Below are 72089 nucleotides of genomic sequence, written 5' to 3'. Positions count from 1 at the left end.
AATAACTTTGTAGCAAGCTCCTGAGCAGACTACAAATAATTTGTAGTATTTACTGCTTTTTTTCATACCAACTGTCAAACAAGTTCCACAAAAGTAGTATGTTCGAAACTTGTAGTAAACTGCCCATGATTTCATAGTTGACGTAACAACCATTACACTTTCGCAAGTGTTTCGAATAATTTAGCGACAAACATCGCAAATTTGAAACATTTCAACCCGTAAGCACTTAAGGACATAGTAGAGTACCACGATGGCAGTCAATATGGCACCGGACCTTCCACGGGTCAACCCCACACCTCCCGCACTCCTCTCCCACCAACATTCGAATGCATCGAACAGCATCGAACAAAAGTTTAATATTCAGATTACTAATCTGTTGACAGTATATTTATGTACTTCCCGTGATAATTAACATGTTTCTTAAAAGAGTCCTATGCATTTCGGTTCGAAATATAGCCTAAACCAGCAGTTTCGTGCCAATTTAACTGCCGTCCGCGTTTTTTTTGGTTTATCACTGCACTTCACTTCTTCTCAAAGGGCATTGAAAAAATCATTTTTTTACACACTTCTCCGCACATGAGCAGCCCGAAATGTTGATGGAATGCAAATGAAACATCACTTTATGAAATCAGTCACTTGTTTGACGCGAAAACCTAATAAAAACTGCTAGGGGAAAAGTGGGTAAAACCGACACCTTAAGCAACTTTACAGTTCCCCAATCTATGAAACAATTTTCCGGTCTAGAAATTTCATACAAGCATACTTCGGCTCTTCATGCATCAGTCCATGAGGTCTCAGGACAATATTTCTTGATAGAATTTGATTTATGATGAAAACACGAACAGTCCATCTTCCAGCCCAACCAGCTGGGGTACGGGTAAGATCGACACCACATGAGGGTAAAACCGACACATCAAGTCGTTATGGAATCGAGCATCGGAATAATTCTAAATGTTGTTACAACATAATTGGAAATGTTTAACAATATTGATTTTTAAAATTGGGTTTTAAAATTCATGTTTAGGGGTCACTCATAAACGATGGTTGAACAAAATTTTATTTATTTAAAATCATCACCACATATCATATTTTATTTACTTTCTTCAGTGGGTCTGGTGAAAAATATATAGAGTATAAGATTGTTAGTAATAAAATTTACTAACTACTGTAAACATAAACCAATATTTAAATTTCACTTATTTTAAAAAGCTGTTTACAAAGGCGATTTAAAATAAATGCGTATGGTGCAGTTATGACAAGAAATGAAGATGACTAGTTCCGTAGGTGACGAGCTACATGTTTACAGGGGTGAAAATGGATCACGAAGAACAACACTAGAGAAAGGATAAATTCAAGAGTAAAATAAGCCTAAAAATACGATTTTTCTTTGAGCGCTATTGTTATCCGACCTGCAGGTTTTCCTTGATGACTCAATATTACCCTCTATACCTATTGTCACGCCCAATGATGATATGGTATGCAATCAGTCTATGATTCAGTTATATTCCCCGTCGCCTCGTTTTTCAATACTTGAATTATATTATACGAATGATGAGTCCAATAATACAGAGGTATTTCGTGATTCGATGGCAGGTGTCGAATTTACCCCAACTGATAGCATAATAATGATGAGATACATGTGGATGTTCATAATTAGAAAAGTTAACTATTTTTCCACAACATACACAAAATGATGTTCAATTATGGATCAGAGGTGGATTAAATACTGAAAATCAACATATTATTGCCGTAAAAGCTTATACACCGATCCCAAAATTTTACATAATTCATCTCCTAAAAGGTGATCAATGCTAATTGTCTGTTTATTATGACTCTTACACGTCTCCGCCAGTTACAAAATGACTAGAAATACTAGAAATCAAACGTTTATTCAAACTGTGTTGAAATTCTGTCCGATAATCACTAGAAATCAGAGATTTGAAGTGGTGTCGGTTTTACCCGCAGTGTCGGTTTTACCCACAGTTCCCCTATTATTGTTCGAAAAACGACTAAAAACTGATCGTGGATGTGGAGCGAATGTAAACACCGCGGTACCGATAGTAGCAAACTAATAATAAGGGTGGTTCAAAAATGAATTTGCTCCACCTCGCTTAGTCGATTATGTTTCATATGTTAGGTATCGTTCGCTGGATTTGGTTGGTTTGAATTGGGGCTTACGTAGGCTGACCAGACGTACCGTATTTAACGGGACAGTCCCGTTTTTTATACCTTATTGGGCTGTCCCGTCGTAATCTAAAAAATCCTCAATTTGTCCCGTTTTTGCATTGATTCGTCCAAAGAGCTCCAAAATATTATTCAAACAAATTCAATATTTTCGACAGGAATCTAAAACCAAATACAACGAACGTGGACGAAACCCATCCATAAAGTTTGAGATGTTAAGTTATAAGTGTTGCTTTTAAAAAAATGCTATCTATTTCCAGATTAAGTTCATTTTCAATTTTTTTTCTTGCGAAGAAGGTAATTCTATTTTTCTTCAAATTTGCTTTACCACGTATTTTTCAATCGTTTGATTCTTTTCGGAACATTAGGAGTCATTTAAAGTTTTTTTTAAATTCTTTAAAAGTGTTAAAAAAAATTTCAAAGTGTTTCTGAATAATTCTGAATATTTCAAAATCTTCCACTGTAAAAAAACGACGACATTAAAAAATTCAGAAAAAAATATTTTAGGCTCTTTTTAGTGGAATGTATTCAACCGTCTAAGACGAGTTTAGTACTTTCCGTTTAATTCCACTACGTTTTGTTATCTTTGCTGCAAAGATAACAAAACGTAGTGGAATTAAATGGAAAGTACTGAACTCGTCTTCTTCTTCTTCTTATTGGCATTACATCCCCACACTGGGACAGAGCCGCCTCGCAGCTTAGTGTTCATTAAGCACTTCCACAGTTATTAACTGCGAGGTTTCTAAGCCAAGTTACCATTTTTGCATTCGTATATCATGAGGCTAACACGATTATACTTCTATGCCCAGGGAAGTCGAGACAATTTCCAATCCGAAAATTGCCTAGACAGGCACCGGGAATCGAACCCAGCCACCCTCAGCATGGTATTGCTTTGTAGCCGCCCGTCTTACCGCACGGCTAAGGAGGGCCCCGAACTCGTCTTAGACGGTTGATTAAAAAATTGCTTATAAATCAGCTGAACAAAATCGACTTAAAGGCAAACCGAGAAAAATTTGTTCGGATTTCGGTCATCACGTAGGGGGAAAGACGGCTTTGGCAGGTTTTGTTCTATTATTGGCAGGGGGGTTTTTGTCGACCAAATTTTATGAAATTTGGCCACAATATTCTTTGATTTGCAAAGAATGTTTAGGCCAAATTTGAGCCTAGTCAGTCATAAAAAACCCCCCTGCCAATAATAGAACAAAACCTGCCAAAGCCGTATTTCCCCCTACTTTAAGGCTAGTTTACAGATCAGGAGCTTGGCTGAAAATTTCGCTTCCATATGTGTCCGCGGGGTCTATGGGATTCCGTTGGCCCGATTTAAAATATAATCCGGCGTAAATCTCCTAGAGTCCGAACTATATGCTAGCCTACAAATTAGCCAGGATTTATTTTATTGTATGAGTTCCCCCTTTTTGAAAGCAATGGACAACGCCAACCATATTCATGGAAACAATCAAAATTACGTTTTATTAATGTTCTTTCCTTGTTGAGATTCTTGTTATTCTTATCTGAAGATTTTCCCTACATTCATTAGAATACGTTTTAGCATGGGAAATCAATAATCGCGGCCTATTGCTCTTTTAGAATTTGTCTTTTGACATTTTTTTTTCTTATCTTTCTAATGCCCAGACCGGCTTTAAATGGACTTTGACTATTTTTTGTTATTTTGTTATTTTTAAATTATGAATAAAGTTCAACACTATTGTAGTTTAATATTTTTCCACAACTAACTTAATTAAAATAATAGAAGATTATGCTGGTTATGCTTTCACTAACTACTTACATGGAAAATGAAAATTAAGCGCATAATTTTTTAAAGTTCCACAGCTCTTGAGTTTTGTCACAAGGTTTTTTGGCATGTCCCGTTTTGCAACTGCCATAGTCCTGTTTTTTTCACAGAAATGATCTGGTCAGCCTAGGCTTACCGTGCTCAGGTCGTTTCAGGTTTGTATGGCAGTTGATATGGCGAGGTTGAATTTTATATTATTCTGATTGTGGCACTCCGTGATTGGGCGCTGGTGAGGGGAAGACCATATGACTGGATGAAATTCAAGAGCATTAACTCCTTAGACAATGCATATTACATGGACGTTCCAATAGTTGGGAGTCGATTTTAATCGCGGTTGTAAATCTTTAGCATGATAATAAAGCCTCAAATACAATGTCGGCGGAACGGAAACGGCAAATTTGACAGTTAGCCCATATATTTTCCGTCAAATTTGCTGTTTCCTTTCCGCTGACATTGTGTTTGTGTAATTCAACAAAATAGCCAGATTTTTTTTTGTGATACATATCTATTTCACCAGGAGCAGATACTTCATACAAAAAGTGTGACATGGGTGAGCGGAGTATAAAATGCTATTTCAACGGATCTTTCCTAAGGTGCGTTCAGTGAAGGCTCTGGAATGTTGCTTTCAGCTATGTGGGTTCTCTTTTCGCCAGCGTTTGGAGGGGAGGCATACCGCTTTGCTACAAAAGTAGTAAATACTACATAATTTGTAGTAAAGTGTGGATTACTACTTTTTATTCATACGGGCCAATGTCTGCAACTTCGAACTTTCCCGCATTACAGCTGACATGGTGATAGCAGCAACGCAGAAATTGAAGCTATCGTTCGCTCCAGGTCCCGACGGAATACCCGCATCCGTGCTAAAGCTATGCAAAGACGTTTTGAGCCACCCATTAGCAATGCTATTTAACCTGTCAGTTCAGCGTAGTGATGAGTGAGAATGTTCTGAAACGCACAAAGTTTGGATAATGCAAGAAACAACTGTTTCTGCTCAGCACAGAGTTACTTCTACCAATGTAATTATTTATCTGAATACTTCGCCTAAGGATTAAACTGAAAACACTACATTTTTTACGGATTTGGTGTATTTTTGTTCGTTACCATCTTTTATTTAATATGTGCTTTCGACATCACTCTTTCTTGTAAAAACGGTATACAATACAAATTTTCACAAATATCACGACAATTTATAATAGTATATGAGGATTTTGACATTGGAGTATAAATTCATGCGCCAAATAAGAAGGGTACTGTCATACTTGCCAAACTCCATATGAAAAAAAAATCCGTTGTCGCCCCTCTGATTTTTTTCCGTTAGACAACTTTCCAGATCGGTTATTGTGTTCATGTCAATGGTCAAGTCACTGTTTTGCCTTGTTAACTCAAATTCGCCATTGATGAGGAGGCAATTTTTAATTCCGATCAAATAGGGTATTTTTATGGAATGGAAATAAATGTAACGTGTAACGCGAATAACCAGTCCTACATAAATGTTAATATTGCCCAAAGTGCTATTTTCTCAAATGTCGGAATGCCAGTCCGATCTATGAAATCTCCGAGTGGGGGATATGTCGATTTTTCAGGAAAATTATTCGTGCTAGTCACGTGATATACACATTAAGATTAGTTTGAAAAACAAAGTTTAAAAACCGCTCAGTGGAGCTGTGGTGCGCAAGGCCAAGTAACAGACCTTGTCTCTTTCAGGATAATCTATCTTCGCATTTTTTGCTCTTCTTGTTTTATTCCAGCATTTTGAAATGCTTCCTTGCCAAAAACAGTCGCTACGTTCAATTTTACTGTACCTATTGATTCCGTGCGCACAATTAGGAACAGAAAGTTTATTTTGTTGGGCAGAACATGAATTGCTTTCTATAAGATAGAGATTACACTCTGAAAGCCGATTTTCATCATATTGAAGCAACAAATAATCTGCTTTTGCACTTCGCTTTAAAAAAATGAGTCAAAATCTTTTTTTGCTCAAATTCGAGAAAAAATTGTTAACGTGCGTATTAGCGTAGCTGCTAATAGAGGCCATTTTTTGACATTTTTAGATTATACCGATTTTGTTTTCTTCATATTCCCGTTATCAACGCTAATTTATTGCTTTATTATCTGCCCATGACAACAATAAACTCTCAACTTTTTGATGACATGTAAGTAAATATAACAATAACAGTAAAGAAAATGTTAAAAAATGTTTTAGTATCAAAGTGCGCAGAATTAGGAGCCGCGCAGAAAAAGGCACTCTCACAGACACAACAAATTACGCGAACACCAATCTGCGATTTTTTTTTTCGACTTCCCTGGGCTGGGCATAAAAGTTTCATCGTGTTAGCCGAACGATATACGAATACAAAAATGGTAACTTGGCGTAGAAACTGGATGAGGAGCGAGCCGGCAATGTCCCAATGGGGGATGTAATGCCAATAAGAAGAGAAGAAGAATTTCTCTACGTGTGTAGTACTAACATATACAAAACACCCGTAACACGGTAGATCACTTAGACGTAGTGTGTTGCGGTGTAAGATCTACCAAACAGAACCCTACCTTAATCCATTTTTCTAGCTAGGGCAATAAGTTGTGGTAATTAAGGATTCATCGTATTTAGTCCCTGCTACCAACAGCAGTCTCAAAAATGAAACATAATTAATGTTACCTTGCAGACAGTTGAAAGACTCGAATTCCTCTTGTTTGAGGCTAGACTGTATGCAGCGGAAACAACTTTTCAGCAATTAGTTAAAAAACATCGGTACCCGGTCTTAGGCTGAGCGAGTCTCGAGTTAGGGGTTTAAATGTGTACTAACTCTTCTTGAACTGGTGAACAACGGTAGTGAGAGGAACACACGGAAGTTCTTATTACTCAATAAATTCTCTTGCTTGAAATGGTCTTGTAGACAGAGCTAAATCCCGGGTTTTCATTGTTTTACTGGTGATATTCTAGAAGCAAGACAAGGATGTGGCTAGGGCTCCAATGCATGGTCAAACAGTATCACTGTTCTGTTTTCTCAAGAAAGGATTGATTTCCTATTGATAAGGGGCGCGCCTTCAATGGGATTGCTCTCTGTGGAGGGTCTAAATAGCGGGACCTTGTCATGGTGCTCTTGAGAAAACAAAACAACAACTGTATCGAAACCGATACTGCATTGCTTATCAATAGTAATGAAGTAATTCGACATGCACTTAAACACTAAGGATACGGGTAATACTACAATAGATCTAATAACAGGTCGCAGTGGCACACCCGAACAGGAAAAAAAACATACAAATCGCTCGCCTGATTTAATGCTTGTTTTTTCAAATGTTTCAGAGACAATCTTTCATTATTGAAAATTGTTTCAGAGACGCTCCTTTATTTTAATCTTTTTAATGGACACATTAGTACATGGTTAGTGTGTATTAAGAGCCAGTTCGCGAGAAGCGCGACCCCCTCTTGTATCGATATTCTCCGATTTGGATGAAATTTTCAGGGTTTGTTCATATATGTAAGAGAAGACATTTAGCAAATTTTCAGATTTTTTCATTGAGGGGAAGTGGGGTAAAACGGCCCTTCAAAATTATTGTTCAAAATCGCCAAAAACAAAAAATCCAATAACTTTGGCAATGAGTGACCGATTTTGTTTAAATTTTGCACGTTTTTTCTACTCAATTAGTACTTTGTACCAAGTGGTTAATAGGGTTATAAAGTTGTTTACTTTAGGAGAAAATTGACTTTTTCGATAAAAAATGGTCGTTTTTCCAAAGAGAATATTTTTCACCAACAGATCTAGGATAAAAATCTAAACCCGTAAGGCAATTAAGGAACTAATGAGCTTTCATCTCATATATAATGTAGAAGCGCCAACTCAAGAATTTCTAAGAAAATCGCAATTTTCTGCAACACTGTTTATTCAAAAGAAAGTTCGCACAAATTTTGACCCTACTTATATGTTGATGTTTTCCGATCTGGGGGAAACTGTCCAAACTTTTTTGTCTAAGTTGAAATTAAAAATCAGAATTTTTCATTAGGGGAGTGTAGGGTAAAATAGTCCTTTAAAAATAAATGTCAAAAAATACATCATTTTTTATGTGAGTTCTAGCAGAAAATACATAACTTTTCAAAAACTATTTCTTCTTCCTTTCAATTCATCTATATTTTTCGTCTTAATAGATACGTATATCCTTCGCTGATCTATATTAGATAGCAAACTATTTGCAGAACAATTTTCAACAGAAGTAAAATAGGATCAAAATAAGTGCCTTAAACATTAGCACGTCTTTCGCAAACTGAAACAAAAATGAACGGATTCAACGAAAGTGCTTGTTGATATTTTTTTGAATCAGCTACAATTACTGTGGGTACCGGTTTTGATGTTGCTTTTACAGCTATGCGAACAAAAACAATTATTCTTAACGGCAAATGAGCAATTTCGTAACGTTTAAACATACACAGCAAATAATTTTGAAAATTCAACGACGTGTAAAATTGCAGCTGAACCCATCAAACGAATTAACATTCGATATTTAATTCAATTTGATTGAACTTTGCAAGCAAGCACCGTTTAAATTCATTTCTATTTAAAAGAATAGTAAGATCGATTGAATGTTGCGTTTATTTGCATGCTCCAAATATGTGCATGGAAATACATTTAAAATCACAACATATTTTTATCTGTGTAGCTTGTTGGTGGAGCTGCTTCTCAGATTATATTAGGGGTATTCACTAAACGGTGTAGGTTGCTGCGTATCTGTTTATAGAAATGTTTCATAGGCGATTTGAAATATGTCCCTTATGATTGTGCGTGAAACATTTCTATAATCAGATACGCAGCAACCTACGCCGTTTAGTGAATACCCCTATTTTTCTTTTGTACCTACTTGCATCAGGTTACCATAGGCTTATTTTTGTAGCTTGTAACGATTGTGTGGTATTCATAACTCTCTTTCATCCTCCATCATTATCAATTTAAACCAAATTCTGCAAGTTTATTGTGCAAAAACGTCAAACCGTGTACCATTCATACATTTCGAATTACTAACCTTCAAACTGCTAGCTAATATTACAGAGATACAATCTAAACCAAATGTTTGACTGAATGGACTATACCAGTTCTAATCGGGTGTATATATTTTCAAGAGTTGGTCAATTTTATCTCATAGGTAATGGAATACCCTCGATTCTATGTTTACACAACTGTGTAAAAAACACTCCAAAGTTTAACAAAGTTGCATTCATTTTGCACAATACGGGAGAAACCTTTTTTTTTCTACAATGAGCTGATTTTTTACAAGGAGAGCGTAACAATGTAATGTGAATACTATTGAATAGGATAGTGTATCAATTGTCTGAAGATTTGAAAACACACCCCTCATGAAAATACTTCAAATTTAAGGATACACGTTTCTACACTAGTAGATAAAGTATGTAAATTGTAGATCGCTTAATCAATTAATTTAAAGATTACCAAGCAAAACTGTTTTATTCTCGGCTTAATTTACACCACCTGAAAGTGCTTGAGTACCTCAACAAAACTGTGTAGTTGATTGTAAAAAGGATGCCTTAAATATCAGCCTTTTTCTCTTGAAATCTTTGCTAACCTTATATGAACATATTTCCAACAAACCATAAGGTGTGGTTTGCTAAGAAGTAGTACTTGGGTAGTAACAGCTTGCAATACTTTTTGAGAAATCTATCTATTGCTTTTTTCACCGAGAAATAGACTACCGTGTTGAAGTACCAATGTAACAAACAAAGTACCAAAACAAATGTTCTCACTTCCGAATGGATGGAAACTAGCTAAAGCATTGGATTTTGCTTTACGTCGTTCTTGAACCATGCATCGTTCTTGCAATTAAGACGTCACCATGGAGGAACTGGTGGGAATATATTTTGGTGGAACAATATTTTTGAACGGAAGTTTAAGACGGCGCAAAGTTTACAATACCTCCGCCGGAATATTATAGAAATGACATGACTAGTTGACTAGTTCACGTTATTTTTTGAGATTGAGAGATTGTGAAGGATTTAATTGTTGACAGATAGAAAACCATAAAAATACTAAGCTTGGAAGAATTTCGAAGCAAACTAGTAAAATCACTAGATTAGTTGCCAGTTGGGTCGGAATAATCAAATCTAAGAAGTGTGGTTACGATTATCTTGTTTCGTAACATTATTTATATTTGGAGATTTATTTTACCCCTCTCTCCCCATCCCAATATTTTGCCAAATAGTTTCATCTACATATAGAAATAAACCTTGTGAGTTTCAGCCAGATGCTGAAACATCGATAAAATGGAGTTGCGATTCTCACAAACTGGCTTGCAAACAAACAGTGAAATGTGCAGAAATTCATAATTTGATTGGTTATTCTTAAGTCGGCGCACTGAAATAAGTTTCAATAAGTTTGATGTATATTCTGCTTGAGCTTACATATAAAAATTTATGAATTTTTGACATTTTATTTTTACAAGGCTATTTTACCCAATTTACCGAAATTGCTCATTTGTCGTTAAGAATAATTGTTTTTTGTTCGCATAGATGTAAAAGCAGCATCACTACCGGTACCCACATTAATTGTAGCTGATTCAAAAAAAAATATCACAAGCACGTTCGCCGAAATCGTTCATTTTTGTTTCAGTTTGCGAAAGACGTTCTAATGTTTAAGGCACTTATTTTGGTCCTATTTTACTTCTGTTGAAAATTGTTCTGCAAATAGTTTGCTATCTAATATAGATCAGCGAAGGATATACGTATCTATTGAGACGAAAAATATAGATGAATTGAAAGAAAGAAGAAACAGTTTTTTTAAACTTATGTATTTTCTGCTAGAACTCACATAAAAAATGATGTATTTTTTGACATTTATTTTTAAAGGACTATTTTACTCTACACTCCCCTAATAGAAAATTCTTATTTTTAAATTCAACTGAGACAAAAAAGTTTGGACATTTTTCACCAGATCGGAAAACATCAACATAAGTAGGGTCGAAATTTGTGCGAACTTTCTTAAGAATAAACAGTGTTGCAGAAAATTGCGATTTTCTAAGAAATTCTTGAGTTGGCGCTTCTGAATTATATATGAGATGAAAGCTCTTTAGTTCCTTAATTGCCTTACGGGTTTAGTTTTTTATCCTAGATCTGTTGGTGAAAAATATTTTCTTTGGAAAAACGACCATTTTTATCGAAAAGTCAATTTTCTCCTAAAGTAAACAACTTTATAACCCTATTAACCACTTGGTATAAAGAACTAATTGAGTAGAAAAAACGTGCCAAATTTAAACAAAATCGGTCACTCATTGCCAAAGTTATTGCATTTTTATGGTTTTGGCGATTTTTGAACAATAATTTTTGAAGGGCCGTTTTACCCCACTTTCCCTCAATGAAAAAATCTGAAAATTTGCTAAATGTCTTCTCTTACATATATGAACAAACCCTGAAAATTTCATCCAAATCGGAGAACATCGTTGCAACCTCCCTTGGAAAGGGGGTCGCGCTTCTCGCGAACTGGCTCTTAACTGGCTTCTCTCAATTGTTTTGATTTTCTTTCTCAAATTCAAATTCTCAACAGTGGATTTTGTTACAAAAATCTTCTTTATTTAAAAAAGTCTTCTTTTACTATCCTACCAATTAATTGAATAATACACCTTCAATTCTTCAATGTACAGTGCTTGATTGTATGTATCTATTTATCCTACAAAATTTAAAACGATTCGAGACTTTAAACTCTTTGGTTTTATTGCACAATCTCCGGCCACTACTTCACCGTAAAAAGGTATTTAAAACTCTATGAATACTACGAGCACTGCGGCTACTGCTGCTGTTGGCACCATGAATATCAGCTTACTGTTCCTTCACTTGAAAGGTTAGTTTTGTATGTTAATTTTAAAATTTAGGACAATTGGTTGTACGTTACAAAACAATAAAAAAATACTTACAATTTAAATTATAATACAAAATCGTATATAAACATTAAATGATTAGAATAACTCATCCGTATGCAGTCAATACAGAAAATATACATGGGAAAATATAAAACTAACTTAGGTTTCAATCTAAAACAATATAAACAAAAAAAAAATAAATGCAAGACTAGACCGTCCTCGTCCCTTTTTTTGATAAACAAAAATTAAAGTTAATGATGTGTAAGCATAAATTATAATTAAACTACTAGTAATGCGAAACAGAAAAGCACATAAACCTTACGATTTTACAAAAAAAATAAAGAGGTTCCGCTTCCGATATGCTTTTTGTTTTGTATTTTTGGTCCAGCTGTAATGTTTGCGATGATATCATCTTTTAAGTACACAAGTTAACAATAAGAGTATATACACTTACGAAATGGCAAAAAAATATGGCACATGAGTTCACAAATTTTCGGTCAATGCCGTCGCACTTCCCAGTCCTTAAATCTACAAAGTGATGTGTCTAAATGCTATGTTTTCTTCGAGAATCCCAGACGGATATTTGAGAAGAGCGGCTGTATAGTCTTTTGACTTCAACGCCTTTTGAAATCCTATATCTTCCTAATGTGGTATCACTGTTTACAGGCCAATTGTGACCTTGATTCAAAAATAAAATTGCAATAATCTACAAAACTGTTACGCAGTGATGGCATAGTTCTTCGGATAGTCAAAGCTACTACTACTGTTGCTGCTTCTACTGCTGTCACTTAGCTCCTTTTCCAAATTCACTGGCGCAACTTCCCTAGTATCAACGGGCGGGGAATCTCTTCGATAGGTGAGGTAGTATCCTTCCGGGTGGTTGCTGCTGGCCGTCGTTCGAATCACGCTGATCCGGTTGTCCATGGCTGCCTTCAGCTGAGCTGACTTCTTGCTGTTGTCTTCCAACACTTCCCGGATTTTAGCTCGTACAGCTTCCTTCTTCATCTGCTGTTCGGTTTGTCGAGCCAAATCCAAGGGGCTGATTGCATGATGCGGAGATTGATGATGCATTCCATAGCCGCTCGAGTATCGACCCTCATATCCTCCTCCGCCACCAGCAGATCGATCTGCTTTTTCGACTTTTCTGCGTGCCTTTGTGTGAGCTTGCTTAAGCGAAGGGTGCTTTCCTGTTTTGCTCTTCATGCAGGACGAATCCTCATGCTTGTACAAATAGGACTTGAGGGCAAAGGCTTTTCCGCAGCGGGAGCAGGAATGCGGTTTTGTGTTCGAATGGGTTTGAACGTGCGCCCGGAGATTGGACTTATCGGCAAATGCTTTCTGGCAAACGCTGCATTTGAATGGTTTTTCACCTTTAATAGAATAGAAAAAAGAAAATAAATTATATTAGTTTTTTAGGAGATAAACATAAAGTGAAAAATGTGAACCAATCATCATGACATGATGAAAAAAAACTCAACTTAAAGTCGCTTTGAAGTTTTGAAAAAAATAACTGCATTTGTGTCTCCAGTGAAGCTTACCTGTGTGCGTTCGAATGTGACCTTGCAGCAGCCAAGGCCGGGAGAAACATTTGCCGCATGTGGGACATTGACAGCCCTGATTGTGCGTTCGGACATGCATCGAATAGGCAGGCATCGAGACGTATACCTTGGAACAATGCGGACATCGACGAGCCTTCTTGTCTTGCAGCGATCTGTTCAAACAAATTTGTATGAAATTATGAAACCAATTCTAAAGTATTGACATTGAAACACTCACCGATGCGTTTGTCGATGTCGAGCCAGATTCGAAGACGTCGAGTACTTCTTTCCACATTCCGGGCAGCCGTGCACATCGTCCGTCGGTCCAACCTCGTCGCCACTGCTAACCGGTGTGGGGTCTTCAACATCTCTCAGTTCCCGATAGTCGCGCTCATCGATGCCGTAGTCCAGACGTTCCGCGCCATGTCGGTGACCTTCTTCTCCGTAGCTATAGCTGCTGCCACTATTCCACGACAATGTTCGCGACTTTTTCCGATCGAACACTTTGTGCGAGTACGAATAACTCGAGTCCTCGGACTCTTCCGAAGCGTACGAGCTCCTTCTGTTCAACAACTGTTCGTCCTCGGTCAATGCGCGACTGCTACTGCCCGATCTAGGGGGACTGCCACCGACGTCACCTTCCACTGTTCTTATCGTCGACGTGTAGTACGTCAGATTTGCCGATTCGTACGAGTCATCGCAATTGGCACGTCCATCTGCATCCCTTATCTTGCTGATCCTTTGTGCCTGCTGTAATTTTAGATTTCGATTGATCTCCCAGTTCGTTTTCCATTTTTTCTTCGTTGCCGAGCATGACTGAATCGCTGGTTGGTGGTCTTTCTTCTGCTCTGTCGGCGACGGCGACGGGCTGACGGGATAACTTTTTCGTTTGTCTTCGTTATCGTCGACCAGCTGACCGCGATAAGAAAGTGCGTACTGATAATAGTCTACCGGGTGATAAGAGGCTGACTCATGCTGCAAGGTGTAATATTTGGCACCGCTGTACTGTTCCGGATAGTGATACTGCTGTTGATGATGATGATGGTGGTGGTGGTGGTGATGGTACTGCTCTCCTGGTGAGGCGTTGATGCTGGTACTCAATTTTCCGGCTGCAATCGATACCTCCGCCAGCTGAGTTAGATTGTAGAGTTCCTCCGGAACACTACTGCTTGGCATTTCCTGAACCATCGTGATTCGAATGGCAGCGACCCTGTTGGCAGAGATGAAATACGAGAAAAGGCAATTAAAATCTACTAAAAACAGATATTATAGATCACGACGGCGCGGCGGTCGGTTGTGTGAGCCATATCCCGGAACTACGCGAACGTAAACTAATAATTCCCCTCTCGATGCTTCCGCGTCGCCGACGCGTCACTCTGGCAGTCGGCCACATGTACGCCCTCCCCATTTGAATATTGCTTTTAGAGGTGAAAATCATCAAAGAAAATTTATTGCTTTCATATGGCACTCGGTGGTGCTGCTCGGTGCGATTGCCTTCCAGCATCTCCTTGCATTCACTGAATCTAAATGCTACCTTCCTATCGGTTCATTATATTTATAGACCGCCCTAAGCAACCACTTGAGTATCGCGCGATACATAAATCTAGAGCTAGGACAATTAAGAATGTACCGTCATTAGATTTTGTCTTCTAGTGCTTATATCTTTGCTTAGTTTAGTTACATTGACTGAAGCATTGATACTTTGTGATTGGCGAAAATCAACTAAATTGCAATTTTGGAAAACGACTCAAAACTCATGGACGAATCAAATAAAAGAATAAAAGTTGCCGTGATCATCTCTAGATAAATCATGCATGATTTGACTCTACCTCTTTGAATCTTTACAAGATTTTTTTAAATTATCTTTGATGATAAGATAAAGATAAGAACAGTGAATTGACGTTTTTCATATAGATTATATTCTTGCATTGGTAGACATAAAATTGCACCCCGATTGATTATCAACGCTTTTAGGTGCAAATTGATTTTTAAGGGCTCGATGATTGAGATTTGAGGAGAATTTTACCAAAACTGGTTCTTACACATGAACAGTAGAAATTCTCTGCGTCTAAAAAAATACTACAGTTTTAAGGTGAGCTGCGTTAGAATTTAATTTCAAAACTAACCTTTCAACAGCGGAATAAATCTTTAACAGCATGCGAGAGACACCAGCGAAAAACAGTTTTTGTGTTGTATGGTGGACTCCTAGTGCGAAGGTTTTTATACAACTCTGTCTAAATGGTACGTTGTTTGAATTCCACTAGTAAAGGAGTTCTAGATATATTTTCAGTTACCTAGACTAAATGATAACAAAATTCCAATCATTTAGTTTGAGTTACTGTAACTAGCGCTATACATCCGTTATTAGTTGCTAACAACGATCCATTGGGCAGCAGTTGCAGATAAACCTTTGCACTAGAAGTCCACCATACAGCACATTCTGAAATTCAGGTTTTGGAATGAGTTTATTGACAAACTACTAAATGATCGAACGCAAATTACTAAATGATCGATAACATCCTTGTTTTCTCCATTCATCATCACCAGCCTGGACTATTTGGACCAGCCTCGCCATGTTATGCTGCCGTTACGTAAAGAGGTAACCCGTGCAAAATATTCAAATGGAAATATCTCACAGTTTGACGGTTATGTTCTGCAAGATGTGCATTAGGGCAGTTCACATTTCAAAAATGTTCAAAAATTCCAACTCCCATATGTCTATTAGCATCTTTTTGATAATATAGGAGTCCTGGCAAAATTTCAGGCAATTCGGTGGCCATTTAGGGGTGGCGCGAAGTCAATTTATGTTTATATGGAATATTGTATGGGAAAAACTTACAATTTATTCAAATCCTCCGAAAACTCTTGAATCGTGATGAATTCAAATAAACATCCCCAACCTCCATTTTTGGAATCTATTTGAGCTCAACCAGTGGGTAACTCATTAATTTTGATTTATATTTCCACTGCTACGTTGAGACTAATTACACCCTTTTTAGCCATTTATCCCATATTCACATTGTCGATAGAACCGTTCAATCCACTCATAACTGATGTGTTATCCGGAAGTCTCATTTAGGGGAAAAGTGGGTAAAACCGACACCTTAAGCAACTTTACAGTTCCCCAATCTATGAAGCAATTTTCTGGTCTAAAATTTTCATACAAACATACTTTGGCTCTTCATGCATCAATCCATGTGGTCTCAGGACAATATTTCTTGATAGAATTTGATTTATGATGAAAACGCGAACAGTCCATCTTCCAGCCCAAACAGCTGGGGTGCGGGTAAGATCGACACCACATGAGGGTAAAACCGACACATCAAGTCTTTATGGAATTGAACATCATAACAATTCTAAATGATGTTACAACATAATAGAAAATGTTTAACAACATTCATTTTAAATTTTGTGTATGAAATTCATGTTTAGGGATCACTCATAAACGATGGTTGAACAAAATTTTATATATTTAAAATCATCACCACATATCATACTTTATTTAGTTTCTTTAGCAGGTCGAGTGAAAAATATATAGAGTATAAGAATGTTAGTAACAAATTTACTAACTACTGTAAATATTGACCTACATTTAAATTTCACTTATTTTAAAAAGTTGTTTATAACGGCGCTTTAAAATAAATGCGTATGGTGCAGTTATGACAAGAAATGAAAATGACCAGTTCCGTGACAAGCTACATGTTTACAGGGGTGAAAATGGATCACGAAAGAACAAAACTAGAGAACGGGTTGAATATATCTAAGAGCAAAATAAGCCTAAAAATACGGTTATTCTTTGAGCGCTATTGGTATCCGACCTGCAGGCTTTCCTTGATGACCCAATATTACCCACTAGACCTATTGTCACGCCCAATGATGATATGGTATGTAATCAGTCTATGATTAAGTTATACTCCTCGGCGCCTCGTTTTCCAATACATGAATTATAATATGCGAATGATAAGTCTAATGAAACAGAGGTATTTCGTGATTCGATGGCAGGTGTCGATTTTACCCCAACAGATAACATAATAATGATGAGATACATGTGTATGTTTATAATTAGAAAAGTTAACTATTTTTCCACAACATACACAAAATGATGTTCAATTATGGAACAGAGATGAATTAAATACTGAAAATTAACAAATTTTTGTCGAAAAAGCTTACACACCGATGCTAAAATTTTACATAACTTAACTCCTCAATGGTGATCAATGCTAATTGTCTGTTTATTATGACTCTTGCACATCTCCGTCAGTTACAAAATGACTAGAAATACAAGAAATCAAACGTTTATTCAAAGTGTGTTGAAATTCTGTTCGATAATCAGTTGAAATCGGAGATTTGAAGTGGTGTCGGTTTTACCCGCAGTGTCGGTTTTACCCACAATTCCCCTATATAGATTTCAAAAAGGGAGGTTGAGGATGTTTATTTGAATTCATCACGATTTGACAGTTGTAGGGAGACCTGAATAAATTTTAAGTTTTTCCCATACAAATTTCCATATAAACATAAATTGACTTCGCGCCACCCCTAAATGGCCACCGAATTGCCTGAAATTTTGCCAGGACTCCTATATTAACGAAATGATGCTAATAGACATATGGGAGTTGAAATTTTCGAACATTTTTGAAATTTGAACTGCCCTAATGTGCATCCGTAGATTTATTTCAAGAAATTGTGCGACGGTCAAGATATACTCGGAACAGATCAAACTTGCAATTCGGTATTTATCACAACAAAGTGTTTTGAAACCTCTACATTCAACTGTCATACGCGTAAGGATGAAACAGCCCGTAATAGTATTATAACTATCTGGAATATAATAATATAGGTAATATCTACCCATGAAGTCGCAAATGTTTTAAATTAGGGTTTCTTACCCCATTCCCGGCCTAACATGCGTACGACTGCATTATTTGATTGATATTTATGACATGAAGCAACATTCCTGAATTTTGTGAGCTGTATAATACTGCATTGGGGTTCACTTCTGCTTAAAAAATAGCTATTCGTGCTAAATATCGTTCAAAAAAGCTTTTATTTGATTTAAAATAATGAGGTGCAGCACTCATTTCAGTCATAGCGATTTGCCATTCCGGCACACGTAAAACCAATTCCCGGCCTAAACAAAATTTTACTCGATCTCTCAACATTTTACTCTCATTCTCTCTCGGGACGGTAGAAAATGAGACGTAAACAAAAATATGCACGTTCCACGACAACAAGATGCCAGATGGTACTATTCATAATCATTTTTATTTGGTTGAGAAGATAGATTTACTCATCCAAATTTCTTCCAAACACTTGAAAACAATATTCTTTTCACCTTTTGAAATCGAGAGAATTATAAATAACATGATAGCGTCAACGTATTAGACAGTTTTCCTGTTAACGATGAAGGATCATTTTCATACTCCTGGCCTTTTGGCAGCACGGTGCGGCTAGAAGTTCTTGGGCCGAGGTGATTTTTTGTTCGGTTTGAGAATGCATTTTAAAATGTATTCTAATATGTTTAAATAAGCTCTAGTGAAACGAACTAATAGGAATAATTGAAGTGCGTGTGTTTAGAATTATGGTGTGGTGATTAACAACTTAAAGCAATGGTTGTATCGAGCACTGAGACGATTTTCAGGTAGGTGTTTATTTGATGATACCGTTTTGTAAAAGTGGAAAGAATCACTCCGGCTCAGTGGTGTGGCGACGGAGAGCGAAGTTTTGAAATCTACATTTTTATTTTCTACAATTGGATCAATTAGGAGTAAAACAAGTGGTTGAAATATATTGAGTATTGTGAAAGATAAATGGGAGACTTTTTAAAAATTATCAATCATAAACCTACGGCTTCCAAACAGTATAAATCATTAGTTTTCTGTGCAGTGAGCCGGGAATCGGGTCCATAGGCCCAAGTAGTGATTTACCCTATGTAGGTTAATCAACAGATGCGCATTGGTATTTCGCCTGTCGTTTTCTCATTCTCATTTTATTGAACCACCAGACCACCGTTGTAGGATTTTTAAATCAGTCATAACAACAGATCATGAATCATTCCTCGTCTAATATTTCAAGAAATATTCCAGACTTTCATATAATCCATTCAAATGCCAGTCATTCTTGGAAGAGGGTTCCGTTTTTTCGGAAGCACCAGATAAAAAAAACTCAATAAAAATGCCATAAGTCATCGCACTCGTGCGCATCAGACATCTGACGCAGAGAGGCCCTATCAAGTCGACCCCTTTTCCACAGAAAACTGGCTTTGTTTAGGTTGAACCACCGTCAAGCATTTTTTGCTGCTGCTTTCCTAGTGAATCGTGCCGTCCCGACCAACCATGTGATTTCTTGTTTCTTCAACCAGATAACACATTACTTTCCCCCTATCTCATCTAACGATTCGACATCCTCTAATGCGATCTGTGTGTGATTGTTGTTCGGTCAAAATCAAAATAAACAATACGATTCCTGTTCATTCAGGCTAAGTACAAACAAAGTCACTAACACATCGTACACCGTTCAGGAAGCAAAGAAGCTAATCCAATAAATTTCCACTTTATGGCTTCCCCGTAGTGCCGCCGTTTCCCAGTGCCTCCGCCGTAAGCCGCACCCACCTCCCAAAAAATCGTGTGGTGACCACGGCGGCGACGCTCTCCGTCGATCGCGGGCGCATTGCACTCCCAAATAATGTTTTCCCGCGCGCGCGGTTTTTAGTAGTTTTCCTAAGTTTGGTCTCTCGTTCATTCCGTATATTCTCTCGCTTCAATCGTGACGTGCCTCTTCTGATGTTGCACTTTGTGTACAAACAGCTACGACACGGGCACGGGTGTTTTTTGGGATCTTTTTGAACCGAATCCAAGCCGGTCGCCGGTGCGGTGGCGGTAGCAACGCGACGATAGGGCAGAGACGGCGATGGCGCGACGCGACGCCTCGATTCATCATATGTTCGTGCTCATGTTCACACTGAACAGATGGCTGCAGGTTGCCACCATCGTGATCGACATTGCAATGACCAAAGCCATTCCCGGGTTGATTCGAATACATGGCACTCTAATACTACAGCTGTTTTATTGGAAAATTTCTTCATTCTGTGGTGGGTACAAACAGATTTCCGGCACAGGCTAGAAAATTAATATTATTTTGTCCGACTTCGACTTTGCAAATATGTATGTGTGTGAACACACTTGTTGAATTTTGCCGAACTTATTTGGACCGGCACGATGCAAACTATTCAAGCACCAAATATAAGACAAACTATTAAAATACGAAAGAATTAACTCTAGTTCCGGACTTTTTAAAGTATAGTTTCTTACAAAAGAATTCAGGCTTCAATCAAACCGTATGGTAGGAATGCCTACATAATAGCAGAATGATGCAGCCTTTTGGGACGAACAAGTAGTAAAGCTGGTCCGAAAAACGTCGGCGGCGGTGCCGTCGGCGTCACGCTGAAAGCACTAACCAGGTAAATTCTTCTTATTTTCCACGAGAGTATAGTCAATAATAGAGTGGGAAATTCTTCTTTGAATTTTTAACGGAAAATCCACACAAATTCTTTTGAATTTCCATAAACCGCAAATTTTCCCGAATTTCCATGGAATTTTTTATTTTTATTTTTCTATTTCTATTAAAATTTTCTTCGAAACACGATTCTGATTTTCCGATTTTGTACGGGACATTTTTCCTATTTTCCATGAGACCATTTTCCGAATTTCCACGAACAATTCTTCAGAATTTCCACTGAAACCTTTTGTTCGAAGCTTCAAGGGATATGTTTTTTAAATATCACGGAAAATTGATTTGATTTTTATTTATTTATTTATTTATTTATTTCGTCAACCGACGTAGACTAGTACAAATACATATACATGTTTTTTTCTTTCGTAATGCTATAGTAGATTATGAAATACAATAAAAAACATAAAAAAAAATATTTTTTTTTGCTAAAGTTGTTTGTAATTATGAATTTAAATTGTTGAATTTCTTATGTTTGTTTTTTGAAAACATTGTTTAATGTTATGCCTAGACATTGTTAAGTCAATAGCTTCGCAGTGTTGATTATAAACAGCCATCATTCGGTTAAGAGGTCCAAATTTGGCATAATTTGTTCGGCGGTGGTTAGTGAAAAATAATGTCCTATGTCGAAGTAGCCGAGAAGGTATGTAAAAATTTAATTTCGACAAAATTTCAGTTGAGTCAACACGTTGAGATACTATATCGTTAACAAATGAAACCGTTGCAAACTCTCGACGCTGTTTCAATGTTTGTATGTTTATGAGCATGCAACGTGATTCATAAGATGGAAGAGGAAATGACGTCCAACCTAATTTACGAAGAGCGTATAGTAGAAATTGTTTTTGTACTGATTCTATTCTTTCTTCATGTGTGGTTAAGTATGGCGACCATACAATGCTACAATACTCCAGTATGGATCGTACATATGAAATATATAGTGTTTTGATTGTGTAGGGATCCTGAAAGTTGAAACAGAAGCGCTTGATAAAGCCTAGCATATTATTAGCTTTGTGAATGATTGTGTTATAGTGATCAACAAGAGTTAGTTTTGAATCTAAAATCACTCCTAAATCCCTAACTCTTTCACTTCTTTCTACAGTTTTGTTTCCTAGTACAATTTGTGTATTTGGTGTTGTTCTTTTTCTGCTGAATGATATGATGTTGCATTTCTTTACATTTAGTTGCAATAGGCTTTTTCTGCACCATGTATAAATCATCTGTATTTCATTCTGGAATACGATAATGTCGCCTTCATTTCTTATTTCCATAAATAACTTTATGTCGTCGGCATAAATTAAAAACTTTATATTTTTGAGAATGAGGAAAATGTCATTTACATACAATATAAATAAAAAAGGGCCAAGATGGGAGCCTTGTGGAACTCCTGAATGGGATTGGATTTCTTTCTATTAAATTTAATTATTTGTTGCCGGTCTATGAGGTAAGATTCAAGCCATCTAAGGAGTCCTGGCTCAATTCCAATTTTTTGCAATTTGAAGAGTAACAATGGAATGTCAATGCGATCAAACGCCTTGCTAAAGTCAGTGTACAGAGCTTCCACGTAGTTACCATTATCCATCGCATGAAGAGTATAATCAATGAATTCTATTAAATTTGTAGCGGTTGAGCGACCTTTAAAAAATCCGTGGCGTTTTATTTGTAATTCTGTTTTCAAGTTGTGAAAATAATTTTTCATTAATAATAGATTCAAAAAGTTTGGGAATGCAAGAGATAATGGCTATTCCACGGTAATTACGAATGTCCGATTTTTTGCCCGATTTGAAGATGGGCACAAGGTAAGAGCTTTTCCATACCCTGGGAAAACTTCCGGATTCCAGTGACAATCTGAAGAGCCAAAATAAAGGTGCCGTCAGCTCTTTAGCCAGACTCTTCAAAAATACCGGTGGAATGCCGTCAGGGCCAGAGCCTTTAGATGCATCTATGTTTTTTAAAACGTTTAGAATATCGTTTACCATGACCTGATTAACACCAATATCCTAGCAAATTCTGGGACAGGCGCAAAAAAATCAAGGTCGCGATCTTGTTCCGAAAAGGTGGTGTATATTTCTTGGAAGAAATCTCCAAAGAGATTACAGATGTCTTCCGAGGAATTACCGACGCATTCATCTAGACACATGGATGACGGAAAATTGACTGATTTTAATTTTGATTTCACGCAATTGAAGAAGTTCTTTGGGCATGACTTTATTTCGTTTTCTGTTTTCGTATTATTATTATACTCTTCAAATGCTACATCAATTGCTAGTTTTAATTGATCGCAGATGTCTAAATATTTTTCCAAATTTTCATTCGAATTGTCTAGTTTGTAATTTTTATGTAATTTTTGTTTGCGATTCCTTAAATTTTTTATCTGTCTATTATACCAAATTGGATATTTCGAATTTCCGTTCCGCCTTTTTTTCCTTATTGGAACCTCTTCAGTAATAATATTAAAAATGATGTTATAAAAGACATCAACGGAAGATTCGATATTCCCTTCATTCTCTAAAATTTGCTTCCAGTTTAATCTACTTAGCTTATGTCTTATGTTGTCGTAATTTCTTTCGGATTCCCACGGACAATTCTTTCAAATATCTATAAAAAAAAGTTCCGAGTTTCTACAATTTTTTTCGGATTAAAACGATTTTTTATTTCCGATTTTTCACGGAAAATTCTTATGGAAAATTCTGCCGAATATCTGGATTTTTTTCCTAATTTCCACAGAAAATTCAACGAACATTGATGACCGGTGGGAGCAGTACTGAGGCCAACATTTCTCGCATACTGAAAGTGAATTGCACACTTAATCGGTCCTTTTTCAGGACCATCATTTTATAAAGAAGAAGGTTTTGTTTGCTGTATTGGAAATTGTCGCACAAATGAAATTTCTCGCAATGTTACTTTAGTTTTGCTGCTGCTAGTGACTGGTAAGGGGCATTAGGAGGAATTTTGCAGCAGAATTGTGGAAGTGCAATTTTATCGCTCATTTTTACTGGCTGTCGACAAACCTGTTCTACTAAAATTATTAATCAAATTTATTTAAACGCTGCTGCTGATGACAACCGCACGATGATTTCTAGCAAAACCGCAAACGCGCGCGGGAGAGCAGCTTTTTGAATTGACTTGAGACGATGTCTGCAAAAAAGCGGTCCAAGTATCATCTGTAATAGTCGTCGGTGGCGATTGAGGAAAATGTTTATGCTGAGAAAAGATTATGATAATTTTTGGTTAAATTCGCGATTGTGTCATGTAAACAACCTAAAATTCATATGATATTACGATTCTCATTGCACTAAGAAGTTTTACGTAGTTTACGTCAAGCGGTCGTGTCTTGTACACAACCCTTCTATTTTTTTCCGAATTTTAATGGAATATTTTTACAAACTTCCAGGAAAAATGTGTTCAAATTTACAACGGATTTTTTTTTCAAATATCCTGGAAAATTTTTTTTCGGATTCCCACGGACAATTCTTTTTTTTTCCGGATTTCTACAATTTTTTTCGTATTAAAACGATTTTTTTATTTCCGATTTTTCAGGGAAAATTCTCATGGAAAATTCTGCCGAATATCTAGGGATTTTTTTTCCAAATTTCCACAAAAAATTGTCTGAAATTTCTCTGAAAATCTCTGAAATGATTCTCTGAAAATCTCTGAAATGTTATCATTTTTTTTTCATTTCTCTGAAATTTCATGATTTTTTCCGAATTACCACGAGACTGTTTTATGATTTTTTCCGAATTCTGACGGGATTTTTTATCCAAAGTGGCACGATCATTTCTTAAGGATTGTCACGGTATTTTTCGTATTTCCACATATTTTTTTTCGAATGTCCATCGATTGTTACGTTGTTCAATCTTGTTTGAACTGTTGTTAGTATTCGCTTGGGTATAACATTGTGTCTGTTTTGTTGGTTGTATCACATTCGCCAGAAAGCCATTTTCCAGAGGACTTTTTGCCAGAATGCACCATTCCTCGTTTGCCAGAATGTACCATTCCCCAGAATTGGTCACTCCCTATTTTTTTGTGATTTGGAATAAAGTTTTTGCCACTTCGTCGTTTGACAAATGCTTTGTCCATGCTACCTTCAAGGCTATTTTATCTTGATACGAACATTATTTTAAGCTTTTAGTGGAATGTATTCACTTGCCATAAGACGAGTTTGTACTATTCCATTTAATTCCACTACTTTATTGTACCTTTGCCTTTGACAGATACGTATTTTGACCGGAGACACTGAAGACGGCCTTACTGTTAAGGTCGAAATACGTATCTGTCAAGCTTCCACTTTCATCAACTCAATTTTTTTTTCAAAAACTGTCTTAGCATCGCTTTACAGTCTTTGGATAGCGCATCTTTTGGTTACATAAGATGGTTGATAGCTTTATTTTTAAGTGTTTTTTTCATGAAAAAAAATTTTTTTTTTTGGCATTCTCTATCAGCTAGTAGCATATTTTAGCAAAAACTTCAATCGCATTCTGAAAGTATTTTTTCAGGCACATCAAATCCATGATATTTCATGTGTCCATCTTTGTCCACTTTTGGTCGATAATCATATTAATTTTTGTATGAAAAATTAGCTATTTCATGGGAAACAAATATACGTCAAAACTCTGAAGGTTTTTGAGTGATCGATTTATGTCGTAAAATTTGACGAATCCGACCATTGTGCAATGGTGGATGTGATCTCTTCTTTACAAGTAGGTATTTTTCCGAGTTGAAACAATGGTGGATGCAATCCCTTCTTTAAAAGTAGGCGTTTACCCGGATTAAAACAATGGTGGATGCGAGCCCTTCTTTACAAGTAGGCGTTTGTCTGTATTAAGGCAATGGTGGATGAGATCCCTTCTTTAAAATTAGGAATTCGCCTAGATTAAGGCAATGGTGGATGTGATCCTCTCTTTAAAAGTAGGCGTTTGCCCGAATTAAAACATTTGTAGATGTGATCCCTTCTTTAGTAGACGTTGACCCAGATTACGGCAGCTTACGCGTTTTCCCGGAATAAGGCAGAAAACTCTCCATTACTGAACTATGTCAAATCCACGTTATGCAAACTACCTCCACTTTTGTCGCAGTTCAAAGTTATTCCTTATATTATTCACCTTTATGCCAATTTACCCATATCTATGATTCTGTCTCTATTATTTAACCATCGGAATGAGGGACCGACTGTTTACTTCGATGAAATTTACTTCCAGGGTGCATCAACCGTAAAAAGTGTAGACAACAACCTTCCGTGCACCATGTTTATTGTTTACGTAACTCGTCACTGATGGCGATACCGGCGCTTCTATCTGTTTTGTTAAACCTGCTACTCTGTGTTTTGAGATATTCATAATTTTCACCATGAGCTCATGGAAGAATGATAGTTGGAAATTGATAAAATGTATGGAAAAATCAGGTATTTCGTAAGTTTATGCAAAATGTGGGTGTTTTAGAAGAAAGTAGTGGTAAGGAATGAAATATGAGGTTAAACGCTTATCTCCTGCACTCAGTTAGCACTTATTGGTAGTTTTATAGTGCTGAAATTTCCATTTTACTACCACTGAAAGAACGCCATGTCTTGCATTAAACGTTTTGACTGCTACCTTATTTCCAGTTTTACTATTTTTTGGCAAATTGCATTCTGGCAAAAAGGCTTTTCTGGGGAATGTATTTCTGGGATTTAGTCCATTCTAGGGAATGGGTTTCTGGGAAAAAACATTCTGGCAAATTGATTCTGGTAAATGGTTTTCTGGCAAATATCATACAATCGTTTTGTTGGTTGATTCTGTGTCTGGATTGAAATAGAAAGCCTCAAAGTGGCCGAGGCAGTGAATATTTTAGCATATTTAAGTAATATTCTAGCTATCTCGAATGAAATAAAAATAATGCAACATTCCTACAGGGATTCCGACGGGAATGTTCCAGGGATTCAAACCGGAATGTTCCGGATAATCCGACGGAAATATTTCAGGGATTCCAATGAGAATCTTCTAGAGATTCTAGGAATTCTGACGAGAATGTTCCAGGAGTTCCAACGGGTATGTGCCAGAAATTCCGTCGGAGATCCTCCTGGAATTCCAGGGATTTCATTGGCAATGTTCCAGGAATGTTGAAGCAAATCGTCGAAGGATTACAAATCCATTTGTCGAGGGATCCCGAAACAAATCGCCAAGGGACTCCGAATTAATCCTCCTGGAATTTGGAAAAGAATCCTCCAGTGATTCCGAAGGCAATCCTCCAGGGATGTTCACGCAAATCGTTGAGGGATTCCGAAGCAAATCTTCGAGGGATTCCGAAGCAAATCATCGAACGATTTCGAAGCAAATCGGCAAAGGGTTCCGACGTAAATCGTCGAGGGAGTTCGAATTAAATCTCTGAGGAATTCCAAAGCAAACCGTCGATGTATTCTGAAGCGAATCATCGAATAATTTCGACGCAATTCGTCGAGGGATTTTGAAGCCAATCGTCAGAGGGCAAATCATTGAGGGTTTCCGGGGCAAAACGTCAAAGACTCCCAATCAGTACTGGAATTTCTCATTTTCAATAAAAGATGTCACACGATGTTTATATGTCTGCCCCTTTCAATATCTATAGAAACGCGAAGGATGAATGGCATGCTACAAAAATCTAAAAAAATATTTGTCCCGTGACAGGGCATAAAAGTGTGCAATATCTGATTTATTTTTTTTGTTTATTACCACTTTTAACCAGGTGAATTTAAGAATATGATTAATTTATCGACTAGTCACTATTCTTCGCATATATCCATTAAAATAAATTAGAAATTTTAATTTTAAAATAAACCACAGCATCCTTTCATGACTTTTCATGCTAAATTGATCAAAGAACCCACGATTCATTCATTTGGTCGCCTGAAATAGAAAAATGCGCTTTGCTCTCTATCTTATGACGATCACGACGTTTTCCAGTACTGCTCCCAATTAAATATTCAAGGGATTCTGAAGAAAATCATCGAAGTATTCTGAAATAAATCGCTAAAAAATTCCGAAACAAATCTTCGAACGATTCTGGAGGAATCGGACCTCCACTAAACAACTTTTCCACAAGAAATTTTTCTGAAATATTAAGATTTATATAATATTTTATAAAGAAATATTAAATTCTTCAGAATTTCCACGGGAATTTCCACTAAAAAAAAATTACGGTTTCCCACCGAAAAATTTCTGAATTTCTACTAAAAGTTTTTTTTTGAATTTTTGCAAATTTTCATGAAAATTCATCATTTTCTTCCAAATTTCGAGAAAATTTTCCGGGAGTGTTTTTTTTCCGAATTTTCACAGTAAATACTTTTTACGAAATATTTTTTTGATTTCTACGGGATCACCTTTGCTGGGAAATAACCCTTATAATATATTTATATATATTTTTATGGAATATATTTTGACCAATCGATGTTTCTTAAACCGACAATTATTTATTCTATCTAGTTCCACCACAATCAGTGGGTTCAAATTTGAGTAGTGAGTGAAATAACAGATGAAGATATTTCAATAACCACGCTTATTATAGCTTTCTTATCGCTTTAACATTTTCCTTTTTATTTTTCACTACACTGTTCCAATAATCACCACTGGTATAGCTCTATTATATTGGTTCTAGCACTCGCTAAACCGGAAACGGACGCGAAATCGTTTCCATACTCATTATATCACCTTTCATCCCTATCCTCACTTCAATACTCTTTAATCGGCAGTCCGTTAACCAACACGAACCTTTACCATAAAAACCAACTTTCAAACCCACAAAAATCCGCATGAGTCCGCAGTAGTGCGGAGGTATGTTCAGCTAGTGACAGCGGGAAAATGCATCATCAATTCCTTCCCTTTCCATATATTGATCTGCATTCTGACATGGCAGGCGCCAGTATTGCCAAACAAATTTGATCACCAATACTTGTACATTGAAGATAAATGTGAATTCCAAATTCCCAGGCAAACATCTTTTGGTTCCCTGTACAAATACAGCTGATCTGGCAATAATGGAGTAGCAACTACGGGCGATCAATCAAGCTCAAGCTCAAGCTCAATATTCTTTTGATTTCTACGGGAAATTCTTCGCAATTTTCACGGAAATTTTTTCGAATTGCTACGTAAAAATCATCAAACCAAATTTTCACTCTAATTTCCTAGGGATCACCAAAAATTTCAACCATTTTTTTCAGATTTTCCACAGAAATTGTTTTTAAAATGCCACGGAAATCTTTTTTGATTTTACTTGGGAAATTCTTTTGAACTTGTTTTTACAAGTCAGTTTTTACGTGTCCAGTTTTTTTTACAAGTCCACGTGTCCTTAGCCGTCTGCGGTGATTACGGTTGCTTCCAGGGTCCCGACTTCCATATGCCAGTCGTTTCCGTTAGCCATTAGAAGAACAGGAAACTGGCCTGTCCAAAAGCCGACTAACTGCTGACAGTATTTTCTATTCGATTGGGTCGGCTTCCTGTCATCGGTGTGGGACCGATTACGTGCCATGCCACGTGACAAGTGCGCCGAACGGATTTTCTCGGTACTTGAAATCGCTTCAAGATCCGCAGTTTCGTGGATTCATCCTGGCAGTGACCGCCGACACGTCTGTTCCAGTGTCGAACCAAGTCAGATCCTGCCCTAACGAGCCCTGCCTCGGGCGCTATTTTCAAGCCCAACACGGAGAGCTGCTCCTAGGATCGTACCCCGCCCGAAATGGACACCAGAATGGCCTACCAGCTGACCTCGCCCGGCGGAGGTATGACAAGTACAACAATCGGCCCCAACGATACTAATCTCGAACTAACCACTATAGACGAATTTCGCGCCAACTCTTCTATGGAGCTGGCAGCACCATCTTATAATCGAATGAAACTTGGTGGGCATAAAGATATGGTATTTCTTAGCCACTCTGCATACTTAGTTTTCCAAAAATTGTCAAGAGTAACATTTGATGAGGGCCTAATTTTTTTTTCATTGATTTTTTTAAAATCAATATAACTCTAAAACGACAAGACTTTCAAAAAAGTGTTGTATGGCGGGCTGTCGTGAAATTTCCAGAAGTTTTTTGGAAAAATATCCTAAAAATTAAAAACCGAATTCTACACTGAAAAAAATAGTTTTAGAAATTAAAATCGATATTACAAAAAACCCTCATCTTAGAAATCAATGAAATTTCTTCTGCAGATAGGTATTTCAATTATCTAACTTTTTTGGGAATAATGTTGCTGTGACATATTTAAGGAAAAAAAGTTTTTCTAACAAAAACTATTCCCATGTCCATATTGAGAGAAAATTTATTAGCGTGTTTTATGCCTACAGCGCCAAATATAGGTTTAGCAGCCTATCATCAACCAACGACACATTTTAGAATTATACAAATTTGTTTAGGAAGCAATTTAGCATAATCTAAATCATTAATGTGGACCAACATTTGAAAAGGGTTTGTATTTTCTTTGACTTTTTGTATCGAAGTAGCTTGAAAACAATTGGGTTCACAAAAAAAAACAAATAATTGCATTGATAAAAAAGAGTACTTTAGGTCAAAGTGAAATACTTGTACTGTTGGATTTCTCTGAAAATTATTCATTCATTATCCAAAATGCTGCTCATCATTGGAATAATTTCCAGGCAACAGTACATCATTTTGAAGTTTACTTTAAAAAAAAACAGTAAATTAGAAAACGTAAACGAAAGCTTTATTATAATATCAGAAGTAATGACCCATGACACAAAAGCTGTTCACTTATTAATTTCAAAATTAATTCACTTTTTGAAACAGTCGATCGGTTTTACAAAAATTACTTTTGTGTCTGGTGGAGCTGCAGCACATTATAAAAATAAAAAGAACTTTGCAAGTCTGTGCAGTTTCAGTTTAAAATATGGTTTAGAAGCAGAATGGCACTTTTTTGCAACATCGCACGGAAAAGGACCTTGCGATGCTATTGATGGCACTCTCAAACGAATGGCAAAACGAGCAAGTCTTGCCAAAGATTTTGGAAATACTATTAAGACTCTTCGGGAGTTGTACGAATGGGCAGTCATACAAACAGAAAAAATATCACTAAATTAAATTTCTGTCATATATCGGATGAGCAATACTCAACAATGGCAGAAGAGTTTGATTAACTTTTCAAAAAAGCAAAAACTATAACTGGCACACAAAAGTTTCATTCTTTTATACAAATCGCTCATAACAAAATCCTGGCTAAAAAATATTCCAAATCTGATGAAGAGCCAAAAGTTTTCAAATTGTTCGAGTAAATTAACAAATTAATGAGCATTGAAATAGAAATAAGAATTAAACGTAGTAACAAATAAAATTTTAGAAAAAATTTAAAAAAATGAGAAAATATTATTGATATAAAAAAATGCCAATTTTAATCTTTACATTCATTGATTTATTTTCTCGGTGAACGAAACGCTCTTTTATGTTTCAGATTTTACAGTTTAGCCAAATTTATAATAGTCCATCAAACATCACAATTTTGTAGATCTGGTCATTTGTGTATAACATTGATGTAGACATCTAGGAAAATGTACGCCCTTTTCAAATGTTGGTCCACATTAATGTTAGATTATGCTAAATTGCTTCATAAACAATTTTTTATACGTCCAAAATGTGTCGTTGGTTAATGATAGGCTGCTGAGCCTATATTTGGCGCTGTAGGCATAAAACACGCTAATAAATTTTCTCTTAATATGGACACGAAAAAAGTTTTTGTTAGAAAAACATTTTTTTCCTTAAATATGTCACAGCAACATTATTCCCAGAAAAGTTAGATAGTTGAAATACCTATCTGCAGAAGAAATTTCATCGATTTCTAAGATGAGTTTTTAATTTCTAAAACTAATTTTTAGCAGTGTAGAAATCGGTTTTTAATTTTTAGGATATTTTTCCAAAAAACTTCTGGGAATTTGACGACAGTCCGCCATACAACACTTTTTTGTAGGTTTTGTCATTTTAGAGTAACATAGATTTTTAAAAAAATCAATGAAAAAATTAGGCCCTTATCAAATGTTACTCTTGACAATTTTTGAAAAACTAAGTATGCAGAGTGGCTAAGAAATATCATATCTTTATGCCCACCAAGTTTCATTCGATTCTGAGATGGTGCTGCCAACCGCTGGTCGAGTTGGCGCGAAATTCGTCTATACCCAAGATGAAAACCCACGACGAAAAGAAAAATAATATTTCCCCATAGGCACACCGCGTAAAATGTTTTCTTATTTTCCACAGAAATTTTTTTCTAAATTCCTCCGAATATTTCACCTAATTTCCACGAAGATTTTTTTTCCAAATTTTGCACGGAAAACTCTTCTAAATTGTCACGAAACTTTTTTGAATAGAAAGTTTCTCTCAATAATTAAAGAAAATTCTTTCAATTTTCCACAAAAGAATCTCCGAATTTCCACGGATAATTCTCCATTTTCCTCGGGAAATTCTACCGGATTTCCAGAAAATTCATCCATATTTGCACGTTAGTTCTACAAAATTCCACCAATACATTTCTGGAATTTCAGAAAACTATTCCTAATTTTTCACATGACTTTCGATTTCGATTCCATAAGAAATTTTGTCCAAATTTCCACGTGATTGTCCACCGAAATTATCTTTTGAATGTCCACCGAAAACTTTTCCGTATGCACACGGACTTTTTTTCTGTGTTTTCTTAGAACACTCTTTCAATTTTGCACGGCAATTTATTCAGAATTTCCTTTCAAAATCTACCGAAATTTTTCGTAGCAATTCTTATGAATTTTCATGCACCATTCTTCCGAATGTTCAAGAATTTCCCAGATTTTCCGTTTTTTTGGGTTTCTACAAAAAACTGTTATTTACACGGGGCATTTGTCCGTATTTTGTTTGAACTTCTAGAAAAACTTTTATTTTTATTTGAAGATATACATAATCTTCATACGAAGCTCTAGTAAATTTTCTCGAAAAATTTTTCTGAATTTGCACAATAATTCGTATGTACTATTCAGTGCTATGCGATTAGCTGGGACAAAAAAAATGCTTTCTGATTCCAAATTAGATTTTGTGATCTTAATCAATCGCTGATAAACGGCAAGGTCTTTCTTAGCCCAATGGTGAGATGCGCGGCTACACCGGATTGGTTCGATCAAGGAAATTTTCTCGACTTCCTGGGTGTTAACCGCAGTATACTCGAATGCAGAAATGGTAACATGGCTTAGACACCTTGCAGTTACTAATTATGGAAGTACTTAATAAAAATTAAGCAGCTAATGAAGAAGAAGATATTCATAAGAGAGATAGCCTATACCACCCTGGTTGTCTTCCGATGGATGGTAAAAAGGAGATGCTCTGTGCCATATTATACATTTTCTCAAATTGAATGGCATTTTGTTTCCTAGTGATCTCTTGGAAACAAAAGAAGAACCGTACAGCAGGTTAAGCTTAAACATTGAGAAACCATCCTGCCCCATGCGATTGGTATTCGATGTGAAAGATTAATAGCATATTGAACCGAACGGCTTTCCTTAATGGTTTTTCACCCGCCACCAGCACTCGTCGATGAATATAGACACAGCAGGGTAAAATCATCTTCAACTTCAACAAGTGGATGATCTAATGGGCCCGGCCCGAAAGTATAGAGGGAGGGTGTTCCAAAATGGATTCGTCGATCAAGTCGTTTCTTATAGCATATTACTTTTATTTAGTAGGGTTGTTTTCTTAGGTCTGTTGACTCGACTTATAAAAATGAACGCATTTATCATTTATGCATTCCTATATCATGGTTAAGCTACTGATATTTATTTCTATCTCAAATTTGGCTTCATCGATCTACTTCCTACAACGCAGTTTTTGTAATTGATCGCTCAAACTAACTCGTCAAGTGTTGATGATATTTTCAATGTGTTGTAGCACTTGCTTACGGCATTCGAATCAAAGGAAAACCGAGAAGTGACTTTCGCACAATCTCCCCCCACCCATGTGTAGCTATCGCCGCCCAGGTTGTTCAGAGTGGTTACTAGGGGGAACATGCAGACCAACAACAAGCCAGTAGCGGCCGCCTCAAAATGCGCGAAAGGTCATCAACTGCGGCTTGGAAAATTTCGACTGCCCCTATCGACGTCAGAGGAGCGCAAAAACAACATTCAAATCGCGCGCGCAAATAAAGGTGATACAACCTGCTGCTCCGCTCCGATGGGTGTTGATTTTTCAAAAATCTTTCCACCCATGGCCATGCTGCGGCGAGGAGTTACCAAATCCCCCGGTGGGTGGGTACGAAACACGCTGAGCAGGGAAGCGTTTGTTTGAAGATATTTTTTTGCACGCTCGCTTGGATCTACAGCTGGTTTTCACCGAAAAGTGGTTCAACAGGGTGGTCAGCTGCCGTTTTGCAGTTACCGGTTTCGGGCCGATCGCGGTTGGCAACACTGTTGCCTTATGGCAAAACTGACACTAACGTACTTCCATCATCGGATCCGACCGGTGGCGGCAGGGAAATGCGTCATCAGCGCTTTTATTTTGGTTTTTCATGAAAATTGAGTCGTATAAGCCGAAGCGGCTGCGAAACGGGACGGGAATGTGGTTAACCGGGAAGGAAGAATCCGGAACATTTGTTTACAACAGCTTGGATACGGGCCAACAGGAATCTACCGCGTAGAGTTGACGTAGTTGAAACGGGGATTTTGTCTGACCTGCGTTCCTTTTCGACAGACTGGCGAGCGACAATTGGAATCGCTTTGTCTACATAACATTAGAAGAAAAAAAAAACGTAATGGAAGGTATGCTATTTTTGCGGAGATATCTCTATAAGTAATGTGTTTTTGTTTAATTTTATCTATTAATATTGTTCGTTTAGGAGACAATTTTATTTATTTTGAAACGGTTCAATTGTTGTCTGATTCTGAATTTTGAGATGATCTAATGTGACTGATGCATGATGAAATAATGATCATTCGATCGTATTAGTTCGAGACCAAAATCAATATCGCCTTTTTGAAATAGATTCCATTTTTTTTAAATTTTACTTTTGTTTAACTGCTGCAAATCTTCACCTAATTTCCATTTTCTTTTTCCGGATTGGTGAAAGAAATTGGAAAGTTGCGAAGAACCTTCCTGTTGATCACGCGATATTATGCATTACTGCAATGTCAATGCTTTATTGGAAATCTGGAAATGTCAACGAATGGTACAGAGCTTGTTTTGCTACGCTAAAACTAAATAAATCAGCTCTGTTATTTTCCTGTTATGCAATCTCCGCATAATAAGTGTCCACAAGGCGTTTATCAAAGATTCGCTGCAGGTTAGGTATCAGGTCCGACATTAATTCTCTTTCTCGGAAACTGCTTCGGAAATATGACCTTTAGGGAATATGACGCCATCCAGTTAGCTCGAAGGCGTTTCTTTTCCTTCTCGGATCATCCAATTCTGCTTATGTGATCTCAGCTCAAGGTCACCCGTGAGTTGTACACTGACCCATTATTATTCTGAGGGTGCTTTCGGTCATAGATAATTTTCTCCCTACCTCAAAATTCAATTTCAGGCGGCGCTGATTGACATTGCACAAACAATGGCCATCGTTAATTGATACCTAGTTTTTTCCCATCGGAATCCTGAGTAGGTAAACCTACGCACCATTTGAACCTCATTCGATTCGCCCACTTGATTTGATTTAACTGCGCTCCGGACCGACAACCGTCGTCGTCGTCGTCGTTGTGTCGAACGACGTCCGTTACAACCACAGGTGGTGGAGTGGCATGGTCGGTTGTTCAAATCGCTGCTGGCTAGTCGTAAAATTATTACGCATCGCTTCGGAAAATATCGACGTTTTGAGGCTCGCCGCACCGCCACCGTCTGGTTTTTGGGGGTGATGAGAATCAACCACCACCGCACTCGATCACATGATACCCGGCGCCGCCTGGTGCTTACGGTTGTGGTGCGCCTGATGGTTCGGTGATACCGATCGGGGCAGGGTTATTTTTACCCACCGTCGGACGACGCACACCGGAAGGGGGTGTTGTATTATGAATCTCTTATTTATACTTTTGCAGTGGTTTACTGGAGCTCGGGCGTGATTTTTAGTACATATTGGCTATTTTCGATCAACGATCCGATCCACTTACACTGATTGCTTTCGAGTAAAAACAGATTCCAATTTCTTTCCCGTTTCGGTCAGCCACCCTAGCCGGGCGTGCTCTCGCATCGCCCCTATTCTATTTGAGTCCGAGTGATTATGGACTTGATTCGTTCGAATGATCTACAAGGTGGCTGACCATCAGACCATACCCGTTGGTGGAAATTGAAATGCGTAGCTTCGTTGGCTATAAATCCTTGCACTGTACACTTTAAGAATCCACTTGTTTATTGACATCGAACGAGGTGGTGTGCCGGGCAGTTAATAACCGCTGCCGAAGGGAACGGAACAAGTACTTATGGCGCATTCCATGGGGCCAGTTTCAATTGAGGCCACACCGCACTCAGACACACACGGACGCATGATCGTTAATTGAGCTGGGGAGGACGCCCCGTGTTCGATCGTCGTAAGTTTCACTCATCTACCTTGGCGAGGTTTGATTTTCCAATTTGAGGGATAACTATAATTAGATTTTCGTTGAATGAAAGACAACGAGGATTGGTTTTTACTACATGGTGATTTGAATATTTGAAAAAAAAAATTGTGGATAGTTCAGGTTTCAGTGTGATTGAATTTCGATTTAGAGCCATTTTTTTGTTTTCGAAATAAAGCTCAAATAAATAAATTAGCAATAATGTAAAAAGTTCTTTTAGTGAACATATGTTTTAAATTTTATTTCAAAAACTCGTCGTTGCCTTCTTGTTAACGTAAAGGCTATAGGTGAACTGTCACGGTTTTGGCCATGTTCCTAATTTGGCCAATTTTGCGAATAACTCCAAAAATAAAGCAATTCGCGAGGGTTTCATTAGTTCCATCAAAAGATATACCTATCCCTCATGGTTCAACGCTGCTTTATACTGATCGATTATTTTGGAAAAATATGAATTTTCCAGGGTTGGCCAAATTAGGCACTAAGTTGGCCAAAATCGGCGCTAAAAAAATAATTTTTTTTTCTCTTTATTATCGGCCCGTCTCGTCAAAAAAAACATTTTTAGGAGGCTTTGCCTACTAATAGTGTTATATACCAATATGCTTGACCGATCTTCACCGATTCGACCACGGCATACAAAACACAAGGCAGGCTCATCACGTATGTAAACATTCAGTTTGAATGTAAACATGTGACGTCACTGCTATCTTCGCAAAAGCTGGACCGAGACGATGCTATACGGTCGCAGCATGCTTACTTTTGTACTCCAACATGTGGCGATAAAATATGCGTCACATTCGAAGTGTCATTTTTCTAACGAGCCTACCTTGTTTTCTGTATACCGTGCGATTCGACAACGAATCCTGTCTTAATAGGCCGTTGCAAAACTTTAATTAAAATTATGTCCAACCGTCTCCAAAAGATGAAGGGTGCACTGCCAGGGTGCAGGGTGCCAAAAATAGAAAAATTGACTTGCTTAGAATGACGTGTCTTGTATACCATTTGATACCCAGATAGTTCAAACCTAGATTTCCAAAATTTCAGCCCTCTGCGATGAATGTTCATTGCGCCACAGACATCAGGCTTAGGAAAATTGTGAAAATTGTAGAAAAAATGCATTTCAAACAAATGCAATTTTCTCAGCGAATAACTGTCCAATTTTGCAAATTAATACACCGTTGGAAAGATAATTGTCTAAACTTTAGAAAGGGGATAATGTTGTGGTTGCACGGTTAGTAAAAATTAGTGAAAAATGGACAATTATTGGAAAAAAAATCTTTTTTTTTTGCCTAAGTTGGACTATATCTAGCAAGCAGGGCCGGGCAGTCTCAAGAGACCACCACCACAGTTTAGTTTGGGGTCTATACTATCTGCGGGACGAGAATCCAGCTGCCGATAGCTGCTGATGAGCGTCATTTTGGCACAAGGTCGAAAAAATTGATTTTTTTTGTTAATTACGATTATCGATTCTGCGAGCATAAACCAAAAAAACATTCAAATTAAACACAGCTTGGAAGGTGGAACTGTTAAATGTGAAATTTAGTCTTAAATTAATTAAAAAAATAATGTGTACATTAAAAAATTAATGTTACACACTGAATTATTATTTTTGTTAAAAATGGGTAAAAACAGATCGAAAATTATCATTCCATATAAAAACTCCATATAAAAACTCTACCCAACTGGCCAAAAAAGTTTTTAATGTTTTTCAAAATTTTAAAATTGAATGGTTTAATTTAAAAAAAAAGTTTAAAAATTTCAAATTTCAAAACATTAAAATTTCAAAATTTCAAATTTCAAAAATTGAAAAAAATTAATTTAAAATTTTTAATATTTTCAAGGTTGAAAATAAAAAAACAAACAATTTAAAAATTCAAAATAAAAAAAAATATTTTGAAATATAAATATTTAAATATTTAAAAAAATTAAAATTGAAAAATTAAAAAATTAAAAAGTTTAAAAATTTAAAAGTTTAATATTTAAAAAAAAATTCAAAAATTCTAAAAATTTGAAAATTAAAATTCAAAAATTTAAAAATTTAAAAATTTAAAAATTTAAAAATTTGAAAATTCGAAAATTCAAAAATTATAAAACCCTAGAAAATTTTAAATTTAAAAATTTAAAAATTTAAAGATATACAAATTTAAAAGTTTAAAATTTAAAAATTTAAAAATTGGAAAATTGAAAAATTCAAAAGTAAGTTCTGAGTGTTACGCTTTTTCTAATGTTGGCCTAGAAATAACATGCAGATGGCAAGTACCGTGTGAAATATTTTGGACGTCCTCAAAATTAAATTTAAAAACATAAAATTTAAAAACTTAAAAATTTAAAGAAAATTGAAATTTAAAATTTTAAAATTTACAAAATTTAAAGATCCACAAATTTAAAAAAATTAAAAAATTTAAAAAAATTAAAATTAAAAAGTTTAAAAACGTTTTTAACGTAATAATTCAAAACTTTAAAAATTTACTAATTCAAAAATTAAAAATGCCAATTCCGTTGCTTCTTTTTGCTAACATGCGTGCTCACTGCTGAAAAAATCACAAAAATATCCTGAATATATTTTGTATATTTTGATAAAACGGTTGTGACTCCAAAACTTGATTCTTGTGACACTTTCAGTCGAAATCATAGTCACAGAATTGTTAACGCCTTATTATCAAATCAATGGAAGTTTTAAAAATTTGAAATTTCAAAACAATGAAATATAAAAATTTAAAAATTTTTAGATTTAAAAATTTAAAAACTTTAAAATTTAAAGATCTCAAAAATTAAAAAAAATATTTTTTTTTAAATTTAAGAATTTAAAAATTTAAAAAAAATAAGAAATTTCAAAATTTTAAAATTTAAAGGTTTAATTAGTTTGAAAATTTCAAATTTTTAAATAAAAAAAAAATATTTGAAAATTTTAAAATTTCAATATTGAAGGTTGAAAAATAAATAAAAAACAATTTACAAATTTAAAATAAAAAAAAAGATTTTAAAATTCTGAAATTTAAAAATTTAAAAATTAAAAAAGATACAAAAATTAAAAACTTAAAAAATTAAAAATTAAGAAATTTAAAAATTTAAAACATTGAAAAATTAAAAAATTAAAAGAAGAGGAAAAATAGGTTCTGAGTGTTACGCTTGTTCTAATGTTGGCCTAGAAATGACATGCAGATTTAAAAATTTAAAAACTTTAAAATTTAAAGATCTCAAAAATTAAAAAAAAATATTTTTTTTTATTTGAGGATTGAAAAATTTAAAAAAAATTAAGAAATTTCAAAATTTTAAAATTTAAAGGTTTAATTTATTTAAAAATTTCAAATTTTGAAAATTTAAAAAAAAAATTTTAAAATTTTAAAGTTTCAATATTGAAGGTTGAAAAATAAAAAAAAAAACAATTTAAAAATTTAAAATAAAAAAAATAGATTTTAAAATTTAAATATCTAAAGATTTAAAAATAATAAAACTAAAAAAATTAAAAAGTTTAAAGACCTAAAAAATTGAGAGTTTAAAAATTTAAAAACTTAAGGTTTTAAAAATTTCAAAATTTAAAAATTTAAAAATTTAAAAATTCTGAAATTTAAAAATTTAAAAATTAAAAGAGATACAAAAATTAAAAACTTAAAAAATTAAAAATAAGGAAATTAAAAATTTAAAATATTGAAAATTTAAAAATTTAAAAGAAGTGGAAAAATAGGTTCTGAGTGTTACGCTTGTTCTAATGTTGGCCTAGAAATGACATGCAGATGGCAAGTACCGTGTGAAATATTTCGGACGTCCTCAAAATTAAATTTAAAAATTAAAAAATTTATAAAAAAATTAAAAAATTTATAAAAAAATTAAAAAATTTATAAAAAAATTAAAAAATTTATAAAAAAATTAAAAAAATTATAAAAAAATTAAAAAATTTATAAAAAAATTAAAAAATTTATAAATTTTAAAATTTATAAATTTTAAAAATTAAAAAAATTGAAAATTTAAAAATTTAAAAATTTAAAAATTCAAAAATTTAAAAATTTAAAAATTTAGAAAAAAATGAAAAATTTAAAAATTTTACAAAATTTAAAATTTAAAAATCTACAAAATTTAAAAATTTCAAAAATAAAAATTTTAAAATAAAAAGTTTAAAAATTTAAAAATTTAACAATTTAAAAAATTTAAGATTTCATAATTTTAAAATTAAAAAAAATGTGGTACAATAAGTTCTGAGTTATTCGTTTTTTTCAATGTTGGCCTTTTCAAAAATTAAAAAATTTAAAAATTTAAAAATTTAAAAATTTAAAAGTTTGAAAATTTAAAAATTTAAAAATTTCAAAGTTTCAAAGTTTTAAAATTTAAAAATTTAAAATTTAAAAATTTAAAAATTTAAAAATTTAAAAATTTAAAAATTTAAAAATTTTAAAATTTTAAAATTTAAAAATTTTAAAATTTTAAAATTTAAAATTTACAAATTTAAAGATTTAAAAATTTGAAAATTTTATAAAAATTTAAAAGTTTAAAATTTTAAAAATTTAAAGATTGAAACCTATAAAATTTAAATATAAAAAACTGTAAAAATTCAAAGATTTAAAAATTTAAAAATTTAAAAATTTAAAAATTTAAAAATTTAAAAATTTAAAAACTTAAAAATTTTAAAATTTTAAAATTTAAAAATTTTAAAATTTAAAAATTTAAAAATTTAAAAATTTAAAAATTTTAAAATTTTAAAATTTAAAAACTTAAAAATTAAAAAATTAAAAAAATTAAAAAATTAAAAAAATAAAAAATTAAAAAATTAAAAAATTCAAAATTAAAAAAATTAAAAATTTAAAATATTAAAAATTTAAAAATTTAAAAATTTAAAATTTAATGTTTCAAAAATTTAAAAATTCAAAAATTTAAAAATTTAAAAATTTAAATTTAAAAATTTAAAAATTTAAATATTCAAAAATTCAAAAATTTAAAGTTTTAAAATTTTAACATTTAAAATTTTAAGTTTTAAAATTTTAAAATTTAAAATTAAAAATTTAAAAATTTAGAAATTAAAAAATTGAAAAATTGAAAAATTTAAACATTTCACAAAAAAATCAAAATTTAAAAATTTACAAAATTTGAAAAAATAAAAAATAAAAAATTTAAAATTAAAAAGCTTAAAAATTAAAAAAAAATAATAGGGTTTCTTACCCCATTCCCGGCCTAACATGCGCACGACTGCATTATTTAATTGATATTTATGACTAGGAGCAACTTTTCCTGAATTTTGTGGACCGTGTAATATTGCGATGGGGTTCACCTCTGCTTCAAAAATAGTTATTCTTGCTAAACACTGCTTGAAAAAGCTTTTATTTGATTTAAATTAACATGGTGCAGCACTCATTTCAGTCATAGGCGATTGCTTATCCGGCATACCCCAAGTCTCTTCGGCATACGCAATATTTTACTCAATCTCTCAACATCTTACTCTCATTCTCTCTCTCGGGACGGTAGAAAATGCGACGTAAACAAAAATATGCACGTTCCACGATAACGTGATGCCAGATGGTATTATTCATAATAATTTTTATTTGGTTGAGAAGATATATGCACTCATCCAAATTCCTTCCAAATACTTGAAAAAATATTGTTTTTACTCTTTGAAATTGAGATAATTATAAATAACATAAAAGCGTCAACGCTTTAGACAGTTTTCCTATTAACGATGAAGGATTATATGCATACTAAAACAAGACTCATGGCCTTTTGGCAGCACTGTACAGCTAGAAGTTCTTGGGCCGAGGTGGTTTTTTGTTCTGTTTGAGAATACATTTTTAAATGTATTCCAATATGTTTATATAAGATCTAGTGATAGGAACAATTAGGAAAGATTGAAGTGCGTGAGTTTAGCATTATTGTGTGGTGATAAACAGCCTGAAGCAATGGTTGTATCGAGTACTGTGACGATTTTCAGGTAGGTAATTATTTGATGATACCGTTTTGTAAAAGTGGAAAGAATCACTCCGGCTCAGTGGTGTTGCAACGAAGAGCAAAAGTTTGAAATCTACATTTTTATTTTCTATAATTGGATCGATTAGGAGTGAAATAAATGGTTGAAAAATATTGAGTATTGTGCGAGATAAATAGGAGACTTTTTTAAAATTATCAATCATAAACCTACGGCTACCAAACAGTATAAATCATTAGTTTTCTGTGCAGTGAGCCGGGAATGGGGTCCATAGGCCCAAGTAGTGATTTACCCTAATTAAAAAATTTTAAGATTTAATAATTTCAAAATTAAAAAGATGTGGAAAAATAAGTTCTGAGTTATTCGTTTTTTTTTCAATTTTGGCCTAGAAATGACATGCAGATGACAGGTACCGTGTGAAATATTTCGGACGCCCTCAAATTCGCCTTCAAGCGGCTTCAGAATTATGATGTCTTAAATATGAATTCAATGGTTAGCTGATGCTGTCCGAAGTTTGAATCAATCAGAAGTCGGACATTTTCACCAATTGCAAAGATTCTAGGCCACAATTCGGACATTTAAAACCCGTAGTTCAAAGGTAAGGGACCTGCTTTGTAGTTGAAATGGTTATCTGGACATTTGTTTTATAATACACAATAACAGACTATTTCATCAGAAAGTGCTTAACCCTTTTGTTATCGGCCCCTGTTTTGAAAACGAAAATAAAAATCTTTTCTCGCTGTATTGCACCGCTCATAATAAAAGCGGAATTTATTCAAGATTTAGGAGTTTTATGGGTTTCCAGGATTGGTCTCTTGGTTCCGGATTTAAAATGGATGTTAGCTTTTGGCCATTTCTCAGAACGCATACTTCGGAAATGATTATTTTAGATATTTTGATTGGAAACGACACATAAACTATACAACATATAATCAAGAATTTGACTAAAATATGACCTGTGTTACGTCGGGAATTCTTCCCGCCGCGTTCGTTTTCGGACGTTGGACAGAAACGTGTTTTCCAGTGTTGCGTTCCGCCAGACACTCGGAACTGTAAACATTTATTAACAATAATTAATTACAAATATAACAACGGACAAGCACTTACACTTTTGGTTTCGTCCAGACGTCAGTACAGTACGGATAATTAATATAAATTTCTTCATACCAAAACGATCAAATCTACAGTGAGGTCTGAACATATTGGTACAAGCGAACATCCCCCGCCCGTAAACCAAGTTGAACTTCCATAACAGTTAAATGGTTTACTCCACATACATTCAACACTCTATATACATTCACTAATATGCATTCAGTTTTACATTACTGAAAATATCGAACTTAAAAATATCACAACCAAAGCACAAACAACTTGCAGATGATTCCGCCATCTCAAAAGTAATCACGATTAGAGTTCACCAACACAGATCGATTACTCCTTTTCCTCGAAACCGATTTGGCGTCTCCGAGAGTTCTCCGAACTGTTGATCTCAACCACTAAACTGCGGCCAGGCTAATCAGATGTAATAATTCTGCATCATTTGGTCCACTCGATCGGTCTGGTTGCGATTAATCATTCGGAATATTCACCAGATAGCAGCTCGACTCCGCCGACGCCATCTTCCAGCAATGATTGTTCCGGCTGTTGTCTTCGACGACAAAATTTTTCGAGAATGTTACGTCGGGAATTCATCCCGCCGCGTTCGTTTTCGGACGTTGGACAGAAACGTGTTTTCCACTGTTGCGTTCCGCAAGACACTCGAAACTGTAAACATTTATTAACAATAATTAATTACAAATATAACAACGGACAAGCACTTACACTTTTGGTTTCGCCCAGACGTCAGTACAGTACGGATAATAAATACAAATTTCTTCATACCAAGACAATCAAATCTACAGTGAGGTCTGAACATATTGGTACGAGCGAACAACCTGTATATCGGATTCCGTACGTTTCGCCGGAACTTCACGGAAATAGGCGAATACCATCATGCGACACATCAAACTTCATGATTTTAAAAGTTGTGACAATATATGGTAGTTTTGTACGTCCTGGGTCATATTTGAACCGATTGGAACCTGTAAACTAATTTACCGAGTACCGATTCAAAGGTCAGTCTTGGGAAATAAGAAAAACCCATCATGCGCCACATCAAACTTCATGATTTCAAAAGTTATGGCATTCTATGGTAGTTGTGTACTTCTTGGGACTGTATTTGAACCGATTAGAAGCGGCTCAGAGAGTACCGGTTCAAAATTCAATCTTGAAAAATAAGTAAAACACATCATGCGACACATCAAACTTAATGATTTCAGATGTTATGGCATTCTATCAGACAGATTTATCAATTACCGGTTCAAAGGTAATTCTTGGGGAAGAAATAAGTAAAACCCATCATACGACACATCAAACTTCATGATTTCGAAAGTTATGGCAGTATGTGGTGTTTATGAGTGTCCTGGGTCATACTTGAACCAATTAGAACCTGTAAATGGATTAACCGAGATTCGGTTCAAGGGTCAATCTTGAGAAGTGAGTAAAATCCATCTTCGGCACATCAAACATCATTACTTCGAAAATTATGGCAGTCCATGGTAGTTTTTTACTTCCTGGGCCGTAATTGAACCGATTGGAAATGGTAGACGGATTTACCGGTTCAAAGGTAAATCTTGATAGATGAGTAAAACCCATCATGCGGCACATCAAACTTGATGATTTCAAATGTTATGGCATTCTATCATAGTTTTGTATTTCCTGGACCGTATTTGAACCGATAAACGGATTTACCGAGTACTGGTTCAAGGGTCAATCTTGAGAAGTAAGTAAACACCATGTGCGGCACATCAAACTTCATTGTTTTAAAAGTTATAGCATTCTATGGTAGTTGTGTACTTCCTGGGCCGTAGTTGAACCAATTGGAACCGGTAAACGGATTTTCCGAGTACCGGTTCAAAGGCACAAATGAGTAAAACCCATCATGCGGCACATCAAACTTCATGAGAAGGGGGTGGTTACCCTTCAATACCTTTTCCGAACTAAATCTATCACATAAATCTATCATCGCGAAACAAAGAAATACGGAACCAATTTCGTCGCTTCTTTTTGCTAACATGCGTGCTCACTGCTGAAAAAATCACAAAAATAAGAAACAAATCAAATACCTTGTCAGTGCTTTGTTTTTCGTGGGATGAATATCGGAGCTATGAGATGAAGTCCAGGAGCAATAGCCCTACCACGAAAACATTTCAGAATGATCGTGTCAAAAAACGAATTGCGAATCAGTTTGCTAAGTATTGTTGCGACAAACGGACGAGCCTAAAAACCTCGTCTGAGTCACGACACTCATCATTATCATTTAAATATAAACCCTATTTAAATTTAACTACAAGCTAAATGTCATCAGTTCCGATATATCTTTTGTTTGATAGGTGATAGGAAGAGAAACGAGTTCAAAAAGTAAGAGTCAATGTTATACTAGATACTATTATCAAACGATTCTTATAGCCTATTCAGATTAGGCCATTAACGACATAATAATTGGCGTTTCAGGGTAAATACGCTTTATGATGTCATTATTTACGTAATATTGCGCTGTCAAAAGATACCCGCTAAAAAGAGTCATGAAGAATTTATTACGAACAATTATTACGAGAGAGCTTTCGTTCTAACTGGAATGCAGGGAGAAATTCAACAAAACAAAACTGACAAGCGTCACGCTCTCTTTGCCAGAGAGAAAATTCTCTCTGTTTTCATTTCGTTTCGTAGTTGACAGTCATGCTCTTTCTGTCGCAGCAGGGTCGAATGCATGTTAGATGGAAATCTTCTGAGCGCTGAAGAATAATTCGGATTGTGATGGTTTTGTGGAAAGCATTTTATATGATGAAAAATAATGATGATAATTATTTATTCTCCACTTATTCAACATGAATTGTTTAAAAAACAGATGCTCTCTAGAATTAACATGAAGTATTTAACTTAAACCTAGATTTAATAGAACAAATCGAATAAATTTTCAAAGTTCAAGGGCCAATGCGGAAGACAATTTAAAACGTAGGAATGGTTGTAAAACGAATATATTTGATGAATAAACATGATTTCATAAATTGTTTCAATTCTGCTCCTTGAATGGCTTAATATACTTTGGATTTCAACATTTTTCACGTGGGACAACTGTACGATTTGAATGGGATGTATATATAAAGTAGAATAACCTTAAATAAAACATGGATTGGTAATGCATTAATTCATCCAAAATCCACTTTAAATTATATTACATTCACACGATTCGATTTTGTTAGAAGCTGTATCATTGATTGTCGAGTAGAACGCAATGGTTCAGTTTCCATTTTTGAAAAAAAATTAAATTACTGAGTTGCCCTTCATACATGGAGATACTGGTGGAAATACATTTTAGTTCGATAATATTTCTTGAAAATTGGTCCAATCGTCCTTTTTTTTATTTATTAGTGAGAATTCCCAAAAGTATCTAAATTTTTCTATCAAATCTCCGTTCGATCATAGTACAGAATCAAAATACTTTTTAAACTTCAAAATAACTTGAGGAATAGTCTGATTCCCCGAAGAATGGGGTGCGCCAACTAATGAATGTAGCTTCGCTCATTATCCTTAATGAGAGCTTCAAATATGTTTCGAAAATCCCTTTTCATATTTTTTTTAATATTTTTTTTTTCGTAGAAACTTTGTTCAGAAAAAAATGTTCGATTGTCGCCACACAAATGCTTGATTTCGCAAATTAAATTTTAAAATTCTCCTTGAATTCAACCCTGTATTAGCGTGCAAATGAGGAAACATGGAAACGTCAAGATATATTATCTTGCTGCAGTCTGAACACCTCGTAATAATTGGATACCCTCTCACTTAACAAAGTCATAAATAGCCCAATCTGAATAGGCTATTACTCGCTGTCGATTTTTTAACAACTGATCATGTAAAAGTAAAATCGCGTGAAATATTCTAAAACGTGTATTAAGGTGGCTCAAAAATACTTTTTCAAATTTTGATGAAATTGAAATTTTGGCTGAAATTTTGCCCAGAGCACCAGGACATCAAATAGAACCGAATAAGAGGGCGGCCCATAAAAAAATGAGAAATGTTTCGCTACATTCAAAGTTAATTGCCTATATGCCGGGTATTAAGCCACCCGTAGTGGACATTAATTACTATAATTGAAACTCGATTATGCATATGTACAACATGTGATAAATTTAGTTCGGAATAGGTATTGGAGGGTAACCGCCCCTTCGGTGGGCTTTGATCCCACGACCCCAGTACGCTAGACAGGACGACGGAGATCCTTCGTAGCTTAGTAGGAAGCACCTGCGTACATTTTCCTGAATATATTTCTGTTTATCTTGATAAAACGGTTGTAACTCCAAAACTTAATTCTTGTGACACTTTCAGTCGAAATCATAGTCACAGAATTGTTATCGCCTAATTATAAATGGACAAGCGGTTACTATGATCTTGGATGAACGTCAAACTCGAGCCAAATCAATGGAAGCGCTACCGCCAACTATAAAAATATAATCCACTGTGATCGATTTACATTTGGTAGGTACGTATGACGTCTATCTATCAGTGGATAAAATTTAGCGTTTCTAATGTGTTTTTAACTGCACCTAGCGTCGGGCAACATAGCTAAAGAACCGGCCCAGGTTTAAAACCAGATCGTATTTGTAATGTTGAGCTTTATATTTCTAATACGTGTTTATAAAGATTATGTTCGAACCAGCTTTTTAATTGATCAATAAAGATGATTAATATAACTGACCAGTTGTGTCGTTATTAGGCGTCGTCTCTTTCATCTTTGAGATATTATGGTACATGTATCGTAGAGGACGTGAACGTCGTTGTTTTTTGCGTCTCTTTCAGCTTTAACCACTAGGATATTAGCCCACACTGTGTTTTATTCTGTCTATATGAATTCTCAACTTCCGCCTTCAAGACCAAATATCGAAATATCGTTGACGTGTTGGACATTTGGTTCTTTGTGATCTCCCCCGCTCTTACGTTGTTTAAATCTTCTTTTTGCTGTCGTAGGTTTTTCTAAGTTTCACCAACATTAAACGGTTTTGCCTAATGAATGCCTGCTAAAGCCAATTTCCTCTTCATCTATAAGCTACGTGACTAAAGCTGACCACGAAAAAAAATCAGCTGGTATACACTTTCACTGTTTCCATTTTCTAAAAGTACATTATGTACATATCGACTTCTGCGTAATTCGCTTTGTCCGTTTTCGTATGTGGTCATTGATTTTACAGAAAGATTTTCTCCGATGGTATCGATTACCAACAGCTTGACGCATCAAAAACCACATACACTGTTCATGTTAATTATGAAAATCTAATTTGCATCATTATCTGCCGCTGCTTGTGGATCGGATGTCCATGACCGGCTAATGAAGTGGTAGAACATTTCCTCGATTAGTGAAAACATTTTATCAACAACAAGCAAGCCAGGAAAGAAAACAGCCAACAAGTGTTCCCACCACGCACGTTCCAACTCCGACAAGCCTCTCAGATGTGTGCGGCTCTTCGCCACTGCCGTACCGCCCCAGCACCCGTTATTTACGAGTGTCAACGGGCATAATTTAAAATTAGGATCCATCCATCAACCGTAGTCAGACCATGCCAAAGTTTAAGGACCACCGTGCCCCGGTCCACGGCACGCCTTCGCCACATGGTTGGGTAGCGTTAGCGTTATTGTTTCCGCACATTGACAATCGGTGCCGGTACCACCCTAACTGCCACCCTACGACGACGGTCTCAGAAGGATGAAATATCGCAGTACGGGCGCAATGGTACGAGTTTCGCGCGCTTGCCAGCGATATATGTCACGGGTGTCGTTAGGCGAAAATGTGTGAAATGAAGTGACGAGTGACAGCTAAAAATCCCGGTGAGTCGGCGAATACTAAGAAGAACCGATCTCCAAATGGTGCGAAAATTTTTAGATGCTTGCATAATGCCTTCCTGATACTCCCTGAGGAGATCACACCACCACGTGTTTTCATCCAACAGAAGATCCTGCTGCGCCCAAACGTACCACCACCGTTGGTGGTGGTCTTCAAGGTGGGCGGCAATCATCGAACAAAACGATTGGATCGATTTGATTTGATGGAAATATCCTGCTTAGTGTTGAGGCTGTTTTTTTTTTGTTTTTGTTACACAAACTTACGTAACCGGAAGTGCCATTGACGAATGAATTATCGGCCATCAATCAGGCTCCCGTCTACGGTATCCGTCGATTAACGATGCTGGAGTTGCTGGTGTGAAACCTTGAGTATTTTATGGGGAGTGCATTAGGTGAAGCAAAGCTGGTACAAATTTACAGACTCGTTAGGTGTTTACTGAATTAGCTCATTATTTCTCCACTCCCATTTGAGATCATCATTCCATATTTTTCTGCCAAATATTTGGAAGTATGCTTTTACGTCATCGGATGACAAACTACAATCAGTAGTTCGAATAACAAAATAAAAACTTTGAAGAGCACTCCGTAAAAACTAAGCGTGTGAAAATTGCGAAAAATGGAATTGAAATTGAATTTTTGAACATAAAATAGTTGTTCGGCAGAAAGTCACAAGACTGAAAGTTGTTAGGCCGAATCGTTTAACCGAAAAGACTAATTAGTAGAAGCCTACCCGAGCAAAACTTAAGAGCAAATCGATAACTTGTTTTAATGTTGTGGTATCATCAATGATGTTTACTTAATTTGAATTCTTTTTGGTCGTTTTAACGGTTAAAATAACAAAACGTATAGCAGAATTAGCTTACCGTGACATCAAATTGAAAACTATTCTGCTCAATCAAAGTTAATTGCCTATTTCCGGGGATTAAACCACTCGACTTGGACGTTAATTTACAATGTTATGAAAACTCATATGTGAATATGTACGTTATGTGGAAGATATTGATTTGGAAAATGTATTGGAGGTAACCACTTTCCCTTCGATGGGACTCGAACCCATGACCCTACTGTAGGGTCATGGGTTCGAGTCCCATCGAAGGGAAAGTGGTTACCTCCAATACATTTTCCAACTTTTCTGCTGTAGATGAGAGCAAATCGTTTCCGATAGCAAAATAAGTACCGTCAACTGGGGGGAGATGATCATTGAGGTGAAGATGATCATTTGATGTGTCAGTCAAAAGTGCCAAATTTTTTTATGAAACGGTAGTCAACAATATTCTGCGTTCAAGTAATGTTACCGCTAGGTAGAAATCCGAGTTTTTCGATTTTTACTTACTTACTTACTTAAGAAAGAGAGAGATAGCCATAAATGACGCTATTTTCGTTTCAAATATTGACTTCGTAGACTTATTTACGTAGTAAATTCAACATTCATACAAATAATCTAGTATATTTTGACTACTAGGTCATAATGATTTTAGTAGAGCTGTCTTGATCAACTTCACCCCAAACCAGATTACTCAAAAAATGTGTGATAATTTAATTTATTTTAATAAATGCGAACGCATTTCAGAAAACTAAAGTTGTTGATTATTGTAACGTATAGTAGTACATGTTTTGAAAATATTTGTTTCGATTTAAAATGTAAACACACATTGTTATTGCATGTTTTATCTTAAAAATGATCATCTTCCCCCCAGTTGACGGTACACAGTTTGATGTCTTATCATTCAATTTAGTAATATACAGCAAAATGAGATCAAAATATATAATCAATCATGATGATTCATATTGGAAAACGTATTATGAATCAATTTTATTGTTAAAATCAAACTATTCTATATGCTCTCAGTATGTTTTCAGACTTTGATAGGATAAGATAGGATACACCCAAAACAATTATGTGTGACATTCTTTGTATTAAGCATTTTGTATCAAATCTCGCATTCAAACCGATCAGAGCATGTCATACTTGTTAATACAGCTCATTGCATTAAGTTGGTTTATTTGGCTTAGATCAATACATCTAAACGAATCTCGTTGGCTCTTCCTAGACAAGTATATGAATCGTGTACAGCAATATAACTTTAACCCACACAATCTTCCCGATTCCATTTAGCTTGATGACGGAAAAGGACACAAATATGCATGGTGCTTATTCCACTCGTATCACTCATTGCTATCCCTGTTACCCTTCCACTTGTCGCATCCGCATAGCATGAAACGTGGATCATGATTGCCTTTGGTCACATCGTTCCTCATCTGGTAAATAGTCCAGATGGTTAGCGCGTCAGTCTAGATGTGCAAAGTGTGGAGGGTCCGGGTTCAATACCCGTCTTTGACCGAATTTTTTTGTAAGGTTGCTGAGGTTGTCGAAGTATACAGCATTTCACTCCTCGATGGGGGAGTGTAAAATTAGATTCAATGTAGACACAAACACATAACCAGTTCTTATTTTCTCATGACCGGGGACCTAATGCAAGGACTTGCCGTTTACTTAATGCAATCTGCGCATATGTCGCAAAATATGGCAAACTGTACCTACGCGAAACTAATGCGAGATTACAATAAAATGTTGCAATCTCTGGATGGATGTAGGATGTAGCTTACAGATATTTGGCCGAGAATCTCATTTGGTCGAACAGTTCCTTTGGCTAAAAAAATCGTGAACTTGTCCTTCAGCTGAAATAGTCGTTTGGTAGAAAGGGCAATTAGGTCAAAATGGACATTCGGTCGAAAGTGTCGTTCGGCTGAATTGGTCATTTAGGATATTTTCACGACAATAACGGGAGAATCTTTTGAATTTCGCCTCAAAAATTGATAAACTTCCCCAGAAATTCTTCAAGCTTTTCCAGAATATTCATTTGAAAATTATTTTCAGATTTTCCACGGGAACTACTTTCACGTTCCGAGAACTCTTTGTAATTACCAAGGGAAATTGCTTGGGATTTACATGAGAATCTCTACAGAGTTTTTACGGGAAGTTGTTCCAAATTTCTACATATTCGGAATATTCACGGAAAGTTCCTATTGAGTCTCTGTTGAGTATTCTTTAAAATTCACACAGAAAATTTTGACTAGTGAAAGAGATGCTTTAACGTTGACTTCCCCAATCTAAATTAATCAAGCCGGTTAGTTTTTTATCCTTTATTAGAGTGATTTTTTTTCGCAGGGAGAAGTTCATCATTAAACGGCTAGTTTGGCATAGCTAACTTAAAAACATCGGAAAAATGCTCGGAGTTTGTTTTTGGTTTCTTCAGAAATTTTTTTCTACTTTCGATTAAAAATTCTTGGTAAGTTTCATTCCATTCCAATAAAACCGAAAGTGACAGACGGCCGAGCTGGTAATTTGGCCGAAAAAGCCGTTTTCCCTAACAGGTCGTCTGGCCGAAACCATCGTTGCCCAAAAATGCCATTTAGCAGAAATAGTTTTTTGACAGAATGGGTCATTTGGCCAAAAATGTCATTTGGTCAAACGGGGTCATACGGCCAAATTTCAATGACTGAACTTCGTACTTAACGGGTAATATGGTCAGAAATGGCCACTTGTTTGGCAAAATGGCGAAATGGTGGACAATTGACCATTGAACAAAATGTCGTGGCCTCTCTATTTTTAGGTCAATACTACACTTTAGGCCAAAAAGACGAAAGACATCTAGCCAGGTACCATTTAGCAAAACGGAAACTGTTATCAGACCAAAACTGGTTTGACCGAAAATGTAGTTTGGCCGAAAGCGATGTAGAGCCAAACGGAAAATTTGGACGGAGTTGTAAAAAGTTGTTTACCCTAACAGGTCATTTGGCTGAAAATGCCGTTCGGGTGAAAAGTCGGTGAAAAGTCGGGTGAAAATGCCGTTTGGTAAAAAATGGCATTTGGCAGAAAGAGCCACTTGGCCCTAAAATGTCCTTTCTGCAACCTTCTTTGAAAAGTGTCGTTCGGCTGAATTGGTCATTTTGCCAAAGAAGACGTTTATCCGAATTGGTCATTTGACAGAAAATGCTGGTCGGCCAGAAGGGTTGTTTTGCAGAAAGAACATTTTCGGGCCAAATTACCATTCCTACCTACCAAACACCATTTTCGGCCAAATTACCAGTTCGGCTGAATGTCCATTTCGGCTGTATGTCGTTTTCGGTAAAAATACATGTTTGGTCAAATCATTTTTGACCTGATAACAGTTTCGGGTAAACGTTCAATTCGGCTTAATGGGATTTGGTTAGATGGCTTTTGGCTTAAATGTTAGTATCGACTTAAAAGTAAAGAGGTTACGAAATTTCGTTCAACAGTCTTTTCAACGTAAATGTCATTACGTCAAACGGATGGATATTATGGACTAATTTACACATTCAGTTATTGACATTTGGCCATAAGACCTGTTGGTCTAAACGATATTTTCGGACGAATGACCCATTCTGTCAAACGACCATATCGGCCAATCGACATTTTTGGGCTGATTACCTATTTGGCAAAACGACCTGTTAGGGAAAACGACTTTTTCGGCCAAATTACCTGTTTGGACATACGGCTTTCGGCCAGTGGAATTTCCCAAGAATTTTTTATGGACAATACACTAGTTGTTCGATAACTGTAACATGACGCATTCTAGACGTTAAACAATTGTCAGACGTCGTCAAAATAGAAGTGCATCTGATTGTTCACCGCTATGTAATGATCATCGACTTTGACATAGTTTTGAAGCTCAGCTGTTCGATAACTGCAAAACTGATGTAACTTTCGAAATACAGTTAAAAGCATTGCAGTTAAATGACTTGCAGCTATCGAACGTCTACTGTACAATGAGTTTCCCGTAGAATTGCAAGAATTTCGAATAATTTTTCTTTGAATCGTTTTGAACAATCCAAATTTTGGTTTTTCAAATTTTGGTTTTCTCCAGATTTTTCTGGACAAGTTCAATTTTCATGCGAAAATAAAAAAATCCTCTTTTAATGTCTTGAAAATATGACAAAAAAAATCCTAGAAAAACGTAATGAAAAAAAATCGCCACGCCGATTCACGCCGCCGCCGCCGGCCAAAATTCTGACAAACGTCGCCGCCGACGAATATTGGACCGGCGCACACCTCTACTAGCGGGTGCTTGATTTCACTCTCCAACTGTTTCGTACAGCAGTGCCATATGAAGCGAGGAAGCATTCTTCACTAAGCACTTTGGAACTGTTCTCCCATGCAGCTACCTTCATCGGGAGTATATCTGGTGCCGAAGCACCAGACCTCATCTTCATTGCTACATTCATCCAAGCCCTGCTGGCGTGTGTACAATTTGTTCTGGTGAATCTGAGGTACAAAACGAGTAAACCTATCATTGAATGAACATTTGGACGAAACGGTTATACATCAAAAACGGTTTAGCCGAAAATTTAAATTGACTGTTTGCCATAACAGGTCGTTTGGTCGAATTGTTCATCAGGGCGAAATTGACGTTTGACCGATAAGGTCGTTCGACAGAAGAGCGAAAGTGTCATTTGACCCTACGAGTCATACCGCCATCTGTAAATTACGGAACGGGTTACATCGTCGAAAATGTTCACCCGTTTGGCCAAATTGCCTTTCTGCCAGACGACCATTTTGGTCAAATGACCTTTTCGCCAAAAGGACCATTTTAACAAATGATATTTTCGATCAAATGGCCTATTCGGCCAAACGACTTTTTCGATCAAATGACCATTTTGGCTGAACGACATTTATTATCTATTTTGGCTAAATGACATTTTCGGCCAGATGGGTTTTGGCCTAATCGTTTGTTCGGCTAGATAGCATATTCGGCCAAACATCTTTCGGGCTTTGGCCAAATGGCCCTGCCCGTCGTAAGCAGTTTACGTTTTGAATAATAATGATTAGGAGTCTATCCCATATAATCGGTATATATAAATCCAGACGTCCTAAGATATTTGTTCCTTTATTAATATCATGTCCTGAAATTAATGATATTTGCTCTAGGAACGATTTCGACTTAATTTGTGTCGTTTTTATTGTAATCATGAATGCACACTACTGAAAACACCACAACAATGAGAAACAAATAAATTTGCGCTACAATCCTTTGTATTCGATTGTTATTGATATGGGAACTTATTATAAAAAAACAATAAATATGTACCATACAGGCATAGAAAAGGCCATCTTAAAATCTGAAAAGATAACAAAACGTAGTGGAATTAAATGGAAAGTGCAATCCACTAAAAGAGCTTAAATATTTTTTTTATTTTAGAATGTCAAACAAATCATCGTGGATGTATAAAAACGCAATATGTGCAATTTTTGACGTTTTGTGCAATTGATTACGGGAGAAAAACAACGAAGTAATAGTCTATTAATGACTAATATCCTCGACTGTGTATTGTCACACAGTTGAAATAAAGAAATGGTTCACGCGATGAATTTGTTTTTGGGTTGAAATATTTATACAAATGATTATGCTTTTCTAAAAAATATCGTTCATCGCAAAAAAAAAAAAATAATCCCATTTCTCCAACATTTCCCACATGCGGCATCTACCCCTGAGGTGTGGCATCTTACCCGGATTTGCCTTTTTTTTTGTAAATAGTACAGTCGGAGTTTTTTTGCAAATGATTTCTACACAATGTAGTAGGGTCACTTTACTATCAAAAACAATAGAAGAAGAAGATTTCCAATTTAATGTATTGATTTTTCCAATTTAATGGGGGGAATGACGGCTTTGGCAGGTTTTGATCTATTATTGTCAGGGTTTTTTTATGACTGATTATGCTCAAATTTGGCCTAAACATTCTTTGCATATCAAAGAATATTGTGGCCAAATTTCATAAAATTCGGTCGACAAAAACCCCCCTGCCAATAATAGAACAAAACCTGACAAAGCCGTCTTTTCCCCTGTATTGTTTTAGAAAAATTTTGATTTTTGAAAAGGTTTACCCGGATTTAATCTAATTTGGCCGAAAGCGATAGAACATTCGGGAAAGGAACATTCGACCGAACTGGTAATTCGAAAAAGTTGGTCGAAATGGTCGTTTGTCCTAAAAAGTCGTTTAACCGAATAGATCATTTGGCCGAAAATACCGTTTGGTAGAAATGGTCGTTCGACAGAAAGAGCCTTTTGACCTGAAAATGTCCTTTCTGCAAAACAATGGTTTCGGCCAAACGGCATTTTCTGTTAAATGACCTATAAGGCTAATCAACTTTTTTGGTGAAATGATCAATTCAGCTAGATTGCACTTTCGACCGAAATTCAGCCAAATGGCCCTTTCGTCGTCTGGCAGATCATTTGGGTCAAAGGGCATTTTCGATATTTGAGCTAATCGGCAATCGACCTTTCCAGCCGAAGGAACTGTTCGACCAAAAAACATTTCAGTCAAATAACTTTATTGTAGATGGGCTTTGGCCAAATTATTTGTTCGGTCCACCGACATATTCGGTCTTTCAACTTTTAGGCTTCGGCCAAATGGGATTCTGACAAACAACCCCTCTTCATTCAAAAATTATGTTTCAGCGTAAAATTCTTTGCATTCCTACTGGAAATTCCTAGAAGTTTTTCCTAGTTTTTGAAGAGCCTTTTAAATTTTCAACAGAAAATTGTATGTTCATGTTGTGGGTATCAATCGAGAATTTAACGGAAAATGCACTATATCTTCGGAACGTAAAATTTCGGAAAATTGAACAAATGAACTCTCATGACATTTTATTAAATTGATCCTGCGTAACATTTAACGTCGCATGTATCCCAAGTAACAATTCTGTGACCGTTGGGTTTTATATGAATTTTAATAAGGTTTTATTATGGAAATAATTAAAGCCTTTTGTTTTATGGTGGTCATAAACAATGCTAACGAACAAAGGTTTTATATCACTCTTGAGATATCCATAAAACACTTATAAACCATGTTTTAAAACTAGACTTTTTGTTAGCTTTGAAGTTTTAATAATAGTTTTATTATTGCTTTCAAATGCGTCATAAAACCACTTTGGATCACTGCTTTAAGGTGATTATACAATCAAGCCATGTGGTGAATTCCAAATTCACCACACGGTTTTCTACTCCTATATCAAAAGTTCAAATCTAGCGTAATCATTTTCGTACAATGCTGAAATTAAAGTCGATTGTTTAGCATGAGTAAGCAAACGATCTACGAATGTTTTATCCCCATAGGCGTTGTGGTTCTCTCAATTCGTGCTCTTGAAAAATCAGTAGAAAAAGCACGTGGTTTCCAAGATGGCCGATTTGTGGCTTTGTTGTATAACCACCTTAAAACTACTCAACGTGAATCGATTTATTCGCCATGTTGAATTTGGAAAGCAGTGTTGCTGTAAAACTTAGTTAGTATGTTTTTACCGACATAATGTGAATGACATGTGTTTCTGATAAACTTAAGATGCTTCTAATTTCCCAAAAAAAAAAAAATAACTTAGAAACGACAAGTAAAAAATCCCCTGGTCATACGAATCTCCGGTACTATCCAATAATACCAATAAAGGTTCGTCAAAAACAATTCAATTTCTGTCAATAGTAATTTTGTTCTATGAGCAGGGTTATTTGAAAATTATTGAACTGTAACTCTTATGTTAGTTTTGATTCTGATTTGGGAAATGAGACACATAAATATAAAATGCTGTTAAATATATGCACTTAATTGAATTGCGGCTTTTCATGAAGAATCATTTTAATTCACGATGATTTCGAGTTTCTGGTTTCTAAAAAAGGGAAGGAAGAAATAATTTTTGCATTTTTCCTCATGCACATGTCCTCCTGGTTAAAGAATTTGCCCTTGTAACATACACACATATTTAATTGCTACAAATTACACCAAAAATACGAATTGGTAATGTTCCATATATTCGTAGGTTCACTAATTTCAGGAAATTACTAGCATTCGTAGATTTCTTATACGGATCCGCAAATCCAACGAGAGCTTTAGTTTCCACAGATTTGGCATCGTTGCCCGTAGGATGAAAAAGTGCTTCCCGCCTCAGCCACTAGGCTGCATGTTATCGAACCCAAGGCCATCTGTTGTGGGGAAGTGTAATCATGACAAAGTTTTATAACAAGTTTAAAACGGTCATGAAATAACCAAGGAGAATTATTAAGGTTATCACAAAAGCCATTGAGCTATTTATCACCAGATTTTTTGTTTTCATAAAAAGGAATGTCGCCATGTTGAAATAATGATCAACGTCATAGCCGCGATTGAAAAAACATCAATTACCATCAAATAGACTATTCCTTAGTGGAATTAAATTATTTCTGAGGTTTTAAGATGTTACTTTAGAACAAACTATTTGAAATTGAAATATTTTGAGTAGTTTGGATAATTATTTAATTTCCTATTTTCATGTGATTATTCGATAATTCCGAGGCGCGTTGATTTTAAGCTTCTACAACCTCAATATTCACGATAAATTTGGTTGCGCATGTCATTCTGATGTATGAACTACTTAAAAAATGCTTCATTTTCAACATCAACCATTAAAAGTAAAATCAGAAGCATCATTTTTCACACATCAGCTTTACATAGGGGACATTGTTGTCTAGTGAAAATAAAAACAAAGGCACTGGAACGACAATAAATATAATCCATAAATTGAAAAAGTTTTATTGTTACTCTTATGATGGTCATGACAACCTCTTATAGAGTATCAACAAATTCAATACAATGTTTTATTGCAGTTTTATTGCTACTCTTAATACGGTTTTAATAACTTCTTCTAGATTGGTCCATTAGGCCGGAAGGCTATCTTAATGATGTTATGAAAAGGTTTTGGTGGAGTTATTAGTTTTATTAGCAACTGGTCATGAAAACCTCTTATAGAGCATGATAAATCTTAAAATGTTACTTGGGATGACTTCTATTAAATTTGAGCTCTTGAAATTGTGACGTAATTAGTTTTTTTTTTACAAATAAATATGTTTTGTATTTCGTTTTTTTTAAAAATTAAAAGGAAATATTTCATCTTTTATCTCATTTATCTACATTATTGATTAAATAATCTCAAGTTCACAATCCACAAGTAGCTTTTTCTTGGATGTACATATATTCCCCCGTCAAGCACCGACATTAATCATTTCTCGATGTGATTCATTTTCCTCGCTTAAGTCATCCGTATATAAATATAAAAGATCATGCTTGAATCTTGAAAATTTAAAATTTGGTCTTATGCGTCATTGCGATTTCGCAGCCTTACGTCCAATGAGCGACACTTGTTTCCCATTTCTTGATAGATCACAAATCTTTAACAAATTCTAATGAATAAATTATTAATGGCACGCACTCGCATCCATCATTCAAGCCCAATTTAAATACAATTCTCGTTCGAGCGACTCACCTGTATACTGCCGCTATTCCGCCGAATTCCGATCCGTGGGGTTCAATTAGTACTCCGTGTATATTACCCGGCAGCAGACGTAAGCAGGAACACCGCTGTGCAGGCGGCCAAACAACGCGACAACAAATTGCCGGCTTTTCTTTCCTGTCATAAAACTGTCACACACTCGCACTCCAAACTCCGAACCAGTCCTCGAGCCCCGGCGCAAATATAGTATATAAATTTTTCACTTTTACTTTCTTCCACTATCCTCGCGAGCTCGGCTTTGTGAGCACTTTGGCGAACTCATCGAATCGCAGCGTGCACGCGCGTCCAACTGTCCAAACAAGCATGCGAAGAATTATGATGACAACATTTCGGCGTAAAAACTACTCCTCTCGCGATCCTGCTCAGTGGAGCGGTGGATGGTAACCCACTGTCCCTCGTGCGACGATGGTTCCCACGCCCTGATTAGATAACCGTTTGATCGTTCCCGCTCGGGAAATTCCACCTAATTCTTGACGTCCTCTTTCACACAGCGCGGTGATCTGATTTACTGTTTGTTGTTAGAAAATGACCACAAATCACAACCCTTCCTGCTACGATCAGATACCTAACAAAGAATTCCGAGATCCATAACACAATCACTTTTGCTTGTTTATATCGTTAAACAACGTCGCAAACTGAAAATCTAGATCAAGATGTGTAGCGTATTCCATGTGGTTGATCTCGTTCGCTTGGTGCTCTTCCGACGCAAATCCTCGATCTTTGTTCGCACAGTTTGGTGGAAAATCTCCCGCGACGCCGTGATCGACCCTCACTGGTGGCAGTCCTAGCACCGACTGATGATCGCCGTGAGGTTGAATTTTCCACCTCCTCGTCGTCGATCATGGCCGGCCAGGAGGGAAAATCGTCATTGCGCGCTCACGTAGTTTCCGATGTATGCCGTCGTGCATGTGACGAGCGAGCGAGACGAGGACCATGCTGCCTGTTGGTGTATTCCCCGAGCGACGAAAACTACCACCACACGGACGTGCGCCGAATAGAGGTTTAAATCGCTCATTGTTTGGGTCTGTTTTTCCTCTTGCATTTGTGATCGTAGACCACTTTTTTGCATATGTGATCCTGCGTCTGCTGTGGAAAAGCCAATGCAATGCAGTGAGTTCCCTTTGTGACTCCTGCCGTGATGTTCGGTTTTTGTGAGGATAATACTGATGGTTATTGGTCTACGAAAACTTGCGCAGATGAGCGTGATCGTGCAAGATCACATGCTTCATTGAGTGCTGTGCATCATCAATGCACAGTGGGATTTGAATTCAAAAACATTTTTTCACTAGTCGTAGCTAATAACTAATGATCATGTTACTATATATTTTTGTCCAGAAGCGGAATGCTAAAATTAATTTCTTTATTATGGTAGCGATGAGTCCACCCAAAACAGAATCGTAGAAAAATCTGTGTGTTCAAAAATATCGTCTCGAAACATGTTCAGCATGGTTTGCTTGGTTGTGCATCTTTCCGCAAGGATGAGGAAGGCCCCATATGACGTAGAAGGTAGAAATTATAATAATATATTGCCACAAAATTAGAAATTCATAGAAATTTTAATTAAACTTGCTATAAAAGCTACCGCAATGTTATTTACATTTGCTTCCCCTGCGCAGCATTATTGTATGTCCTTACACTTGATGGGGAAAATTAAAGTTGAATCGAACGCCGTCAAACAGGAACTCAAAATCAAAATAAAATGGCAAATATAATAGCCAAAACTAGTTTATCTGTTGCTCATAAGTTCCAATTAAAAACGAATCCGTGAATTTGTGGTATCGGTAGCAATTTTTCATAGAATCAGTATCTTATATTGCCATGCATAGTTTGTTAAGCATAATAAATGAAAGCAGAAAGGGTGGGTGAATGTTGAGGCGTTCAGTGAAGCATTTTCCATGCGATCTTTTTATATTCCAACCCGAAAAAGTTTCCTCTGCATTTTAGAGAATGACTAAAATTAAATTAGTGTCCTTCCCACATGGCACCAGCTTAACCAAATTCTTTGACAGCACTTTGTTTTTGTTATTTTAAAATTATAAAGTGGTGCTAGATTCATCGGGATTGGTCAGCACTTTAAGTAGAAAACTGCCGTCCCAAGCATAGTTGTTTCATGTTGTTTTTAGTTGATATCCTTCTTGCTATCCTGGTGGCCAGGCCAATAAAAGAATCCATCGAAATCGAATCATTGATAATATTTCTGTTAGAATTGATGATGAAACACTTGATCGCGTTCGGGAAATTTTGGCGTGATTATTGAAGATTAATTGAAATTTGATTCTCATATCAACAATGTCATCAAGAAAATAGCCAAGAAGTTTGGACTTATATGTCGATTTGAAAACGAATTAACTGTTGCAGTTGTACAAGTCAATCATCTCTCCTCACTTGGACTTTTGCGTCCTCATTTTATTGCTGAGCAATAAAACAAAAATATCGAGGTTACAGCGTTTGCAAAATAAAGTTATGCGGTTTTATGTTGGACGCTTGACAATGGTTATTACTTATTAGTGAACCAAAGAATTGTTTATTTGACTATGGTGTTCATTTTCAAAATAATAAATGGATTGCTGTTCAGATTGTTTTGTAATCGAATTGAAAGAAAAAGTGACATTCATGGATATAATACTAAAAACGCGGATGAAATAAGAACACCTTATTTTTCGTATGGAGCTTTACAAAATTCGTTGTTTTATAAAGGAATCAACGTATTCAATTCGATGTCTATACACATCAAGCGTGCAAGGACACTATCACAGTTCAAGAGACTTTGTATTTCACACGTAAAAGATGTTATTAAACAGCCATATATTTAAATTTCTAGTATTGACTAATTGTGTATCTTGACGAAGGATGATAAAGGATATTTTTTCTTGAACAATATAAATGATTTGTTATTTCATTAGGGCGCTTATTGTGTTTGCCTCAATGATGATGATGATATTTTATTTATTGAGTTTTATTTTTATATTCTTTTGTGTAGTCTACAAATGTTTGAGAATCGCGCTCGAAATACAGGTATAAATGACTACTATGATACTATGAAAAGTAGTGAGCTCTCAGATAGAACGCGATTTTATCGATACTACGGAGAGTTAACACAAGTTTTAAATATTTTCGAGTAAATTAAATTGATCGGTACTAGCGAGAATGGTTTCTGTACGCACTTCTTGGCGAAACCTTTGGCATAATGCACAAGTTTTGTATCTTAATCGGACTCGCTGTATCACTGATGATGCTTGCAAAACTCATGTTAATGTTATGTTAATGTTAAAACTCATGTTAATGTTATTTATATCTGTGGAAAAATCGAATCGTAAAATTGATCATTATTAATAATCTTGAAGATAAATCTTCTAGCTCAAACCTTTGTAGGGGTATGTGGCGGGACCATCATCATCATCCACGGCATGTTTGGTAGAACAATATTATCACAAAAAAATTAACATCGTTAAAATTTCAACTACGTGAAAATATTGTTTCTTATCTCTCATTTCCTGGGTATTTTAAAAAAATCTACCGAGGGGTCCCGAACAACTTTTTTTCTTCTTTTCCAAATGGAACCTGCATATAATCTAATACCAGCAGTCAGTCACAAGTCACTCCCAAGTCTTTTATTCATTTTTTAACCATTCTTTATGAAGCAAAGGCAATAAATGAATATTCTTTTATTTTAAACCAAATTTCGAAGGCTCAGATGTAGACAAGCATAACGGATCCGATATTATTAAATTGAGCATTTGGCTAGCAAATATTACCACTTCTCAATGGTTAAATGTCTGCAATCTCTCCCTGATCAATATCATTTTGTTTTGTTACACTTTTCGGATTTAAATGTAAATTAGAAAAAATCGTACAGATTTATAGTGATATAAGAGAGAATTTACAAATTATTTGTTTGAGCTCGAAAAACGATGGAATTCCGACATTCAAGACAAAGCTCGCGCTTAGTTTCATAAGGGCGTAACTGTATTGATCGATTTCTCTTAATCGATTTTATATCTTGTTAATAACTCAATTGCTTCAAAAGCTACAACCGTGATTGTTGATTGTGCTGCAAGATACAACCATCCTTTATCAAACCAAACCATTAAATCATCGACAAACTAGCGCAATTCGGTACAATAATAAAAAGAAAACATCGACGAAGAGAAATCGAAACTAAGCGCGAGAAAGGATTTTTGATAACCTGACGGTTTTTTATCACATTTCCAAGGATAATAGGACCATATTTACATATCTATGAGCTGAGCATTCCCAGACTATGCTGAAAGTGGCTGAGCTGTATCCCCGGTTCGGTCTACGACATTTTTAGGATTAGTTATTTTATCGGACTTCCTACGTGGGAAGATTTTTTTTAGTCGTCTGATGACAAAAGACCGCCAGCTAAGGGTTGTGTACTTAGCTGGTAGTGCAGCTTGGGCACTGTTGGACATCAGCTAGAGTGAGAAGGTACGCCTCGAGCGTCTGTTCACCAGGAGGTGCGGCTCAAACAGCGTGTGCCTGGTACCCAGCGGCTGATCAACGAAATGCTGTATCGCATAAGCTATACCTAAGGTGGCAGCCCCACTAACGCGATGTAGGTAACGCGACCCCGGTAAGGTAGCTTACTAAAGCCTCTCAAATACCACGAAAAATGGAGATAGAAGAAAAAGAGAACGTTATTTTTGGCAACCGACCCGGTAACGAAATAAGGACTATGATCGGAAACTCGGTACTTGGAATGTCAGGACCCTAAATGAGTCTGGACGAGTGAGCCTTCTGATTCGTGAACTGCAGAAGGTTGGAGTGAACTTAGCCGCTATTCAAGAAGTCCGATGGTCTAGATCCGGAGAACGTGAATTCCGAGCCGTGGACCCCACGACCAACATTGCATTCAAGTATAACATCTATCACAGCGGCGGCGGAAAATCAGAGCATGGAGTTGGTTTCGTAGTAATAGGCAAGCGAGTGATGCGGTGGAAACCCATTAGCGAACGAATCTGTGTGTTGAGGATACGGGGCAATTTCTTCGATTACAGCCTAATCAACGTTTACGCACCGACAAACGATACATCCAACGACGTGAAGGACACGTTTTATGAATGTCTTGATAAAGCCTGTGGAGAGTGCCCAAAGCATGACGTGAAAATTGTTATCGGAGACGCTAACGTTCAGGTCGGTAGAGAGGACTTTTTCCGTCCAATAATTGGTAGGGAGAGCCTTCACTCCACTACCAATGACAACGGCCTATGGGTAGTAAATTTCGCTGCTGCCAAAGGGATGGCCATCAGTAGCACCTACTTTGCACAAAAGAATATCCGAAAGCACGCCTGGAAACACCCAAATGGTGAAACTTGCAACCAGATAGATCATGTTCTGGTGGATGGGCGCCATTTCTCGGATGTTATCGATGTGCGGACATTCAGAGGTCCGAATATTGACTCTGATCACTACCTCGTTGTCAGTAAAATTCGATCACGATTGTCAACTGTATCGAACGAAAGATCATAGCGAACGATGCGCTACAATATCCAGTGATTGTCGGCGGAAGGAGTATCGACTGAGTACCGCCAGAAGCTCGACGAACGGATAAGTGTAATCAACGTTAGCGACAACATCAACGATCTATGGGAGTCGATCCTTGGAGCGGTGAGTACAACAGCACGAGAAGTGGTAGGCACTGCACAGAGGCGACCCAGGACGGGTTAATTCGTTGTGAAGTGTCAGAGAGTGACAGACGAGAAGAACGTTGCCAGAAGCCGGATGTTGGTGTCGGGTACCCGATCGAATAGAGATCGGTACAATGAAGCAAGAGCAGCCAAAAAACGAACCCACCGCAGGAAGAAGAAAGAATATGAAGAACAAATGATTAGCGAGACGCAGCAAGAAATGGAGCAGAACGATATGCGGAGGTTTTATGAGTCTGTCAATGGCTTGCAAAGAAAGACAGCGCCATCTCCTGTCATGTGCAACGACCAACAAGGGAATTTGCTGACAGATATAACCGAAGTGGCTACCAGGTGGAAGCAACACTTCGAGACTTTGTTGAATAGTGGAAGTGACGGTGCATCGGTGAGCAGAATAAATATTAGCGACGATGGACAAGCTGTGGAGTCGCCTACACTAGATGAGGTTTAAAAGCTGTTAAAGATCTGAAAAACAATAAGGCTGCGGGGAAGGACCAGCTCCCGGCTGCTGAACTTCTCAAACATGGCAGTGAGCAGCTTTATGAAGTTCTGCACCATATTATGTCGAAAATATGGGAAGGCGAGGATATGCCTGCTAGCTGGTTGGACGGCCTCATTTCTTTAAGAAAGGGCACAGACTGGAGTGCGCCAATTAAGTCGGCGTACAAAATTATGTCCCGTATTCTGTTCAACAGATTGAGACCGCTTGAAGAGTCCTTCGTCGGCGAATACAGAGCAGGTTTTCGTGAGGGCCGATCAACGACGGATCAGATGTTTACCCTGAGACAAATCCTTGATAAATTCCGGGAGAACAACTTGCAGACACATCATCTGTTTATTGATTTCAAGGCGGCGAACGATTCAGCGAAACGGAATGAATTATGGCAAATTATGCTTGAACATGGTTTTCCGGCGAAACTGATACGGCTGATTCGTATAACGTTGGACGGATCGAAATCAAGTGTAAGGGCTGCGGATGAAATATCGACGTCATTTGTTACCTTAGATGGATTAAAGCAGGGTGATGCACTCTCGAATCTACTGTTCAATATAGCGCTCGAGGGAGCGATTAGGAGAGCTGGCGTGCAAAGATGCGGTACCATTATCACAAGATCGCATATGCTCCTGGGATTTGCGGACGATATCGATATTATCGGGATTGATCGCCGTGCCGTTGAAGAGGATTTTCTGCCTTGTAAGAGGGAGACAGCGAGGATTGGACTGACGATCAATACCAGCAAAACGAAGTACATGGTCGCTGGCAATCAACGTGGATTCATTAGTGGTGGTGGTAGCGAAATGGTGCTGGATGGTGAAAAATTTGAAGTGGTAGAAGAATTTGTGTATCTTGGAACATTAGTGGCGTGCGAGGTGAAAAGGCGTAATGCAGCTGCAAATAGTGCTTATTACGGACTTCGTAACCAGCTTAAGTCCCGTAGTCTGCAAACGAAAACAATACTACTCTGATTCTTCCGGTGGCTTTATACGGCCATGAAACATGGACGTTAAAGGAGGCTGATAGGCGGTATCTGGCGGTAAACAGGAGAACGGTATCTGGCGGCGTCGCATGAATCACGAGTTGTACCAGGTGTATAAAGGGCTGGATATTATTAAGCTTATTCAAAACGGCAGAGTACGGTGGGCTGGTCACGTTGTTCGTATGCCGGAAGAACGTCAAGCGAAGAAAATATTTAGTAGAAAACCCGGAAGAGGCCGCAGGCTTCGTGGAAGGCCACGTACACGATGGCTTTTTGCAGTTGAAGAGGACCTGAGGGCGCTCAACGTTCAGGGCGACTGGAAGCGATTGGTTCAGGATCGAGTCCAGTGGAGAAGGATACTCCATTCGGCGAAGGCTCATCGAAGAGTTGTAGCCCATCCAGTATCAAGTATCTTTGTTTTATTGAGTTTTGACAAATATTAGTGGGGCCTAATTATTGGTAAAGCTTTTTGAAATTACGGTTCTGAGCATTGTTCATCTAGATTCTTTCCTTCAGATAGATGAATGAAAGTGAAGCTCATCGATCACTTCAAAGTCTACTGGTTGTACCAAGAATCATGAAAATAAGTGTCGTTTAGAAGAAAATGCATTTGGAGTATGATTTTCGTTTATTGATTAACTATTCTGAACTGTGGGACAATTTTGTTTTCATAAGATTCATCCCTTTAGCACGATTTTCTGACTAAAAATCCAAACTTTTGAAAATCCTTCACAAAACTACCCTGATTCTGATCGTCCAGATTTTGTGTTGTGGTATTTGGCTTGACCAAATAATTAAATGTTATTTAAAGTGATTGCCAATAGCAATAATGCGACTATAAAACAAAAAGTGAACTAGATAATGAATTTCTAATGAAAATATTTTTTCTAATGAATATTTCTTCAAACTTTCGCACTGCAATATCATAGAAAACTGGCGTGTTAATGTTTGTTATAAAAATGAGATGAAAACTAAGCTACTGTTTGAAAGTGAAATGAATTTTCTATTTGATTAAATCACTCTTTCTAATTAACTACGTATCGAAGCGATATGATTTCTAGGACAAAATCCTTCTTTTTTGCCTTTCTCGTACACCAAGGTGTAAAGAAAAGGCTATATTCACTTCCAAGACAATTTTGTGATAGCAGGTGCGGAGACCCATAGTGTTATATACCAATCGACTAAACTCGGCGAATTGAGATGATGTCTGTCTGTGTGTGCGTGTGTGTATGTATGTGCGCAAAATAAAACTCACTCATCTTTTAGCCACTCATCTTGATCCGATTTGTTTTCAATAGTTGCATTCGACGGGGAATCCTGTTCCATTGTTTCCTATTGAAAATGGGCCAGATCGGACTATGGGATCAAAAGTTTTATGGAAAAAAATATTAATTTTTTGAAATATTTCGTAATTATCTATTGCTAATATGGATTTATTTATGGAAATTTTGAATTCTTTTCAATGAACATTTTTAATTTCTTTTAAAAGTGCTTATTTATTTTTCTTTTGTGGAAAATTTTTAATTGTTTATGGAAACTTCTCATTATTTGTGGAAACTTTATAATTTTTTTTCATTGTTGATTTATTGGCATTTATCGGTGAATACAATATAAACTGCCCAAAGTAGGAGTTGAACTGAAAGTCGAACGAATCGGTTGGTCCGCATCCGAAACGCGCGGTTTCAGAGTTAAACCAATTCCATCTTATATAATATTATTGGCCAGTTTTTTTTTACAGTCCTTTTCAAATCGTACAATGTCTTTTAGCAGTACCACACGACAGAAACAGAAGAGATATGCCTGAGTGTTGTAGTAGTTACCGCTAAATAAAATAATGGTTTCTGACTCGCAAAAAGCAACGAATTTGCATTTTGAGAAAATTGTCTCAGATTTTATTTTTCTTCTTCATATTTGCGTCCAATTTGACAGTATGTTGTATTTGTTCCGTTCCTATACATGCCTCATTTTAGAAAAATAGCGTATACGTCACTTTTTCAGAGTACGGCAGAATAGAACTTTCTCCCAATTACACGGAAACAAATGCATACCCACAATCATGAATAAAAAATCATGAAATCATGAATCATGCCAGTTCATGAAATCATGATTATAATTCATGATTTCAGGAACATAATTCTTGGTACTATGCAATCTTCAACAGTCGACAAAATGCATAACCGGTTATACTTCGAACACTCCCTTCCCAAGAAGTGAGAACGGCTGAAACCTAGCACGCCGGACTCTCACTCGATGTACTCGAGTTAAAAACCCCTGTTGAACTTTTTTTTATTTTTCGATCTCAACAACCAAATCGTAACGCATTGGTTGCGTTACGCGAAAATAAATCATGAAATCATGATTTATATTCATGGTGTATTTTCATAACATGAAAACACGTTGGATTCATGAAATCATGAATTATTTTCTCATTTTCGGGAACGGATTTTTACCCGTGTAAAACCATATAGTTTTAGGAAGTTTAATGGTACCATAGTACCCAGGCTACAATACAAACTAAGTAGGGTATCTGTTCCCATATTAATAACATTAGCATTAGCATTAGCACACATAACATAAGTGGATCTTCGAACAAAATCCAATCCAAAAAGTTGACCCCCTTTTGATGAGCCAAAACTGTTATAATTGGGAACGGGAACATCGTTCTGTCATTTTCAAGTGTAAACAAATACCATATGATCAGAAAATTATAACACTTTTTTCCAAGACTACAAAGAGCAAGATCTGTAGCCGAAGTATAATGATATTTATTTTTCTATCATCAATTTTTTACATTGTTTTTAAAAATGACGGATTGCATCCAAAAGAAGGTCTCTCCTATGCTGTTACTAACCAAATTATATTTGATGAAATCTAATTTGATTTATTTGTAGGGTAAACTACTATTTTCAGGCGATTTTTGATGAAATGTTCGTCTTTTATCCATTTTAACTTATTTATCATACGAAAATAAAATTCCTCTAAAATTGATATAATATTTTTGAGTCAGCATGGTAAAAATCTAGATTTTATTCAACATGTGTAGAAAAGTATATCCCTTAGAACTGTTCTACATTGGGAACGAATCTTTATATACGCAGTCTTCGGTTTTTTCGAAAGGATGACGAGGGATACACCAATGTTTGTCTACGATGCGCAACAATCACAAAATAGATAGATTAGAAGCAACATTATAAATTATCAATCGTACGAAAGCAAACTCGCTTATCATAATGCAGGAGAGCATCGCAACTGTGAGGTGTTTCCAATTCGGAGATCATATTATGAAAATGTGATGATTCAACGTTGAAATCAAGATAATTTTTATCACGCCATGAAGCACGTAATCTGAATAGGTTATTACGATGTACGATATTAATGTTATCTCTTTTCATGGCATTCTTTTCATTATTAGAACATTGCTTTTGGGAAGATAGTATTCCTAATACTCTTTACCAAAAGTAGAGCAATTTCAACGACATGTAAAAAGGAAACAGAAAACACCAAAAATGTGCATTGAACATTTAACTGAGGGTAAATCCACCTTTTTAAAAATCGATATTTCTTCAAAATAATCCGATAAATGTAGAGTTTTGTTGTTATTGATAGTTTAAGGAAACATAGTGTAGAAGACTTTTGAAAGGCAAAAAGTCGGTTACATACATGTTAAAAAAAAGTCAAATTCGGATGTGATGCCACAAATTTATTGTTTACTGGTTAACAGCCCGTGCGCGGCGCACGAATGGATTTTGTTCGAGTTTGTCGAATCAATATCAATACAATATTAAATCAGTTACATACTTTAAACTCCTTTCTTTTCTACTTTAATATTGTTTACCTCAATCTCCAATTAATAATAAAAAAACAATTTCAGCTCCTAAACACCCAACGCCACTAGGGAAAATCTTTTGTATAATTCCAACGCGAATCGTATTCAGATATACAATATAAGTCGCGTGACCCCTTGTTAGATCAAATACTGTTATACTATCTTCTGACGTTTCGATGTTCCGTATAACAAATAAAAAGTGTTATAAGGGTACAACTTTTACTACCCGAGTTACACATATGTTATGTGATTAGCATTAGCATTGTTACGGTGTAATTCATAGATTGGACACTAGTGATACTCATGTTTTACTTTTGAGATCCTTATCTAGAATGCTATCAGGAATCAAGAAGGGGAGTGGTCCTTGATTCCATTCTTAAACAAAAATAACAAAAGCATGAGGATTACTACTCCTGGCCACGCCCATCTTCACCGTAACTAGGGAGAGGAAGGAAGTGTTGATGTAGTACTTACTTAACGAGAGGCCACCGACTTAGCGACACCCTCATAAGTACCACGGAGTTGGATAATGAGGAAGGTATTCGTTGGGTCAGGATTTGCCTGTAGCTGGCAATGTAACCGTGGTAGATCTTACCCCGTAACACACCACGTAAAGGTGTCTACCCAGCATTACGGGTGTCTGTTCCCATATTAATAACAGCCCGTATATTAATCCTAACCGTCGATAAACCAAATAAAAAATCAATTTAATTACAATTTCACACATCGTATGTACACAATTATGGATGGAACACATTCATGAATGTTTGGAATATTATTCAAGATTTTGTTTAATTAATATTTTAATTCACAAGAATCAAATTATCTAAAGATAAAATTATAAAGCACTTTTATTTTCATTTACCTACCTCTGAACTGTTGGTTTGATGTACTGCTCGATTATTACTAGCAGAAACATCTGTTTTCACGACATTGTTTACCACTCATTTTCTAGCTAAAACAATTGTTTCCTTTTGAAATTCACTTCACAACACATAAAGCACATTACATTTCCACTATAAACATAATTATATTTAAAAAACCGACGAAATTTCCTATAGTTGGATATAGGTTTAATTCTAACAACGTCTCAATTATCCTTGTCCATAATCCAAACTGTTTACATGGCGTGCAGTATCTGCAAGGGTTGCCGATATAGCTTTTTATTTCAAAAATGCTTGAATGAACTTTCATTGTGAAATTCAACTCTTATGTTTGTAAAATAAGTTTTATCGAAAAGATAAGCTATGCCATACATAAAATAAAACTGATAAGTTGGAAAACTACAGCAAAAACTGCAATTTTGTAATTATATTTAAACTCAAATACAAAACATTGAAGAATTCGGCATCACTGCAATCATATCGTTACGTATACATACAAGTAATAGTGTGCGTATTTTATGTTGGAAACAGTATTATTGATATAGGTACAGGCATAGGATTAATTGTTTTTGAATGTTATTGAAATAGGTGCATGGCGGTGATTATGTTTTTTAGCTAAATACTTCTATAATGTGATAATAATTTCATTTTTGAAATAACCAAATTGTTCTCAATTAAAAATT

General features: G+C 36.0%; 1 protein-coding gene across 1 annotated transcript; it reads right to left on the bottom strand.

Moving 5' to 3' along the window:
• Positions 1–11524: 11524 nt before the first annotated feature.
• On the bottom strand, positions 11525–60380 carry LOC134211458 (zinc finger protein 84-like). The gene is made up of 4 exons (XM_062688326.1): positions 59526–60380; positions 13610–14581; positions 13372–13544; positions 11525–13203 (listed from the first exon to the last, which is right to left on the bottom strand). The coding sequence occupies exons 2-4, from the start codon at positions 14557–14559 to the stop codon at positions 12551–12553; spliced, it is 1776 nt and encodes a 591-aa protein (XP_062544310.1). The 5' UTR covers positions 14560–14581; positions 59526–60380; the 3' UTR covers positions 11525–12550.
• Between the last annotated feature and the right edge of the window lie 11709 nt (positions 60381–72089).

This window comes from Armigeres subalbatus, chromosome 2 (assembly GCF_024139115.2).
Source record: "Armigeres subalbatus isolate Guangzhou_Male chromosome 2, GZ_Asu_2, whole genome shotgun sequence".
Lineage (NCBI taxonomy): Eukaryota > Metazoa > Arthropoda > Insecta > Diptera > Culicidae > Armigeres > Armigeres subalbatus.
The sequence above is the reverse complement of the archived record's forward strand: the minus strand, read 5'-3'. Positions and strand labels throughout refer to the sequence as shown.

What these genes read in the sequence shown, in the direction of transcription:
- LOC134211458 (XM_062688326.1), bottom strand. Translation starts at nt 14,559, where the DNA reads ATGGTTCAGGAAATGCCAAGCAGTAGTGTTCCGGAGGAACTCTACAAT. An exon ending in CGACATCGACAAACGCATCG is followed by an intron (nt 13,545 to 13,609) that starts GTGAGTGTTTCA and finishes TTGTTTGAACAG; the next exon opens with ATCGCTGCAAGACAAGAAGG. An exon ending in TCACATTCGAACGCACACAG is followed by an intron (nt 13,204 to 13,371) that starts GTAAGCTTCACT and finishes ATTCTATTAAAG; the next exon opens with GTGAAAAACCATTCAAATGC.